The sequence below is a fragment of the Neovison vison genome, chromosome 7 (genome assembly GCF_020171115.1).
Source record: "Neovison vison isolate M4711 chromosome 7, ASM_NN_V1, whole genome shotgun sequence".
Lineage (NCBI taxonomy): Eukaryota > Metazoa > Chordata > Mammalia > Carnivora > Mustelidae > Neogale > Neogale vison.
In genome coordinates, this window is record NC_058097.1 from 39,562,004 (window position 1) to 39,634,092 (window position 72,089).

Sequence of the window (72,089 nt, forward strand, 5' to 3'; positions counted from 1 at the left end):
TTCAAACATTCTCACCTGCTGATCTTTTCATAGGAAACTGATTTTCACTCATGGATTTGGGAGTCGAGTCTAGGATGGGATTATTGGGCTTGGCACAGGTCCAGAACACAGACAGGATCAACCCCACCCAGCATTTGCTGAGTTCTTGCCCTGGGGCAACTTCTGTTCTACATGCTCTACAAGGATAAGATCCATCAGTCTTCAGATCAAACCTCTTAGGCTGGGATGATGACTAACTCCATTTTAGGAATGATGAAACTAAGACACCAAATCAGATACATAACTTACCCAACCCCATAGATAATAAGTGGTCAAACCAGTATCCAAGTCCAAGCTTCTTGTCTTGCTCTCTCCACTGCTGGGAACCCAGATTGGCCCCAGACTCCCTGACTCTCAGCCCCATAGCACCTTCTCTGTTACAGGATCCCCTATGGGATCCTCCTAAACTCCTTCCAGGTAAAGTGCTCATTTGCATGTAGCCAGGTGTGGACAAGTCCTCCCCTTGGACTGGTGCTCTTGGCTGTATATTTCACAGAAATTTTCTCAGAATGTTGTGATATGGCTGGCTGCCTTCCCTGGTTTCCAGTATGAACACAGATTTTCCCCTATATTTACATTCTTTTGGCTATTTCCATGGAAAACCTCATGCCAAATGCACATTTAGAGATTTCTGTTTCTTATATCTCTATCAAAAATGTGAGCTCCAGTCATTTCATCTCCCTGATCAAAAACCTTCTGGGCGTCCCCAACTCGTAGTGAACAATGTCCTTAACTTAGAAACCAGTCCCTCCAAGAACAAGCCTAGCCTGACTTTCTAACCACAATCCCCATCACTTTGCTCATTCTCTTTATCCTTGGAGAAAACTCCATGCTTCCACTCTCCCTGCCCCTGCCCCATGTCTAGGCACCATACTGCCTCCTCCGAGTAGGATGCTCTTTCTCTCATTCCATCCCTTCTCCTTCCTCAGATGGCTCATGCGCATTTTACCACCCCACCTCCCTTGTGACCATCTCTCAGTCGGGGTCCCATCACAGAGCAGTGGGCACACTCCACTGAGGATATTCTAAGGAAGATTTATTTACAAAGAAGCAAATCACAAAGTGGGAACTAGCTGTAGAGAAGCCCCAAGAGACAGTGTAGGAACCAGTGTCTAGACCTAAAGGAATGGGAAGAGGGGATGTTCCTGTGCCTGGAAAGAGTCCTGCACTGTCTTGAGAATGGCTGAGATCTTCAGTCAAGGGAGCATCCACAGAAGGAGGGACCCAGCAGCCTAAGTACTTTGACCTCAGTTTCCCTGCCAGCCCTCCCCTCCAATCTCTGTCCAGGGCTCCCCTTCCTTCATCAGAACCCAACCAGAATCCAGATGACACAAGACCCCTTGATATAATGCACACACACCAACCTCCTGAGGCTAAAGAATAGGGTAGAAGGGGGAGAATGCATGTGAATAGGCAAACGAAGACATAACAGCTGATTCTACCACTTTCATTGTTTAGAGTAATCATGTGTGTCTTAACTTGACCCCAGCTCCCGATCGTAGTACATTTCTCTGCATCTCTGCACCCCAGTATCTACCAATAACCTCTGTGTCCTCTGCACTCGGGGACGTTGTGTGGAGTCAGGGAACAGCACATGGTATAACTCATCGGAAGTCCTGTTCTGGAGGTGGGAAGGGTTAGCCTGGGCCATCTTCACTTCCTTTTTGGTGACCAGTGGTACTGATTGAAGGATTCAGGTGAGGCTCAGACAGATGCATCCCACCACATACACTGATCATCCCAATATTAAGTCCCAGGCTGGTGTTATCTACAATGCCTCCTGAGTGGTGGGACGCCAGCATCCTTACCTAACACTAGGGAATACCAGCACCCAGCGAGGGGCTCCGTTTGTTCTTGCATTGGTTCATTTGTGCATTAATGTGTTCATTCGTTTGTTAAGCATTCATTAAGCACCTACTGTGTATAGAAAGGGTTTTAAACTCATGAACCTGTAGGGCCGGGGCAGGGAAGAAAAACAGCAGCATTGCCCTAGTATAAGGAGGAAGAGGTGGGGCCGTGGCCAAAGGGAGGGTACATTCCTCTTTAAAGCAGGCAGTCGCGGCCATGGTAGCTGACAGTTGCTCTGCAGAAACACAGGTCCAGCTCTACTATCTCCTCCTCTTCCTTTCTTCTTCTTTTCCTAAAAAGACAGATTTCTAGCTTGATCTGAAGTCTTTTTTTAAATGCAGGCATCTCATTCCATTTCAATGTGTTCCCGCACGTGCGCGTATGCGTGTGTTTGTGTGGTGGACAACCAAATGTGTTTTTTGATTGAAACGGACCTGGGGGGCAACAGTTCGCACCCCCCGATGCTCAGGGAACCAGGGAAGATAGCACAAAACGGGAAGGGACCCTGCAACCCACAAGAAACTCCAATAAAAACTGGGGGAAAAGGCGTCTAAAGAGAGGTAGAAATAACATATCGTGGGAAACTATTCCTCATTCTGCTGGTAACAAACCTCCTCGTGGCCAACCACCCATGCAGTCTTGGCCCAACTGTGTCCCGATTTGGAAACCTAATTTTGGAAGCACAACATGTGAGACTCTGCGATTTTGATTAGAACGACATCAATATGGGACAGCCGTATTTTTCCCAAAACGAAAAACAAAACCAACAAACAAAAAAAGCATGCCTCCAAAGGGTGAAAGAAAATCATTATTTACTTATGTTCCCTTCTTCTTAATTTCTGATACTCTTTTAGACTCCTGCCAAGTCCAAATGAAGACAGTTATTCTGATACAGTAACAATAGACCTTGATCCGACATTCACCAAAGCCTACTGTGAAGAATTTCAGAACAGAACTACAAGAGTAACAAGTCATGAAATGGATGGGAGCCTTGACTTTTCAAAAAAAAAAAAAAAAAAAAAACTTTACCAATAATTTGGTCTCAAGGGTTAAAATGAGCTTTTCTCCAAAAATACTCTTGTCATAAACACTTAAAATGACATTTTGTGTGTAACATTCCTTTTTTCCTGGTGATAAGCATAGATTTCACACCCAGAACCGAATGCATCACGGTTGCTGTTCTCAAAGCACCTTGCTGATCACGCCCTTGCCTTCACACAGATGACCTTGGGACAGATTCCTCGTCTCATTTCTCTGGGTCTATAGCTTTGTAGGCCTTCCAAGTACCTCGGGGCAGCATCTCAAATGCCTCCTGCTCTAGATATCCTACGGCCTAGAGTGACTATATAACTTACCATACCAACAGGGCCACTTTGCAGATTAAAAGAGTTGAGATATCACCTTACACCAGTTAGAATGGCCAAAATTAACAGAACAGGAAACAACATGTGTTGGAGAGGATGTGGAGAAAGGGGACCCCTCTTACACTGTTGGTGGGAATGCAAGTTGGTGCAGCCTCTTTGGAGAACAGTGTGGAGATTCCTCAAGAAATTAAAAATAGAGCTTCCCTATGACCCTGCCATTGCACTACTAGGTATTTACCCCAAAGACACAGATGTCGTGAAAAGAAGGGCCATCTGTACCCCAATGTTTATAGCAGCAATGGCCACAGTCGCCAAACTATGGAAAAAACCAAGGTGCCCTTCAACGGATGAATGGATAAGGAAAATGTGGTCCATATACACTATGGAATATTATGCCTCCATCAGAAAGGACGAATACCCAACTTTTGTAGCAACATGGACGGGACTGGAAGAGATTATGCTGAGTGAAATAAGTCAAGAAGAGAGAGTCAATTATCATATGGTTTCACTTATTTGTGGAGCATAACAAATAGCATGGAGGACAAGGGGCGTTAGAGAGGAGAAGGGAATTTGGGTAAATTGGAAGGGGAGGTGAACCATGAGAGATTATGGACTCTGAAAAACAATCTGAGGGGTTTGAAGTGGCGGGGGGGGTGGGAGGTTGGGGTACCAGATGGTGGGTATTATAGAGGGCACGGCTTGCATGGAGCACTGGGTGTGGTGAAAAAATAATGAATAATGTTTTTCTGAAAATAAATAAATTGGAAAAAAAAAAAAAAAGAGGTGTTATTACACCAAGGGAACCAGCATGAACCGTGACCGGCCTAGGCCAGTTACTGTTCTATGGCCATCCTCCCTGAAAACAAAAAGGACTCATCATGAGTGTGGTGTCTTTCTGCCAAGCTGGTAGAGACCTCTTTCCTTGAGGCCACCATGGAGGGAAAAAGGCAGGGAATGTTTGGTCATAAGTGGGCTGACAGTGGCCTCCAGTACCCACTCTAGGGAGAGCAGGGTCATGGGAGAGTCATGGCGACTGTGCTTAGGACCCCAAAACGAAGGGAGGACCCACTTCATCCTCTCTGGTACCTCTTTCTCAGCCAATCTCCCTGCACAGTGACCTGAAATCTGCTTCTGCAGCAATGTTTATAATGTCACTCTGTCTCTCTCTGTCTCCTTGTCTCTCTCTCGGAGACAAGTGTGTGCTTTTGGACATCAATTAAATGAAGTATAGACTGTAACTTCTCCAGAAGTTTCCAAGTCAACAAGTGATCAGGGCAAAGAGACAGCTGGGGAACTCTTAACTAGCTAAGAAAATGACAGCTCACCACACATGGGCCACTCCTGAGGCCCCTGGCTAGGAACACCTGGTTCCGTTTTGCATCTCCTTGGGTTGTCAGTATCTACAGCATTCAGACATGCATAAAATAATAATACTGTTATTCGCATCATAATGGACGTTAAGAATATTAGTTATCATGCATTAAGCACCTGTTCTGGGCCAAGCATTATACTAGGCACTCACTTACAACACTCCCTAATCCTTACAAGCCTATAAAGAAGATATATTTATCTCCATCCTACAGATAAAGACACTGAGGCTCAGAGAGGTTAACTGTCTTGCTCAAGGTCACACAGCTGGGCAGTGCTGGTACTGACTTTCCCCAGAATCTGCCAAAGGGTGATAAATTCCAAGCCATATCTTCGCCTTAAAAAATAAGTTTGTGTCTCAAGTGGTCTTGTAAATCACTACCTCTGCTGGTTAAGGTTTACGTCGGAGACTAGTAACGAGGGTTATGTCATTCTCTCTCCCTGAACGCTGGGGAGCAAGGTGGCAAAAAATGAGTGGACCCTAAAGTCCAGGCGATTTTTATTCTGCCATCACTTCACTGGTCTTAATTTTCCACCAACACATTGCTGGATACTTTATAAATGCAAAAGTAAGAACTAGAACACCAGAAACAGTATTGTTGGTGCATTTAAATTGACAGTTGTGTCTGCCGCATACATGACATTCACCCCATGCAACCGCCCAGCTCAGCCCCTCTGCGGACGCTGTGGACCTGAGGTCTAGACATGCGCTTGGGGCACCGCTGTTGAACCCCAAAGGCACCGGTTCCCAACACCAGCAGCTGGAAGGAGCTGGTACGTGGGAGAAGAGCACCCTTAGTAGGATTTTCCAGCTTCTCTGGTTTCTCTCCCTTCCTCCTCTCAGAGCAAGAGCCCGAGGGGTGAGCACTCACCGATTCTTTCTCCCCAAGAGAAAGAATCCTTTCTCCCACAGCTGAGAAATGGACCTAGTGGCTTGAGAGATCCGGGAAAATAAGCATGAGGCCGGCCTGAGGGATCCCTGGTGGAGTCAACACGGATGTCCTATCCTTCCGTTCTGAGCACAATGGGTGCTTAAAACTTTAATGAATTGAACCCTATGAGTAAGGGATGTTAATCATTTTAATTACCCAGCAGCTTGAAATCAGATATAACAGTCCAATAATGTATCTTTAAACGAACACAACCCTGCCCTATAAAATATCCCTTCCAAACCCATTCTAATAATTTCTATTTATCTTTTCTGACGTTAACTGTTATCCAGCCCGGCCGGCCAACAGACAGCCTTCCCCTCACATTCGGTTTCAATGCAACGCCGTCTAGTTTTTCACCATCATTAGCGTCCCCCTGGTGGGCAGAGAGCAAGGCGGTGGCACCGGTCACACTTCACTGCTTTATCTCATATGACAAAGAGAGATGAGACACTTCAATCCGGGCCAGGCTGGCAGAGACTCCCCCTACTGCCGACAAACACCAAAGGGCCGTTCCATGTGACTCGCTAACAGCATGAAGGGGCAGACAAATAGATTTTCCTCTATATTTATAACCAGCATCATTCTTCCTTCCAGGGCGTTCAGTGCAGGTAGCTGTTTTATATGAAATGAACAATCTTTATAGACGTACCAGAGCCATAACAAGCCTGATTTTCAGCGAAGCTGAGGTATATAACTCTTACCGAATTGTCAGGCTACTTGCTCAACAAATCAAGCCTAACTTATGATGTTTGCAGTGTAATTTTTATTCCTGTTTGACTAGCCAACTACCCGGTGGTAATAGGATGTTAGGAAAGGGCAGTGGCCATGTTTGTGCATGCCGTGATTGATAGGGTAACTCGGCATTTTTCATTTATATCTCCCGATTCCAAATCAGTTAAGTTTAGGAAAAATGAAACAAAGTGGCAAGAAAAATGTTTGCAGATTGCAGACCGGCGCTCCCGCAGATCTGAGTTCAGCCCACATCTGCCGGGATTGTCTGGAAACATTAAGATATCTAAATGAAAATCAATACTATATGTGCTAGGCGTTTACTACCAGGAACAAGCATCAAGAGACCTGAGCTAATCAGACTTCCAGCTTGTGCCTCAGCCATAGACTCAACCCCAGGGGTGTCCTAATTGCCCAGACTAATCATAGAAGAGTTAAATTTATAACCAAGAAAGACATCTTGTTTTTCTTACCAGTCATCATTTAGGAGCGGGAAGGTTCACCTGTGAGGTGGGTGCCAGATGTGCAGTGGGAGCCCCCATGCAAAGCGGGACGGCTTTCTCACCTGTCAGAGGAGAGGGAAGACGGATTTACTGGCAGCCGTAAAACCAGTCAGCCTCATTTAAGCCCTGGGTAGGGAGAGACTTCCACCGGCTCGCACACCAACGGCAGGTTTCCTTCCCGAAAGCCCTGCCACTTAACCCCCGTGTTCTGGAACACGAAAGAAGAGGGTCATGTGTCTGCCAGCCCCCCTGCATGCTTGGATCCCTGCCCCAGGGTTTTATTCTAAGGAAATAGCACAGGAAACAAACAGCATCAGTGATGTTACAAATATCTGTATCCGGTTTTCCCTGAGTTCCACTCTCGGCTTCTGTCCCTTGGAACCTCTCATATCACTTGGCAACATGGATCTCGCTCATAGACTGTACGAACAAGTCGCCACTATTATTCACCTTCCAACAAACTACAAAGCCACACAGTAGCTATTGGATGAGCCCGCACCATACTGCTGAAAAACCATAATGTAACAGGGGACCGGATTCCTAATATTTGCATTCTAGATGCCAACTGTGAGCATATTTTGTACTATTTTCAACAAATTACACCAAAATATGCAAAATGTTTATAAGGCCGCATCTTCTATTTTTGGCTCCGGTGTATTTGCAGCTTAATAGTCCCTTGGAGATTTGTTTGTCTCCTCAGGAGAAATAGGAAAGTGGAAAATGCAAAAAAAGAAAAAAAGAGAGAGAGAGAGAGAGAAGCAGAAAGAAATGAAGATGCTTTGTTCATGCAACAAGTTGAGTTCTGCAAGTTGTTTTTTTTTGTTTTGTTTTATTTTTTTAATTTTTTTTTTCAAAAGAGCAGAGCCAGCTGTCCCAAGGGACCTTCTTCAACAAGAAATTTAATAACATTATTTGGATTCTTTGTGTCCTGGATTTCAGATGTATTTTTAATGCATGTGTCTTAAAACAAAACAACCATTGTCAAATGCTGTATTCTTTGCTCACCAGTTTAAATGGCTTCCTAGACAGCATAGTTCGGAGAGCATCGTAATGGGCTGTGATCAATGTAAACCTGTGGCTTGCATCCTTTGGCTTCCCAAGGATGTCCCTCCCCTTACCAAGGACCATTTGTCAGTTCTCTTCCCAAGAAAGGTGTCTCTGGTCTTTCTGATGTGAGCAATGACAGCCTCTTGCCTTTTGTGCCAAAAACACGGTTTCTGCGCTCACACAACTGGGGACAAGAACCAATCTTTGTCAATTTTGTACCCTATGCCTGGGCAACATTGGGGCTGATATGCTGGAGAAACGTACGGAATGCAGGAGCTAAAAATGAGTCTGGGTTGAGAAGAGCCAACAGTTCCAGCTGCTGGACCAGAAAACCAAGTCAAAAACTTTCAATCCAGCTTCTCCACTGGAAATGCTTTTAGGCAAATAAAAAGGGGGGGGGTGGGGTTCTTTTCCAATATTCTTTCTCATTAACTTAACCTAGGCATTGGGTCGCACGCCCTTGTTCTTTAACTGGACTAAACCTTGCTAACAAGGCTGAAGCCTCAACCAAACTCATTATTTAGCCAAAATGAAGAAAGTCAGAGGGAGAGAGATTTTAAATGAACAAGTCCTTGTTCTTTGCCAGCCTCCACTTAATACAATGGAAAACAGGCACGTAGTGCCTCCCGAATCTTTACACTCGCAGAAGGCCCTCGAAAGGGACTCATAGGTCGGATAAGCCAACGATACATGGATGGATGACCCGGGGAAGCAGCGAAGTTGGACACAGACTCAAGAAGAGGTAACGCATCATCATTCAAATGGAGAGATCAAGAGGGATGTGAGTCTCAGAACTCCACAGCCTGCAGACTGGCAGGCCCCGCCCTTGGAACACTGGGCTGCTCCGTGCACCAGGGCCTGGGACAGAGGCTGCAGACCTAAATCTGCCTTGAGGGCAAAGGCCAGCAGCTCCATACCCCAGGCAGAATGGAGATCAGGCTTACAGGGACACAGCATGCCTCCTGATGATGGGGAGGCAAAGACTTCTCCAGACCCAAGTCCCACCTCCATGGTTCTCACCTGACCCGCTCCCATGGCAGGGGCTTTGTGCACAGGGACCGCTGTAAGACAGCCCAGGTGATGGCGAAAGATCCCAGGGCCTCCACAGAGGGCAGCCTGCTACAGGCAGAAGGGCAAGGCAGGGTCGCCGGGACAGAGAAGTCGGGGTCAGAAAGCATCCGGGAAACAACAGTTAATGGGGTAGATGCTGCTTCTAGTGGGTTTACCATCTGCCAAGCACCGTCCTCGGGGTCAGACATGTGTCAGCTCATTGAATCCTGACCACTGCCCTGTGGGAGGGTTCCACTGTGGTCCCACAGCAGAGTTAAGTCATTTGGGTGCGACACAACAGGGTCCCACCTGTGCGGTCGGCAGGGGAGACACACCATGACCCCCCTCATGCTCTGCAGCTGAAGGGGGCCTCTGGGGGGCTCAAGGCCATCACAAGGAGGTGAGATGACAGGGAGGGGACCCCAGCTGGGAAGCAGACCTCACCGGCATGACTTATAGAATGACAATAATAACAATGTAATAAATCCATGCCAGACAAAACGCTTTACCATTGACGCCAAGCCAGAGCGGTGCCTCAGTAAGTGAGCTTCATGGGGGCACAAATGGAAATGCAATTAATGTGGTTACAAGATAACCATTCGGGGGCATCAGCAATGTGATTCCCTTGGGATCTGCTCCCCAGTCGGACACTGGAGAAAATAATTGTATTCAATTACCAATGGCTCTGGCTTCATCTCTCCAGCCTCTGAAGGCCTGTGGTCTCATTGTCATCTCACAGTTAGAAAACCAGACATACAGCCACTCCCAGAGCCCACTGCCTGGTGGCCTGGCCCTCCTTGCAGACCAAGCCCGAAGCACAAGCCCCTAAGCCCCAAGCACAGCCCCAGCAGACTGGCACTTCCTTGGCAGCATTTCCCACAAGACCTGGGGAGCATTTGTAAAAATGACCCTTTGCTTGTCTTGTGGCTCCGGAGGGAAGGGGCAAGGGAACAGGGGGAAGAGAGGGAATGTTCATCCTGTGGATTGAGTCAGGAGGAGGACATGGCTTGTTTAATCCTAATAAATCAGGGTGTCCCCGGGAGGTAGAAGCAACAGGGGATGGTATGCTAGGCGAGCCACACATTGACCCAAGGCAGAGCTCGCAGAGAAATGATGTCCTCTTCAGCAGACTCCTGGAGAGATGGTCTGCATTTCTTCTGACAAATTAGAAGTGCGCCGAATGCAACCATTCCTCAGAAAATAGGCCTGATTTAGCAGTGTGCGAGCTGCCATTATCTTGCTGCATAAAAAGACCATTTAAGCAGGGCAGCCTCTAGAACACTGGCCCGCTGGAGGCAGCATTTCTGAAAAATTACCCCCTCGACTGCCACCTAAGCCAGTCACTACCCAAGGGGGAAGCCTCATTTACAACCGAGAAAACCAAGCAGGCTTTAATCAAAGGAGAGGCTTCGTTTGTCTTTGGTCTCTGCCTGAGCTCCCTGGCACCCCCGGGGGTCCCCAGCCCCTCACCACACCTCAGAGGGCCAAGCCAAGTCTGGGGCTACCCTGTGGGGACCGCCAGGACCACCACACTCAACGCTCCTTGCCTTGCCTGGGCAGCTGGAGCCCTCGCCATCCCCACTGAATACCCGAGCTATTACAAAGCAGATCCGGCCACACCGGCGGCCCAGAGATGAAACAATCCCTTTGCAACAGAGTGTTCGTGTTTGAAAACTTTGCATGCAAAGATTACAACCTGTCATTACGTTCCCCAGAGACACACTACCTTTTTTAAAAGGTATCTCTAATGAGATCTACAAATCTATGTTGAAGACAGCTTACTTTATTGTGTTTGTAAAGATGGAAATGTTTTAAATAGGTTGTGGCTCCCGGGACTGATAGCCTCACCATGAGGGTAAGGTCATTTTGAAATGTTAATAAAAGTTTTCATAAAATATGACGGCACTCCGAGAGTAATGTTTGGATGTAAAAATAACCATAAAAGTATAATTTCTACCAGGACGCACACCGGAGTTTTTCTGCGTCAAGATACTTGCCCGAATTCTAGCTTCACGGGGGTTGCAGCTTTTCCAACTGCTTTGACAGCCACGCTGGGATTCGGTCCTTATTAGTCAGGGCAGCCAAAGACTTTCCCAGCCTTTGCCGGCTGCTCATATTAGAAACTTGCCCTGTGCAAGGTCTTGCACGGCGCTGACCTCGAGGCTGGTTCTCGAGCACTTGCCCAAGGTTGGCTCAGTCTGCTCCCGGCTGAGCCCTCTTCGTGCTCAAGGAGAGACTGAGAGAGGCAGGGACACAAGAGGGATCAGGAAGGGGTGCCCTGGGCGCTCAGCCACCATGCTTTGGGGTTCCTGGGCTAGAGCAGGGGGGATCGTACCAAATTGGAATTATTCAGGTATTTCCTATTTAATGAGCACCTTGGTTTTTAAAATTAACCAGCCCAAAGGAAATGTCTCTGAAGTATTTACAAGGCAATGAGCTAGCTTACAAATGACACCAGTCCGTCCCCTTGTTGGCTAGACTCCACTGGCTCAAATCAATCCTGATGTTTCTCTTAGGGCACTGGGGGTGCATGGGGTCCTCAGGAGTCAAGGTTGGGAACAAAGCACTTTATGAATACCAGTGAAGTAAGTTAAGGTGCTGGAATCTGGGCTCGGAGGCTTAGGGCCAAGAGAACAGACCCAGTGTCTCACCTACTCAATGTACTAGCTACATCCCCTTCAGCAAGAGATTTTCTTTCTCAGTTCCACCCAGAACTGTAGCTAGAAATCCCTACGGTGCGTCATTGTCGTGGACTGTAGGGGACATACTCCAACCCCTCCCATCTCCTCCCTACCCTCCCACACAACCCATGGAATGTTCATCTGGAACCCAGGTGACCTGCTGCTTGCTGTCCTTCCACACTGACCGTTTATGAGGTCCTAAGGGTCCTAAGGGCTCTGTTGTCCACAAAGCCTGGCTCTGACAGAGCAAAAACTTTGCCATGAGTTTGAAAAACCCATTTTGAAACTTTTTGAAAGTATTGCTTTCCTTGTCCTTGCGTTCTGCCCTGGCAACCTTTTCTGGAAGCAGGGTGTTGGGATGACCCAGGTCCTGAGCTGGAGGGAGGACCGGGTTGGGGGGCACGGCAATGTAAGCAACATTGGACACGAGGGGTGGAAACATACCTTGATTAATGTCTCAGGATGTCACTCCACAAGTCTTCCTAGTTCTAGATATCACTGACTCCATTCACTACTTTGTTCAATTCCTCCTCCCCAGGAAGGGCTTCCTGATCCCGTCATCAGAACAGCCCCCATCAATCTTTCCCCTTCCCCTTCGTCTGCTGTATTTTTTCTTCTTAGCGTCTGTTTCCCTAAGACAGGACAATATGGACTTAATCGTTTATTATTTCTCATCCCACCGTCAACATCACAATGGAAGCCACAGGAGAGAAAGGACTTGGCCTTGTTCACTGCTCATTCTCAGTATCCAGAACAACGCTGGGCACAGGGCATTGGCTCGATAAATGTTTGTGAGTAAATAAATGGACGGGCCATGTGAACAGGACCCTGTCAACTCCCAGGATCTCACGAGACAAAGAGGCTCCTCGAAGCTGATGCTTGTAGCCAAAAGACATCTCCTGCATTCATTCTGTGTCTGGAGGAAAGAAAGCAAATTCACACCCAGAACCTGCTCACACACACACCATGGCTTGTGACGCGGCTCTGGGCAGCCAGTCACAAGTCCTGTGGACGCGGCCCTCTACTGACCTCATTCTACAAAATTCCAGAGGTAAGACTGACTGAAACAAACCAACAAGCCGCCTAAGGAGTCGTTGAAGGGAAGAGGGAAGAGAGCCCACTCCTCCAAGCAGCGATGGGCTCCCTCTGACTGGGGAGTGCATTTTGAGGGTGAGGCACAGCTAAAAGGAATGCTTCAGAAGGAATTCCAAGCCAGTGGGAGGTCAGAGATTAGAATCTAAGATTCCTTCTTAAATGTTACAGTTTGTAGTAGACAGAATAATGACCTCCAAAAATGTCCACATGCGAAACCCACAGCCTCGGAACACGCTACCCTTACATGGCAAAGGCACTTTGCAGATGGGATTAAGGATACAAATCCTGAAGGTGGGGAGATTATCCTGGATTATCCTGGTGGGTCCAAACTAACACTTCAAGTCTTAAGGGAAAAAAGAAAAGAAAAAAAAAGGAAACCTTTCCTGGCTTTGGTCAGAGAAAAAGACATGAAGGGGAAAACAGTGTCAGAGAGAGGCACCTTGGCCACCATGAACCAGAGCATAAGGGCCGCCTCTAGAAGCTAGAAAAACGCAAGGGAATGAACTCGTCCCTCGAGCCTCCAAAAGGAATGCCTTGATTTCAGTCCAACGAGACCTGTGTCAGGCTTTTGACCACCAGAACTGCAAGATAATGCATTCGTATTGGTTAGCCACTGGGTTCGTGGTGATCTGGCAGAGTAGCAATAGGAAACTAATACACGGTCTTATGATGTCTTGCCCAAATAAAAGAAAAATTATTGACCGGAAAGCCCTGAGTTCCGAGATTATTCCCCCTTTTGATCTCCAGCATGAGATAAATGAGTTCCAGGGAGGTGGGTCTTTACCCTAAACTAAGCCCAGTAACTAAAGATAGCAGAAATGACATGCCAAGTTTAGAAGGAATAGTCTGGATGAAGAAAGTTCAGTATTTAGTCCATTTAAACTCTAGAAATCATTCTCTACTGCACATAAATTAAAATTTTCAGAACCAGAAGGTGAACCCTTTTCCCTATTGTTTAGACTGGAGGAATCTGGGTGGCTCTCCTGAATTCCCAGCTCACAGAGTCACACGTGGGTTTAAGACCCAGAAGGTGGGCCCATCATCTCCAACGTGGGGACCTGGCTAGTGAAACAGGCTAAGCTCATTAGTTCCTCTGCAGGAAGCTGTCCCAATATTTCTTGTCTCGGAGTAAGGGTCCAAGTCCTATTCCAGAGCTGGGGGAAGACAATCCTACAAAAATCAACCACTTGCCGTGCCATCTTTGTAGGTGAAACTTATTCTTCTCTCAACTCCCACCCAAGAAGCTTCAACCTGTCCATTTGGGAACAAATAAATATTCAGACATGTTGAACTGAAAAAGGAATAACTGACCTAACTTGTGACTCACTCTAACTAAATACCACGCCCTTGTACTATTTAATACCATTCACACGTCCCACGCAAGCTATTTCACCAAACCTTCCTCCAGCCTTCTCAGACGAGGACCCAAGTCAGAGTCAGCCCCTACTGCTCAATGTCTTCACCCTTTCTCTGCAGTCACCCTCTCTGCTTCCTAGGGAAATGACCTGAGTTTGCATACATGGGGTCCAGGTGAAAGATGGAATCTTGGCCCAGATCTAGGTCCGGGTAGGTCCACTTGGTGGCAATCTCCAAGTCCCCAAGATGCATAATTGAAATGGACATCTTTGGAAGATGTTAAATCTCTAAATTGGCTCCTTGGGCCTTGGAGTAAGAACTATCATAGGACAGAGGTGGAAGTCTCTGAAACTGCTCCTGTGCCCAGTCAAGAGAGTAAAAATGCTTGTGATAAAAGGTTGTGGCTCCCGTCATATATCTCATTTAATTCACCAGTCTGATCCCCGCAGAAATCAAACAGATCCTGAAAGATGATGACGGGCAAGCTTCCTAAAATGCATGCACTCCAAAGGCTGGAAGATAAACCCTAAGAAAATTCAGAGACCCATCAAATCAGTGATGCTTCTGGGGATGCAGTGGTCAAAGACACACAGGGACATCCCAATCAAAATTATTGCACCTCACATTTCTAACAAATAAAAAGAAAACGCCCTATCAGTTTATCAACCCCTCCACCCCCAGGTTCTAGAGATAGCTATTCCACTTTTCAGAATAGTGTTCCAATCCATTTGCTGAGTGATGAGTCTGTCTTCTGACTTTGAGAAGGGCCCCAGATCAGGAAAGGGTTCTGCAGCAGGTCCAGGATGCAGCCAATCCTTCTCACAGTCTTATTAGAAGTGTTTGTGGTGGAAAAAACTATGCAGAGTTTATGCAGCAAGAAATTATACACCATATGAACAACAACTGAAGTGTACTCCTGGGCCCTGGTAGAGACAAAGTGCTTCCCCGTGGAATATTAAGTTACCATGCAGGCAGAACTGACCATGGTGAACTGGGTTTCGTCAGACCTACCAAATCATAAAATCAAATAAATCCAGCAGCAACCCACTGTCCTATGGGAGAATTTCATGAAAGGTTGGTCTAAGTAGGGCCAGCTGGCACAAGCTGGTATCCCAGACCCTGTGTCATCTGCTACTGTAGCAGGTGCCCCACTCCCACCCCCCCACCCCCGGCTAACACCACCAATATCATAAGTACCCTTATGACCAGCTAATGGAGAAGGAACTGAGCTCAGTTCTCAGACCAGTATGTGAATATAAGCTTCAAAGAGACCATGGTTCCACACAGCAGTGGCCTTCAAAGACAGTAGGGAGGGAAGATCCTCCCAATAGCCTGAGCTTTGGGGTAGTGAACCTGGTAATTCACTCTGTAGATAGAAGGGGGGGGGAGTGGCTTGATGTATTAATATATATAGAGAGAGAGAAACATGGGCAATGGCAAATTGTTTAGTTGATCAAGAGGCTTAGGAGGACAATAAGTGGAAGACTGCACACAGAGAGATAAGGGAAAGAGGTATATGGAAGGATCTATGGGAGGGCACAAAATATGAAGATATGTGTGTGACTTGATAATGCCCAATAGGAAGCATGGAGGAAGCACCAAACCAATAAGCAGAATGATTGACTGAACCAGGAGGTATCTGCCAGCCTCTGAATGGAGCAAAGACATGGTTGCATGAAGGTTATGCATGGACCCAGTATTACGGGATTAATCTAAGATTAATCTAGCTACTGCCATTGCCAAATGTCCAACTTGCCAGCAACAGAGGCAGGCCAGTGTTGAATCCTTGACATGGCAGCATACCACAAGAGAGTTAACCATCCACTTGGGGGTAACTGGATTACATTTCACTGCTTCTACCCTGGAAAAGGTAGTGATTCAGTTGGACTGGAATTGACACATACTATGGATAAGAGTTTGCCTTTTCTGTCCATCGGGCTTTAGCTAGCGCTTGTGTCCAAGGGTTTACACCAATGCTGGATCACACATAATGTTGCATTGGACCAAGGGGCCCACTTTATAACATGGAACTATTGACCATGAGATCCACTGGTCCTTTCCCTTATCACACCACAAAGGAAACTTCCAGGTTCTTAGAGGAATGGAATGGTCCTTCATTTGAAGTTTCAGTCCAAACGCCAACTTTAAGGTGACATCCTGAAAGAATAGAATATCCTTCTCTAGGACTCTATCCACTCTAAAGCAATGAAAATTAGATGATTCTGTTTCTCCAACAAGTAGTGTACATGGGGTCAAGAGCTGAAGGTGGAAGTTGGTTGACCCCCACTTACCATCCCTCCGAATGATCTGCTTAGAGAATTTGGGCTTGCTGTTCCTATGACTCTGAGCCCAGTGTTGCTAGAGGTCCTGATTCCGAGACCAAGAACCCTTCCACCAGAGGACTCAGCAAGAGTCCCATTACATTTTTCGCTATAATCGTCACCTGTTCATTTAGAGTTCCTATGCTAAAAGTCTAGCAAGAAAGGAATTGAGGAGATAGGACTGTTATAAATGCAGGCAGCCAGCTGTTCCAAAGAACCTCGCTTGTCACAGAGCCCTGTCTTGGAAACAGACAGATGAATGCATCAGCTGTGGCTGGAAAAGGGCATGGTGACCAGAGGGCCATTCCCTTTAGAGATGATCATTACACCAGGTGAGTTGCTCAGACTAATAGAACTGCTAGCTAAGGATAAGAATAATGTGTAGTAGAAGACAGAAATGATGAGTAACAGAAGTGGCCAAAGACCAGCTTCAGTGGTGGGGATTGTGGCTGGTCCCACTAACTGTCCTCTTGTAAGTCTCCCCTGGAAAAGAGAACCACCAGGATCCTGGAAGAGCTGTTTACAAAACATATTATACGAAACAAGTTAATCTGCATTGTGCAAAGCGTGGACTGTGGCTGTCTGCGTGTGATTTACTAACTCCTGAGCATATTCGTGGCTGAGAGCTCTCAGCCGAGTTCCCCTCTGGAAGCAGTCCTCAGATGATGGGACTTATCCAAGCCTTATCCAAGATCGCACCCCCTTCCCAGAGGCAGACTACATCCAATGGCTGGTTGGTGAGTTAGAAGTAAGGGGTACAAGGACATTCCTACAGAGCCACTCCAGCTCCAGAATGCTCCAGAAGATTTGCTGAGGCCTCTCTTGCGGCTCTCTTATGGCTTAACTTCTCCCTCTACCCAACTTTACTCTTGTACTCTTCACAGATGTTGTTCCGAAGAGATTCCACCAGGGAACAGTCTACAAGAAAATCTCAGAATCTCAGAATATGCTTCTGGGGAAACCCAACTTAAGATCAATTCTTGTTTTAAAAGACAGAGAGGGACTGGCCTTTTCCTTGGCTTCCTGAGTTATGGCATGCTTTCTCTTGCCCCAGAACCTTTGCATATGCTGATTCCTTTGCACCAAAGTGTCTTCTGTCACATGCTTCAAACTTGACACCAGGGAAGTCCTTGATCGTCCCTTGTCTAGATCAGATGACCGTTACATGTGCTCGTAGGACCACGCACTCCTCCTTCCTGAGACTTATTAGTTTGAATCCTATATTTGTGTCATCATCTGATTAAAGTTTCTTTTGCTCACGATGATAGCCCAGCACCTAGCACAGTGTCAAACTCACAGCTGACAATAAATATCTATTAAATTAGGACTCTAATTCCACCATAAACAAAATTCAAACCCAACACATAAATAGAGCCTTGTTCACTATAATCTGTCTTTTGAGGGTATTTTCCTTGTCTGGTGACTCAAAAGATAATCACAGTCCCTGGTACACTGTCGGTGCTCAGTAAATAATACCCGAGTTTACTTTTACACCATAAGTAGTACGTATTTCTGTTCTTTTGGGTTTTTTCCTGTTAGACCGTGAGCTCCTTGAGAGAAGGAGTTCCCTCTAGTCGGAACTCAAAGCAAGGAGTTCGGCGAATGCTTATTGAATGACGTCCTCAGGAAGTGTGAATGTAAACATCTGGCTCTTTTTGAGATGATTCTTGTTTTTTCTTTCTTCTAGGCAGTTGGTATCCCAGAGACACATACATTGCTAACAGAGGGTCAGAGGGTGCTAATCAGTTCATATTTACGAATGCAATTCTTTCTTAGGAAAACTGAGGACATCCCAACTCAGAGGGAAACGTGCCCTGGCATTCACTCTGCCAAATTAATGAATTTCCCAGACGGGTCTCAGCTCCCATGGATGCCGCGGGACCGTTGCAACAGGGCCAATGAACCCCAATGCTCTCTGGGCTGAGCGGGACTGAGAGGGGAGACCCCACCCAAAGAGGCGGCAGATGCCGCCACGCAGGACATGGGTCCGGTGCTGCTAGATATTCGGATTTTTCAAAAGAATGCAAAACTGGGTTTTTATGGGACTCTCTCCATTTTATATTTATCCTCAATTTCAAAAAGGAAGAAGACAAAAAAAGACATTGCGCTATCCAGATAAAATAAGCCCACAAAAGAGCCAAGTTCATGGACGGGCTTTGGCAAGCTTTGGGTTGGAAGTCAGACGAGGCAGCCTCTCTGATCTCACTGGAAGAGTAGGTGGGGCTCCGGGATTATGTGTGCCTCGGTTTCCCCATCTGTCAAATGAGTCGATTGGGCCAGAGGTCCCAGCTGTCCTCTCCTGGGTACCCTTCTGCATCCTGCTCCCTTTCTCTCACCTCTAAACAACTCTCACTCATTTGCAATCTGAAGCCAGCAACTAGAAAGGGATGTTGCCGGGATTTCCATTTCTTTGAAGGGCTAATTACAAAAGACAGGGGGAAAAGCAGGCACCATGCTCCCTTTCACATCTCATTACGTTTATTCAGCTTTATTACTAATTTCTTGGTTCATATAATGTTCACCCTGGGATCTGCCCTTTTGCCTGGTTACCCCAAGTCAGGAAACCTGCCTGAACTCAGGAGGCCCTGCTCACCTCCTTTGGTGTTTGCAGATTTTTCAAGCGACCGTCATGAGGCTCAGAGAAGCCTCCTGAGCCAAGGGCTTCTCCAAAGAGCATGCTGTCCACGGATGAAGGTGCAGCCGTCAGCATTCTGAAGGGGAGCCCAGGGAGATGCTCCCACGATCACAGGTTCCCCTTCCCCCAGGACCCACCAGCACGGTCAGGAGGCCTGTCCGTTTGAAGACCCACACAAAAAGCTGGGTTCCGCTGCAGACGCCAAACCCATCGGACTCTTGCCTGAGGTGAGAAGCTGACGTCTTCTTGGAGAAAAGTCCCGCGTCGCCCACAGATCCTAACACCGCCTCCACAGCACACGCGGGCAGCACACCGGCCCCGGCCACCTGCCCTCGGTAGGGAGCAAACCCCAGCCTCGGGTTATGGAAATTCATCTCCAGTTACTTGACACGAATTCAGGAAACAGGTCCCCAAAGAAGCCCAGGGCCAAACGCTACAGGAAATGTGCACACGCTCGCCATGAAATGCCAACCCAAAGGACAAACTCGGTAATCCCACCAATGATGTTCCAAAGCCGTGATGGCTAGCAGCCGACAAAAGCCCGCAGACCTCAATCCATTTTTATTGTATTCAGGCTGCAGTGTTGTATTTCCTGCCTCCTCTTAGCGCCACACATACAGTGTACTTGAAAACAAAAATCTATAATATTGATCCCACAATGTCACCACAATTATTCTTTTGAAACAGCCATTGAAAACAAATTACATCTGCACTGCCTTTTCATCCGCCTGCTGCAAGTGAGCAATGCTCACCGTGGCCTCCAGTACTGTGGCGTTAGCACTGTGTCACCGCCGACAGGACAGCCTGGGGAAAAGCGGTGGGGGAGGGGGCGGCCGGAATGGAAGCCAGATCAAAGGGCCAGGTGGAGGAGAGCATGGGGGGCCGGCTGGCCTGGTCGTGCATCCGCAACCATCCGGGAGGGATCGGGACCCCCGGGAGGCCGCAGGATCTGTGAATCTGAAAAATTCTATGTCTACACGCGAGGCTGGCTGCTGTCGGGGGCCCGGGACTCCTCCGGGCTCAATAGACCCAATGCAGTCGTTGGACTGATGAAACGGACAGAGGTTTAACCAAGGCCTCCTTTTCGGATGCTCAGTTTAAAATCTAATGACAACGAGTATTATTGGAAGCAACGTGATCTTCACCTGGTGGCACATAATTCCATTGACAGATCGAAGCCTCCTTCCCGGAACAGGGGCATTTAAGGCAGGAGAGATGCTCACGGTCCCCACTCTCTACATCCCAATTCCCAACAGACACCAAGATGACCCACTCACAGAAGGCTGGTCAGTCTTTCTCACTTTCTGCAAGCTGCATTCCAGGAGACAGCAGAGACCCACAGACGCGCCCTGCCCCCGCCCCCCACCATCGCTTCCTAGAGCTGAGGCCAGCAGCAGACGAGGTGCCCGGGTCCCAAGCAAGATCACAATCCCCTCCAAAACACACCGGCCAGGTGCCTTGGGAACGTCTGCCGTTGGGGGCCCGCCTGTCTGTTTTCGATTGTCATTCTTGGAAAAATTCTCCCTGTGCAGTAATTAAATTCTGTGCCACCGAGCGGTGGGCAAAGGGAAATTCTTTTGTTAAGGTTTGACCACACAAGTCACAGTAGTGGCTCTTGCAGGCGGGAAGTGATAACTTTGGAGCATTAAAAAAACCAATAGCCTTGTTGACATGGACATGGGAACCTAACCCCTGAAGCCTCCTGGTATGACGCATTGATTTTCCTGTCCGTGTACAGTTCTAAAGCCATCCATTCTGCCTGGTCAGGACTCAAAGGGCCAGAGAGAGGAAAAAAATCTGTTCTCTCCGCTGTACCTCCAGGCAAAGTTGAGAAATAAATTCTACGTTTGGAGAGATGATTTGTTCAAGCCATGTTTAAGAGAATATGATTGCATTAAAAAGGGGAAAAAATATTTTGTTTCCCTGTCCCACATAACCTGTAGCCACTGACCCTCATGCAAAATCTGAACACTGCAGCCATGGCCTAGAAGGGTGCAGAGAACGAGGGACGGTTGTAGAGGACCTCAGAAATTGAGGATCTTATTTATTGGTCTCCGAGTAATATCACCGAGCTGCCCGAAAATGGCTCAAATGATCCTATCTGTCCACCTGTCGTTCCTCAGAGCCTCCTGCCACTGTTCCTTTGCAAAAGATGCCATTCTTCCTTGTTGGAGGGCGCCCTGTGACATGACTCTCCTCCCACCGACTTCCTGACCCTCTTTTTTTCCACAGATGGAACAGGCCAGGCTGACTCACTCTTCAGGGTCTGCCCGAGAGCCGTCCTCAGGCACACACCTAACCCGGCCCCTGACCCACTGTGCGGGTGTGCAGCAAAGGGTTCCCCCGCCAGCCTCCCATCCCCTCCTCCCACTCTCCTGTGCATCCAGGGGTCCTCATTCAAAACCACCTCCGTGTCCCCAGAACCCCTCCCCATTCTTGGCAGTGACAGGGAGGGACTTCTGGGTGACGGAGAGAGAGGCCAGCCTTTGGGGGAATTTGCTGAGACACCGCAGGGGACTCCGTATGCAGCCGATCTCACATGTTCAGTACTTTCTGAGTGTTTAGCTATTTTAGTTCCAAATAAAGAAAGCTTCAGCGCCGGTCAGGAGGCAGAGCTCACAGAAGTGGAAGACTCGTGTTTGAGCTGCAAATTTGCAGTGCCGTTCTGCAAAGTATTACATACATCATTTCCTGGTGCAGAGGAATATTGAGCTAGTTCAGTGAAGCCAAAAAGGAAAGACCAAAATCATGTAATTTCCCTGACCTAGACAGAACTACGGACTGCACACAGAAATAGAAAATGCGAAAGTGAATGTTCTTACAAGGTTTGTCTCTATAAACATAGACTCCACATATCCCAAGTGTATACAATGTGAACTCAATATCAGCATGCATGCAGACCACGGAAAGTCGTAAACCCAGTCACACAAAACATCCCCTACCAGATGATTCCGTCTTGCTAGACCTATAGAAGTATTCTTAAATTAGGTTGGGGTGAATATGTGCGTATATTTATTATTAAAATACTTACTGTTCTGCCTTTTGAAGTAGATGGACAAATGATTTAGGAGTGGGAATAGACTAGAAATAAAATTAATGCAAATAATGTGTTGATTTTTTTTTTAGCTTGATTAGCCAAGCCAATGGAAAATTCTAGAAAACGTATACAATTATTTTAACTGTCACAGGCTGGCAATTGTAATTGACATGATTTGTACGAGATGCAGTGTAATAACTGAATATATTAAAAAAAAATCTCATGCCTTGATTACCAGGAGAACATTACTAGTGCCACAATATTATTAACAACACAATTATCGTGGCATCCCTAGGATACGCTCTTAGCACTTCAATGCATTAGTGAACCTTTGCTAACGAAGAAAAAATTAAAGTACAGCAAATTTCAAAGCACCAGTTGTACCCAATATCATTAAAAATTTATAAAACTTCCCCTGAACATGACAAGTGTTTGGTTTAAATGAAGATCAGCCACAAGGAGAAAGCAGAAATCTTGTTACTCTTTGTCTCCTTCCTTACCCTATCTCTCTGCCTCTCTCTTTCTCACAGACCTCCCCCAACCGGCACCACCTCAATCCAGCTGAAATATGTAACCATTACAGAGTGACAGTTTGACACACAATGACCCGTCAGAACATTCATCTCGCAATGTTTTATTTTAGTGAGGAGCCAAACTGCAGAAAAAATAAGCAAGTTGTTTCAAGGCTTGGAAGGAGATCAAACATTTCTGGCATCCCCACTTACCAGACCTTTGATTTACAATGGACTTGTCAGAGCCCGATTAGACAGTGTGTGCTTAAAAAACCTACAGAGGCTCCTCTGTGCCCCAGCCCACCGCCATGTCCCCCACAGAGAGCAGCATCCCTTTGTTCCCGGAACCAGCGAGCCTGGGCACAGGCACAGAACTTTGCACCCTTGCAACAGGGCCCCACGGCACGTAAAGCCAATCCGGCTGCAATTAAGTTCCTTTTGCCAAGGCGAAGAGAGAGAGAGAGAAAGAGAGAGAGAGAGAACAAGGAGGGGACTGCCGAGAGAGGGTGCAGGCTGAGCTCTTCTGCCATTTTCTCTCTACCTCTTCCTTCCAAGTCAAAAGTTATCATCTTTCCCCCAGCAGGAAAAACATCCCCCGCGACTGCTACACCAGTAAGCTCTCTCAACCTTATTCAAATGGAAGCACTCAGCTTAAAAGAAAAAAATGAGTTGGACCAAAAGTGCAGGTGTTTAAAATATGTTCGCGGTATTACGATTTTTGCTAGTAATTACAACTATGAAAATGGCTGGAAATATATTGTTTCAATTTGTATGGAGAACAATTGCAGAGAGAGAGAGAGAAGCAGGATCTGTGCCTGGCATTGGAATGTGTAATTCCTTAACCCTATATGGCGGCCCAGGGCTCGCCGAAGCAAATTATGAATACATGTGTTTGGAGAGCTTGAGTAGTAAATTTGGCTTTTGTGCATCCGTAACAATGCAATCTGACATGTGTGATTTATGGAATATTAAGTTAATACAGTATTATGAAATTAGCTTAATGTACTAAAGCTGTAATTTTAAAGTGAAAAACAATGCAACCAGACGTAAACAATATCAACATTAGCATTTTGTGAAAGCTGAAACCAATTCACTCAAAATGTGTCTGGAGAGTCATAGATTTACCTCGCCTAGACAGACCCAAGTCTCAGGAAAGTTTCAGACCCCGGGACAATATTCCGCGCTTCACAGGCCAAGCTGCTCACTCTTAACCCAGAGAAGGATGTTCCCCGCAGCAGGTGCCCCCCAGGGAGCCCACCCCTTTACAGCCCTCGGGGAAATGGCCAGAAATTATCCCGAGCTCTTCAGACAAAGTCAAAGGCTTCGCCCTGCAGTACCCTAGAAAAAATCCTCTGGAGAGAGGGCAGTGGTGCAGACACAATTCCAGAAACCGGGGGGTCCAGAGCCTAGAGTGAGACAGCAAAGTCCCAGCAAACCCAGGAGTCCTCTGTGGACCAGTGGCTGCAAACCAGGCTGTCTTGAACGCCAGGTTTTGAGCTGGTGGGGGAAAAGAAACCCGTTAGAAAAGACTACCGTGGCTTTCTTTACTTTCAATTAGGATTACTGGAAATGACATGAGCCTAAGTGAACGCATACGTCTGGAGCCCAGACGGGGCCGTCTGGGGCCTTTTGCTTCCTTGGTCCAAGCACAACTACCTCCTGGTGAACGTCAGGCTGGTCACCCCAAACACAGATTTCCTCAAAGGCTTGAGAAACTAGAATGAAAGCATTGGACCTGGATTCGCCAGGATTCAAGGAGCTTGCTTGTCGCAGTTTAATTAGAGTTCCAAGATTTGGGATCAAATACAGGCCGGAACCTCCTTCAGGGGCAGAGAACCACACATGTTGGCTCCTGCCATTCAGATGGGTAGATACCAGGCCTGTTTAGTAAAGGACACCACACCTAATCCGTGGACAAGAGGAGGCTCTCGCGGATGAAAGCTTCTCTGAGCCTTCGTGGAAGGGACCAGATACCGAACCCCAGCATGTTCCACCGTGGGGAGGCCCAGGGGACACATACGCTTGAACACCGACGTGAGGGCAAATGTATACATGTAGGGGCTTTTGCGGCATTTTCTTTTGAACCCTCCCTATATATGGCTTAACGTGGCAATCAGGATTATTCCATTTATCAACATGTCAGTGTCTTCATATACCCGTCGTAACAATAAAAGCATTCTACTTAAAATAAATGAAAAGTATATGTCAAACTTGGAGATGAAACAGTTGCGGGAGTTCACACTGGAGAAAATCAATTCTCAAATCTCGCAGAGAGGTTTTGTGCCTCCTCTGTCTTGCAAAGGCGTCTGGCTGTTTTCTCTTGGTTTGTTGGCTTTTATTTTTAAGATGCCCTGCATTTATTACGGGAGCCAGAGAGGCAAGAGCTGAAAGCCAATACTAATGTTTTAATTCCATCAAGTATGTTTCAATTCCCATTTTGCATTTTGCATTAGGAACCTAGACTCAGTCAATATTTCACAGCACGGCCGCTTGCGGTCAGGTATAGGGGCTTCACCTAACCTGACAAATGCTTCTGCTTCACGGCACGAGGATAAACGGGGCTCTGAGTCAGGAGCCCCCTCACCGCTCTTTCTCCCTGCAAAAGAGCAAATACACTGTCTCAACACAATGTATTTACACAGAGAGACCACACCACGCATCTGGCTCCTAACGGGAGTGCCTCTTGAAGAAGCCACCTTTTCCTCCTCCAGAATTATTAATCTCCAGAAATCGCAGAACCCTCCCCCAGAAAACAAGGTGCTCTATCCCAGCGTCAGAGCCGAGCAAACCAGATGTTTGTACTGAATTCCCATTTCCATATGTGCGCTCGCTGGGCTCTGCGGGGCTGGCCATCGCTCTCCCTGAGCGGACAGCAATGGCGATGTGGCGGCCTGCTTGATTCTGAAAGATAAACATGTTTCAAATGGAAAAACTAAAAATGAGTATACGCCTGCTCCCAGCTCAAATCTTGTTAGGTTTTTTGGTTGTGGTTTTTTGTTTTGTTTTGTTTTGTTTTGTTTTTGTCACCTCTTTAAAGCAGGAAGTGCCCATTTTCTTAACCTCTCATTTTTTTCTGCCTCACATATCAAAATATTTTAACTGGGGAAAAAAAGAAAACAGTGGTAGCAAACCCTGATGCCAAGGGTCCCACTTGAAGGTTTTCTAAATTCAAAGTCGCTCGACTTAGAAAGAAACAAAGTGTCCAGATAAACAACAAAATGTGTGCACACGGTCCAAAAAGTATACACATCAGTGTACATGTGTGTGCACATGCACGTGTTTGTGTGTGTGCAAAACAGATGGGCTTCCTGAACACTTCCTATTCTAATAACACTTTTAAAATAAAATCAGAATATACGCCTTGATTTCGAAGAAGCGGTCTTCAGGAACTTTCTCCAAAGGGGTCCTCGCCTTCTGGTTTCCACCAAAGAGCATCGGACGGTCCTTGCTAATCCCACTGGAAGTCGATGACGCCGTTCCAGAGCTGCCAGTCTTAGAGGAGAAAATGCTTCCTTAAAATCTGTCCCTCCATCAGAGTGACAGGACTCTGTTGGTTTACCTGTTCTGCAACGATGGTGACTCAGAAACTGTAACGGGAGGAAAAACAGCCTCCACAAGTCAACTGTCCCCAGACCCGGGCCGTGGGTTCTTTGTAGCCAGCAGGTGCATGGACCCCATTCTCGCCCCACTTAGCAAATTATGTATAAACAAATTAACTTCCTGGGCCGGTTCCCTCTGAATTACTCCCTGGTCTCCGAGTGGTTTTCCATCAGGACAAACCTTTTCCTTTCCCTTATGCACCAGCAAACATACTGATACAATTTAAAGGTCATGTTCTTTTCAAACTGACAGAACCCTCCAAAGTTTTGACGAGAGGCCCTCCAAGCCTCACACCCCTACAGGCGGAAAGGAATTAAGTAAAGCATCACTTGGTGGGAGCTCAATCATGTGAACTGATTAGAAAATGCATCCGGGGAGGGGGGCCTCAGCAAGGTGACGGGAGCGCATCTCGAAAGGAGATGTCACACGGCCAGGCAGAGAGCCCCTGACGCCGGACTGGGGGAGCCACTGGAGGGTCAATGAAGATATAATTACCTTCTTCCCGCAAAAAAAGCTGCTTCTTTCCCCAATCCCCAATGAACACCGCTTAATCAGCCTCACCTTTTTATGCAGACAGTCAAACTTTACCCCAAACCCCAAGACTGAATTAACAGCGTCATTTCTTAGGCTCCAAAGGACGTTTGCTTTGATAACTACAGAATCGCCGGGAGTATGGATTGTGCATAAATGTGCATTGTGTGGAGACATTGACATGTTTATTTGTGGTTGTGTTTATGTTATCAGGGGATGGGCAGTTTGTGATTCGCTTTCTTCTTTATCATCTGTCCCCGGAACAAAAGACTGGCACCGTGTTGTTGATGGTGTCAGCTGATGCTGTCCCCCCTGGGAATCCAGTCAATGATGTTGAACTTTCCTCTGGTATTATTATTTTTGTTATTGTTATTATTATTTGACATTTTTGCTTTGATTACTTGGTTCTTCCCCTGAAGCCTGCTAAGGATCACTGAGACATAACAGCGTTTGACGGTCAGAGAGGTTCCCAGCCCTCTCTGTCCTCACCTGTGTGCGCGTGGTAACGTCGTCCGTCTATCATGGAGACGGGGGACTCTGAGGGGGCACTGGATCTCTCCTTCCTGCCTGCTCTCATCTGATTATTCAGAGGCTCGCCCTCTTCAAGAGAAACTCTCTGGACCTCCAGGCTCATCTTTAGGGGAAACAACAAAAACCAGCCCACCTCCAAACACTTACCCACCGAAAACTGAAATCATTTAGCCTAGGAACAAAAATAATTTTGCTGTGATGGCACGCACATCGTCAAAGTCAGCCCCGAGCTTGTTAAATTTTTACTGGAATGACTTTCTTTTGAAGCTTCCCTCCTGGTTTCACTGACCGATGCACATAAGTCTGCAGCCTCGGCTGGCCCGGTCACGGAAGGTTGGGGCTGTAATCCCGGAACTCAGTCAGGGTTTCCCTGTCACTGGGCTGCCCTTGACTTCATGCCACTTGAATTTGCAAACTGAAGGGCCCCCTTTCCTCTGCCACAGACACAAGCAGCTCCAGCACTGCCCGGTTCTTCCAGCAGCCCGCACCTCCCTTACCAGCCCTGCCCTCCCAGTACCCTTCCTGCTGATGCCCCTCGGCTGTTCCAGCCTGAGCCAGGGGTCCAGTGTGGGTCCACGTCCACGCCGCAGGACATAGGGAAGACTTCCTAGAGAGGGTGGTGGTTAAATTCAGTTTCTGGATTAAGGCGTGCATAGCAGGGCGGTCACGGGGTGGGGGGGACGCTTGTCCAGAAAACGTAAGAGAGACAGCACTGATGTTCTCATGAAGACTAGACGTCATGTTCTTAAAACTTGACCGTCCGTCCGTACATCTCCTATCAAACCTTCTCGTAGGTCTTATTGGGGGTGTGGGAGAGGGTAGCCAATTAAAAGCAAACCAGGGGGCACCTGGGTGGCTCAGTAGGTTAAAGCCTCTGCCTTCGGCTCAGGTCATGATCCCAGGGTCCTGGGATCGAGTCCCACATTGGGCTTTCTGCTCAGCAGGGAGCCTGCTTCCCCCTCTCTCTCTGCCTGCCTCTCTGCCTACTTGTGATCTCTGCCTGTCAAATAAATAAATAAAATATTTTTTTAAAAAATAAAAATAAAAAAATAAAAGCAAACCAGATAATCAATTGGCATCCATTAATCAACTTTTATAACGAAGCATGGCAGCCTTTGGCTGGAGATGCAAAGAGAAGATATCATCCTTCTCCCTATGAGCTCGGTGAGAGCAAGAGGCCTTAACTAGAAACCCTGAAAGCCCATTCCAGCAACCGGAAGGCATTCTGGAAGCACCGCGGGCTCGCAGAAACTGGTAACAAGCACCTGAGGGTCACAGCAAAGGCGCCAAAGACGCGGGCCTTCATGTTGCCACGTGTCTCCTTCCTAAATGCCCACGTCTGATTGCCCCACCAGCAACCGACTCAGCGAAGGATCTCAAACTTGCTGGGAGCCAGGCAGTCATGCCTCAGACCTGGGCCTGTTCTCCCCGGGAGAAGGAGGGCTTTACCTCAAAGAGGATCAAGGGGTTTCACACCAGTGGGCTCTTTGCATACTTGCTAAATCTGTCTTCCTCCATTTCTGGAGGGAACTTCAAAATCTGCATGGCTCCTCACATTTGCCAGGAGGGAGAGGATCCAAGACCTTGATATAGCTGAGGCTCGTTCCCTCATTTAAAACTTTTGTTCCTGGAAGAAGTTTAAGGATGTTTTATAAATGTCTTAAATGCACAGTGCAGAGGCCTAGCCTGTTCCCTCCGTGGCGGAGTCTGTCCTTCTGTTCTCTCTGGGGACATCAGGCCTGCATTTCAGCCTGTGGGGAGAGAGCCTGCTCTCTCTCTCTCTCTCATTCCTGTGCTCACGGGATTGGAGGGTTGGGGGGGGGGGACACAGGTCAGCTCGCCCCAGAGGCACCTCACAGACCATGCACCCACGTTACAGGGGTTTTATGTTTTAAACCTTTTACCACGCTTTACTGACTGTCAACCACCACCTTGGAGAATCTTTTTTCATGGGACTTCTAGCGAGCTGTTTTGCGACAGAAAAACTCAGCGTGCTTTGGGGGAGCTCAAACTAAGCACCAGAGGAAACACATTCTCAGCTGCGTCTGTGAGACGCGAGGAAATGAATGCCAGACCCTTTCTGTCCGGCCGGTTTGTCTGACCATTGGTGGCAGCCCCCTTCCTTGATGCCTCATGGTACAAGGCCTGTTTCAGCCAAGAAGAAAGATCTCACAGGGGGTATCCCTGGCCTCAGGAGCGGCTTCACTGGGATGCGTCTGTGTGTACCCTGAAGGGCCATTGACCCCAGATCTGACACGTGGCCCGGCAGAGTGCTACGAGCTGTTTCTCTCGCCCTAAACGTCGGAGCACACTCCCCCACAATGCATGTCTGGGGGTCGGCAGGGGTGGCCCATCAGAAACCCATCATTCTGGTGCTCCGGGTTAAACCCTGCCTGTTTCTTCAAGGAGAGAGCATCATTGAACTGGATGAAATTCTCCTCTCTTGTGCCAAAGCAATAAAAGCCACTGGCCTGGGCTGTGTATCCTGCCTGTGCCGCTAACAAGACACATTCCTTTTTGTTCGTGGCAAGGAGTGCACGTCTCTGTCTTATGTCACAATTTCTGACAAGCGTTCCGGCACAAAAACAGTATCTTGGCACCAGGAAAATGACCATCACTTTAAAAGATGAAATTCCAAGGACACCAAAAGGGTAAGATTTCATGAGAGATATGTAGTCAGAAAAAGCCAGCCCTTCCCGCATCCCGAAGACCACCCTCCAAATCAAGTCAGAAGGGCTTTGCTCTCAGCAAACTCCCTGGGTTCAAACCCACCACACAGCCCAGGGAACACGACGTTTTCACAGGTCTAAACACCTCACGTTCTGAGGTCACAGTGAACCGACTGGAAAGCCAGACCAGGAACAACCTTCTTCCTTCTTCTGTCTTCCATAATTAGTTTAATTCTGTTTTCCTTCTGCATCCTACAGAAGAATGAATTCTCAGTTGGGGAATCACATCCCGGTTTGGATCACAGAAGACTTGTGCCTCTGGGTGTACCTTTCAGAGAGAGCATTTTTTTTTAAGATTTTATTTATTTATTTGGCAGACAAGAGATCACAAGTAGACAGAGAGGCAGACAGAGAGAGGGGGGAAACAGGCTCCCTGCTGAGCAGAGAGCTTGTTGCAGAACTTGATCCCAGGACCCTGAGATCATGACCTGAGCCGAATGCAGAGGCTTAACCCACTGAGCCACCCAGGAGCCCCCAGAGAGAGCATTTTGATGGGGAAAAAAAAAACCACACAAAAACACATGGCCAACTTCCTTCTTAGAAATATAACACAGGTTGGTTTAATACACACGGCATCTCTGTACATAATATCTTAAGGAGGCTCAGGGGCTCCTGGCTGACTTAGTGGGTGGAACATGCCCCTCTTGATCTCGGGGTCATGAGTTCAAGTCCCCCGCTGAGGGGAGAGAGTACTTAAAAAACAAAATCTTAAAAAAATTTTAAATCTTAAAAAATATATTTCTTAAAGAAGAACCATAAGAAAAAGTCACATCAACTGAAAACTGGAATTTATTTATGTATCAGAGCCCCACCATGTTACAGGGTGCCAATGACCGCCAATCTACAATCCACGATGGTTTATCAGAGTCGCCATCAGAAGACAAGGAGAAGCCAAAATTGAGCCTGTACGGGGAGCCCCAGGCTAACCAAAAGCTTCCAGCGCTAGACCTAGCACCTCCTCACGTGTGGCAACTGGGCACCAGACTGTCCCCCAAAACCCTCACTCACTATCGCGCCCCTCAGTCACCCTGACGGAGCTCAGCCTCTGAGCTGAGAAGGCGGGTGTTAATCTGAAAGTCAAAGTCCTTCTTGCAAAAGAACAGATACTCTGGGAGAAAAGTTCAGGTTTAATATACTGAGTCTTAGTGACATTGTGTGTTAACAGAATAAACTCTCTTTAATATTCCTGCTTTAAACATGACCGACAACTGTTAAAGTTCAGATCAGCACGTGTTTTGTTCCGTCTTGGGAGTACCCACGTTAGATCAAGTTCAAGCATCTTCTTTGGAAAGTCATGACATACAGGTGGCCTTGTTTGAGAGGCACGGGGGTGGGTCACCTAGCCGCTCCCACTCAGCAGGAGCCCCTCCTCATTTCGCCGTGACACCTAACTCTGTGCACGACGCCTACTCTGCCTCAACACCCAATCCACACCTGCATCCCACGCCTCTCGTACCCAGAGCCAGACAGAGACAGGACACACAAGGCTGGCACACGTGCGCTCTTTGACCTGAAGTCCCAGATCCCCAGGGAGATGTGTTCCTGCCTGCCTGCTCACATTTCGGGACCATTGCCAGTGACACACTCCCATCTGGGCTTGGGGAGACAGCTTGAACCCCAGCCTCGGTGCCATGGAGCCCTCCCCAGTCTGTTCCCGCAAGGGGAATACAGCACAGTTTCCCACAACCAGCAGAGCCAACTTCCAGCCCAGCACAGGCTCCAAGCCTTTTATAGAACGAAAATGAGTCACCCTTAAATAAGGAAAATGGGTGAGGGGACTCCAACTGTCCCTTCCCTGAAGAGCTTGGGCCGGTGGCTGCTCTAACAGTCTGGGCATTGAGCTGACTTCCCTCAAGAGGGGATGTGGGGGAAGGAAACCTGCCAGAATGACTACCCCCAGGAATGCTACAATGGGAGAGAGGAGGACATCCTTGGGCAAAGAAGATTCCTGAAGGGCAGTAGACATGAAGACAGGGAAGGGGGCAGAGCAAGGAGACAGGTGTATGTCTGTCTGTGTCTTTCAACCAGAGAGTTCAATCTCAGGTTATTTTATTTGACAAATAAAACTAAACTGCATATTTATGGACTAATGATGTGAGATATTGCTCTTTTATTCATACCCACTGCTGTTTAAAGACCAACTGTAAATATTCCTAAGACTTTTTGCAACTTGGTGTGTCATAGTCAGGAGGCCCTGAGCACAGCCTTGAGGCTCTGTTAACGATGGCACTGCCTCAAGGTCAAGGTAACAGTTTTACCTCCTTTAGCAGAGTTTTTGGCTACTGATAAAGAACGTCTCCTCTGGGGCACCTGGGTGGCTCAGTGGGTTAAAGCCTCTGCCTTCGGCTCAGGTCATGATCCCAGGGTCCTGGGATTGAGCCCCGCATCGGGCTCTTTGCTCAGCAGGGAGCCTGCTTCCTCCTCTCTCTCTCTCTCTGCCTGCCTCTCTGCCTACTTGTAATCTCTGTCTGTCAAATAAAACCTAAAAAAAAAAAAAAAAAAAGAACGTCTCCTCTCAAAAACCACAGAAACAGGGGGTATAGCTCAGGGGTAGAGCATTTGACTGCAAAAACCACAGAATCATGTTTCCAACAGTGGTTTAGTGCTGGGTTCAGTGCTGGGCTTAGGGTTTCAGAGAAGGCTTGAGTGTGCTTGTCCCTGGTGCTGGTGCTCAGCCATCACAAGGAGTCCGTGGCTGGGGCAGAGAAAGGATGTGGCAAGACCATTCCAGGCCAGGCCTGAAACACCCCCTTACTTTCCATCTTGAGAGAAGGCAGTTTGTTAGCTGTTGGTCCAAATGAGCAACCTTCATGGTTTCTTCGCCATGGGATTAAACCATATCTAACCCCAAAAACAGGAGCAGGGGCAAGAGGCCGGTTCACTCCAGGAGAAGTCAGGCCTCTCTGTCTCTCCAAGTACAGTAGCAGAACAAGGTAGAGCGAGGGTCCCCCTGGGTCCCGGCATCCTACCCAGAGGACACAGAGCTGAGGAGTAAGAGCAGGCAAAGCGGGGACCGTGGACCTGAGCAGAAATGGTGCGGGTACCAGAAGGACACATGCTGTCAGACTCCATGGAACTGACTGTGCTGCCTCCCAGTCCCCATCAGGTCTGGGCAGTCAGAGCAGAGCAGGTGCTCAGGTTTCTGGTAGGAAAAATGGCCCCAGGGGAATGCATGTGCCACTTCTTCAGGGCAGGAGCTGAGCTTGTCCCCAGCCAGGACATTAGAGGTGGGGAGGCGGGTACAGAAGGGAAATCCCAGACAGACGCTGTCTTGGGAGGGTCAGCTGGTAAATGGGAGTGACTCTCACAGAAACGCCGCATGGCGTGGGCCCCTGTGGGACATCTCCAAGCTTAGAGAGGACTCAGACCAGCCACCACTCAAACAGAAACTCCACCCTGCAGAAATCCCACCAGAGGCCAAGGGCCTGTTTAGGGTACCAGGATGCTGGGGTCAATACTGACATAGGGCTCCACACAGTGCTCATCTGCAAGAAGTTGCCCCCACCAGCAACTCCTGCTCAAGGACTAAAGAATATTTTATTGCCCGTGGCCACACCCTGGCTGTGGCTGTTTAATGACAGCTCTGGAGCCTGTGCAGGAGAGGGCACATCTCAGAAAAAGGAAGATTCCAGTAGGTGGAGAAGACTTTCCCAGAGAGGGACAGCAGGACCAAAGCCACAGGGATGACAGGAAGCCACACTGTCTGGGCCCTGTGAGAGGCTGAGCTATGAATGCAACTGCACCATTGGCTCTGAGAGCAAGGCCCTGCATGAGCCAGTTCTATCTGCCCATCTGACTCATCTCCAACCACCGCCTCTGTGTTCTCTCTAAGTTTCCATCACACTAGCTCCTCTGACCCCAGGGCCTTTGCATGTGACTTGTCTGGCATCTTTTGTTAAGGCCTTCCCTTGGTGGGCTCCCCTTAGAATTTCAGATCCCAAAGACCTAAATAAAGCTGTCCATCACATTCACCTCTGGAGTTTTCTCTTCAGAGAGTACTTCCTGCTCTCTAAAAGGTTCTTTTTTTTTTTTTTTAATTTATTTATTTGAGAGAGAGAGACAGTGAGAGAGAATGAGCGAGGAGAAGGTCAGAGAGCGAAGCAGGCTCCCCATGGAGCTGGGAGCCCGATGTGGGACTCGATCCCGGGACTCCAGGATCACGCCCTGAGCCGAAGGCAGTCGTCCAACCAACTGCGCCACCCAGGCGTCCCTCTCTAAAAGGTTCTTATTTGTCTGTTTATTTGTTTATCATCTGCTGCCTCAAACCCCATCACCTCCATGAATCCAGGCACCTCGTTTGTTTTGTCCACAGCCTCCAGAGACGAGGACGATGTCAGCTAACAGTAAACCCTCACCAGCTAAAGAGTACTCGGTGAGTGATGAGGGAGAGGCACAGCTCGGCCTCTCTGTGGTCTGGACACCGATCACCGGAATCCGTGGCTGTCCGTCCTTCCTCGGAGCTCGTGAAGCAACCTGAGAAACATAGCTCAGGTAGCTGGGATCCAACCAAGGCCAAGCCAGCCCCTGGGGTCTGAGCAGAAGACACTAGTCATTTTTCCAGTAGGGATGGTCAGTGCAATGCAGGCCCCTGGACTTACTCACACAGAGGGTCCCTGAAAGGCTGGAGGAGGGCAGCTGGTCACGATGAGAAGAAATGGGCACTCACTCCATCACAAGTGCTACAGAGTATACTGCCCAGGCTCCATGGGGTCTTTCAGCCGGGGCTCCAGGCACCAGGCCTTTGTGGAAAACAGGCTATGTCTTGGCTTCCGAGAGCAGGCTGAAAAGCCCCTCATCCAGGGCCCAGGCATGCTGCCCGGCCCCGGCATCAACCCCAGGACATAGCAAGTGCCGGCTGTCAGCCTAGCCGGACTCAGTCTCCAGCCTCATAGAACCGGCATTCTCCCCCAGATCAGTGTGAGCGCCAGGGGACAGATTGCCAGTGCCCCTGAGAGCTTCTGCCAGACTTTGGAACATGGGTCCCATGCAGTGAACAAGGAGTTCAGAATATAGAGAAAGACCTCACAAGAAAGAACTCACAAGCTTCCAGTGACCCGGGAGGCCAGAAGACAGGTTGGCTTGTGCATGAGGGAGGGTCACTGCTGAAGGGGCTCACGAGTCCCAGAAACACCTGTCGGGGGGAATCTGCCAATACCCACGCCTCTTGGATGCTGAGAAAGTGTGAAACACAGATCTTCCAACTCAGGTTCCAACCATTTCCCAGCTTTCTTGTCATGTTGGGCAAATGATATGACCTCCCAATGGGCCAATGTCTTAACCTAAGATACTGAGACTGTCACTCCCTATACGTGGATGGTTGAGAGAAGAAGAGGTCAATGTCACCTACCTCAGGGGCTCGGCAGCTCCCAGCCCCCAGTCTGTGCTCAGTGCCATTCATGTTCCTTCTTCCCAACACCTCGGCTGCATCTCCATCAGTGCCCCGTCCAGCAGAAACCCCGTGAGTCCTGGGGTCTTGACAGAGGAGCCCGGCTGGGCACACCATGTCCCGCCTGAAGGTTCGGGAACCCCCCCGCCACGCCACCCACTCTGCCCCTGTCCTGTCCTCATCCCCTCTTACCACCCCTATGCCGTTATCTTCTTCTCTCTCTCTGCATTACTACCCAGATGGGATTCTTGGCCCATTTCTTCCTCATTCCAGGGAGTGGATTGTCAGAGCCCCAAAAAGCTTGCATCATGAGAAGCTGATATTCGAGGCCACATCAGAACATCAGAGATTTGGGCCACATAAGGACACAGAAAATTCCCACTCACCAGGCTTTGTGCAGCTGCTCCTCTCCCAAAAGGAGTCTGAAAAGGGATGTCATCTATAGAAAGAACATTCCAGAATGACAATTTTCTAAGTCTCCTTTGACCAGAGGAGATAGGGTACGGTAGGGTGAGAGGGCCCTCCCTCTGGTACAGGGTACATGCAGGTACATGCAGGACAGTAGGCAGGTGACACTCGGGCATCCCCCAATCCCCCCTCCCCCCACCAGGGAGGCTCAGGGAAGTTGGGGGTTTCCCTGTGGAAGCAGAAGATGAAGCGTTTGTGTTTTGTTTGAATTGATAATGATGTCAGTTTCGGTTATGGGCTCATTACAACAAACCTGGGACATATTAACGGCTCTTTAATTGAATTTGGAAATAAGAAGGAGAGTTTTGAACGGTCTTGTAAATAGTGGATGCACGGGCAGGCCTTCACACAGAGAGACAGGCCGTGGCGTCCCTCCCAGTGGTGACCCTCTCTGACCCGCCACCAGGACCAGAACGTGCCCTGGGAGGCCTTCGTCATCACTGCTGGGCTCCTGGGAACTAAGGAGGGAGATCAGACCAGGAGGGATTCCCAGGGAGGGGAAGCAGACTTGATGAGATGCAACCTTTTATTTTTTATCCCAAAGCAGCAACATGAGCATTGCTGACTGTCCAGTCTGAACAGAGAGCCCTCCTGTGAACTCCAAGCCCTCACCCATGCCCGATGACAGCTGGCCCCCTGTCTGCCTTCCCCTCCAGGAGATGAGCTCATCGGCCAGGGCCCCTGCCACATCCTCTCCAAGCCCAGGCCCTGACACAGGAAATCTAGAAAACTCTTCCTGTTCTGTCTCATGCTCTCCTTCTGCCCCCCACCTGTGTCTTCCCCCTCACATTCTCCTATCAAGCTCTACACAGCCCCTCCTTTGTGAAATTATCCTTGTGAATGATCTCAGATGTGTGTTTCTTTACTCATGCCTCTGTAACCATGTACAAATACACCGTGTACACCCATATGCCATGGTGGGGCTGGGGGCCGAGGCAACGGCCAATTATTGGCAATTATTGCCAAATTGAGCTAATAAAAATACCAGACATCTCATGCAATTTGAATTTCAGACAACCAAGTCATTTTTTTAACTATTTTTAAATTATGCCTTGTTTGTCTGAAATTCAAACTGAGATTTGCTGGGCACCTTTTACCCAGCCCCTGTGGGCAGAGGGTGTATTTTTTTTTTTCCTTTTGTAAAATGTAATTGTAGTGTTCACTCATGTCTCCCTTAGGATCCTGTGGACCCATCTTTAAGTCAGCGGGGCTAGCCCTCGCACATTCTTTTTAGTGGGTGCGTGCTATTCCATGGCGGGGGTGTTCCTCCATCCCCAGGCGATTACCTCTCCATTTGGTTAACTGTCATGGCGGCAACACTGCTTTAGTAAATTCTGGAACACCGTCGGCCAAAGGGAGAGAAGACAACATGATTGGCCCTGTCCTGCCTCCTTAAAATTAGCTGTCACAGCCAAGTCAGCTCAGAAGTCCTCAGCGGGAGAACACATCACTCAGAACAGCTGGCCCCGTGATCCCTGACGGCTACATCATGGGGCCCCGGGTGGGGAGGAGGGATGACACGAGCAACTTCCAAACACCCCTTCTCGACCAGGAGCATAACAATGGAGACACTGAAATGCTGCGGGCTCAGAGCCTGAAATACCGTCAAATGCAGGATCACACACCGACCGGCTCGCCGAAACCCACACCGGCGTAATTACTCTGCGCACTCCCGCGCGCACACACACACACACACACACACCCCTACCTTTCATCAGTCCTACCTTTAACTTCATCTTTGTTGCTGAAAACACAAAAACAAAAAAAAAAAAATACATAGCAGCCCGGTTGACATTACAGCAACAGCCTACGCCTCATTTTACCCAACCATTTAACTCCCTCTAAGGACCCCGCTCAGACACACGGGCACGTTGATGGGAGCTGTACAAAGGTCAGTGATTTGGAGGCTCTTTCCGACAATTTGCCAGGATTTTGGCATTTGTAAGCATCCATAGGACAGCTCTCTAGCAAGCTGACCTTGACAGCGAATGGGATAAATAAACCTTCAATTTACCCCCTCCAGCTCTCCGCGAGCCGGGCCGGTCCCCACGGAGCCTTCACCTGTCCATATCGTTCAAGGGCCTGCAACTTCCGACTGACAAACATCCACGGCTCCGCGGCCCAGTGACAAACACCATCTAACAGATAAGGCTTCTGAAAAGTCAAAGCCAATACCGCTTCCATTGAAAATTTAATGCCGGCTCCATCTTGGCCCATCATTCTTCCGACTGTTGCACGTGTCCCGAGAGGCCTTGAAAGCTAAGGCTCTGCTCCATAACAGGTAATGACGTGGCATTTAATGATACTGTCCAAAGTGATCCCGGTCTTTGGGAAGTAATGTGCGCTCATGTACCAGATAAGCACCGCCGAAAGTACTGAGCCGCCGTATCTTTCACGGCCCTGTCACCAGATACGATGTGACACATCCCCAGCCATCCTACCTGCCGCTCCCCCGACCCCGGCCATCAGACAGAGTGCGCGTCCCCGGTGCGGCGCTCCAAAGCGTTAAGGGAATTCAAGCAAAAGGTAGGATGGGCACCTACCCCTAATTAAGAATTCACAGCCTCTTTTAATACTTCAGTGCTCTTGGATTTGCTACTAAAATCCGTGAATTATACCTCATTGAAAAATGTCCTTAATCGACTCTGACATGTTTTATTGGAGGCAGAAAAAATGTTTCAGTATGATAGATAAGGTTAAAAATGTTACTACTCTGATCATTTACTCGAGTGCCAGGCAAGAAAGAAAAAAAAAAAAAAACCAACAAAAAACCTCCAAAGCCAAAAACCATTTACATCACTCATCAGATGCAACAGAGGAAGAGGGGGGAAAAAAAGAAAGGAAAGAAAAAAAAAAAAAAACCCTTATCTGACAGCCCATTTTAGCTGATGGGACAAAGTGCACATTTTCAATTTTCTGACAAAGTTATGTTGTTTATGTAGATAAGGGGGAAAACAACTGTAACATTTCTACAGCATGCCATAAGGACTGGAAATGTGACTTCAACTGTAAACTATCTGCAAGGCACGCCGAACACAGCCCAGCATCAGAACCTCACCTCCAGGCTTCAGACCAGATCGCGTACCACCCGCCTTCCTGCTCTCAAGCAGCCTAGGGTTTGCAAACAGCCCCAGACCCCCACCCTGGCCCCCTGGAGTGTCCACATGACTGATCCACGAGGGCAAAAAGTCCTCTCTTCCAGCATGTGCCCCAAGAAGCTACAGTGGGAAACGTGGAAAGCTGCCAGTGGAGAGGCCTTTCACAATCTGGTTTTTCATGGAAACACGGAGTCTCGCTGTTTTCTCTGCACTTTGGCGGGTCCCGGTGACGGCGGAGGTGGGAATCCAAACTCCGGGAGCCCTGCCCACCCCGCCCTGGGGCAGGTCTCGTGCAACATTCTGGGTGATGACCTCCAACTCCTGGTAAGCCTCTACCAGGTGTCCCACCCAATACCGCCTTCCGTTAGACCCCACATGCGGCTGCCTGGGCAGACTCACCGTTCTCCCGCTACAGTGACAAAGGTCCCCGGCAGAGCACAGAGGAGAGGAGTCTGAGTGCTCACCTCCACAGACGGGGACGAGTCTCAGGACGAAGGCTGGAGAGCAGCATGGTCATGGGCCAACGCCCTCATCTGTAAAGACAAGGGGATGACAGCGTCAGCACGGCAGACTCGCCAAGCGCCATCCCGAATGCCCTGGTGACGGGGGCTGGTGATGGCTGGGGTTGAGGGGAGCTTCCCCCCAGCTCTGGCCGCAGAGGGCATGCTCCGCCCTGCAGACGCCGCGCAGAAACTTATCCCTCCTGTTCCACTGGTATTTTCTAGAAGTAAGTCTCTTTTCAAGTAGCCAGAGACAGGATTGTTTTCCAAATAGACTCCTGCCCTGAGGGACTGAAGTTCATTATAAAACTGGCGGATACTCACCTGCTAAGTCCACGTCTGGGGAAAAGAATCTCAGTAGAAGTTTTCCCGATCAAGGTCGCCGGGGTCAGGTAAAGCAGGGAATTCTGCGGGAAAATGGCTGCAGATCAAACAATGGGATTCAACAGTCAGCCTCCCTGAGAGTGAGGGGGAACAAGACAAAGCCTAAAAATATTGCTTCTTTGCAAATCCGTTGTCCTGGGTAGCCAGCAAACATCCTCCAGCTAAGAAACCACACGGGCCACAGCCACGCAGCTGGGGAGGACTTGCGGACACCCGCGGTTTGACTTGTGTGGCATACGTGCTTTTAAAATGCTTAATTAGGGAGTGCCACCTGGGGGGCTCGGTCAGCTACGTGTCTGCCTTTGGCTGAGGTCATGATCCCGGGGTCTTGGGATCGAGCCCCAAGTTTGTCCAGCTCCCTGTTCAGTGGGGGAGTCTGCTTCTCCCTTTCCCTCTGCCCCTCCCCTGCCTCATGCTCCCTCTCAATAAATAATTTTTTTTTAAATCTTTAAAGGAGTGCACCTCTCGTGATGATCACTGTTGAATCGCTATAATGTACCTGAAACCAATATAACACTGTTTTGACTGTACTACAATTAAAATTTTTAAATAACAATACAAATAATTAAGAATTAAATTTTTAAAATTAAAGATAAAAGCATTAATTCATTGTTGCAGAGCTTCACCAAAGACCACATACAACCTTAGAAAGGCAACATTCCTGTAAGCTTGAAATCAGTGGGACCTTCCAACAAGTGGTAACTAACAGCATTTATAAACCAGTAACATTTAAAAATGAGGAAACTCCTCATGAAGATATACCATCTTTTGGAAAACTATTTCTGGACCTACTCTTACTTCTATCAAAAGCAGGAAGAACATTCTCCATATCCAGCCAAGTTTCATCAAGACGGTCCTGGGAAAATCAGAAGCCATCACAGGAAACATGACGACCACATTTAATGTGGGATCCTAGACTGGATCCCGGGAAAAGAACAGGACGTTGGTGGGGAAACTGGTGGAATCCTGATGAAGTTAGGGGTTTAGTCATGGCAGCAGATCCATGTTGGTACTGACCACATCCACAGTGGTTCTGACCACTGTGTCCTGAGAATGTCATCTGCTGATGTTAGGGAACACTAGGTGAAGGGCATTTGGGGACGCCGTGTATGGTCTTTGCAGTCTTTCTGTACATCTACAATTATCCCAAAGTAAAAAATGTATTTTAAAAAAACGAGAAGAACCAAACCAAGATGACCATGTCCTTCCTCTACATGTCCTTCACTCGCTGGTTTCCTAGAGCCTGGACCCTTTTGAATCTGACATCCCCATCCTCGAGGTAAGTGTCTCCAACACCCCAAGGGACATGGCATTAGAGTTGGAAGCCACACTGATCATCACCATCCTACCTGCCCCGGGACCTTGACTTGTGGTCTATGTGATGGGTGGGGTGGGGGGGGTGAGTAGGATCAGGAAGCATCCTCTGTTTTGTGAAGCTAGTTCCCATGCCCACCACTGAGCAGAGAAAAGGAAATTCAGCACCACAGTAGCTCAGTGGCGGTTCTGTGGACCCACGACACACAATGACCCATGGCCTCTTGCCAGGCTATTCTCCAAGGATGCTCGCTCCTGGCTGCCCTGTTGCACAGCCCCCAGCTGATCACAGCTGTCCCCACTGTCCCTGCCCAAGCCCAGAGCCCCTGGGGCTCCTAGGCTGCTGATTCCCAGATTCTCACCTAGAGGTTGAGCCTCTGGGCCTCCCTGTCCTCATCCACAAAATGAGGATAATCCTACCAGCACCCACATGGTGTAGTTGTTGTGAGGTTTAAATGAAACCACACGTGTGAACTGCCGTTCACAGACCCTGGTGCCTAGAAAGCCCTCGTGAGCATCAGTGATACCCCCTGAACAGGAGATGCGCCTGGGAAAGGGTGCCAGACCCAGGGGCGGGAAAGGTGGCTAGATGTGCCAGAGCTGAGAACCTCAGAAGTTGTTCGAACAAGGTCAGCCTCAGAGGGACCGCATGGGAAGGGAAAGTAGTCCTGGGTCACGGTGGTCTGGAAGTCTGGCTCCTCGGGCAGGGAGGGTGGGCCCAGCCCATTTCACAGACCACGCCCCACGGGCCAGCTGGTGTTGAGCCCTCAGGGGGAGCTGCTGAGGTGGGGGTCCTGTCCCCATCCCCAGCAAGCAGCCTTGCCCCGGCCACACCTGCCCAGGGGACAGCCTAGCTCAACCCAGTGGGGTTCCTCCATGTTCTCCCGTGCAGGGCTGCGCCTCATTTTGTTTCTGAAACAGGGCAGTAAAATGAGTGTATCTTTCTGGTTATTAATTTTCTGACTTTTTTGTTATTGTTGTTTATTTATCTAAGTGGAAGAGGTTTTATTTCCCAAGCAGCTGCTAGATGGAGTGTGAGGAGGAATTGAAAATCCAGCTCTGTGTGTGGCTGAAAACTTAACCAGTTGAGGCTGAGAGAAACATCTTCTCTTGCAGGAAAGGAGAAAAAGAAAGAACCCATTTGATTAGGGTTTTTTTGTTGGCGCCGTGACTCGGGTGCCTGCCTACTTGAGTCCAACTCTCAGGCTGGGCCCCTGAACCTGGTTCTTACCCTGCGTGGACCCAGCCCAGCTGGTACAGCCATGTCTCAGCTCCCAGAGTGGCTGTGGATCTGGCGGGGGAGGGGGGGCTTTAGATGTATGTCACTTAATGACACCTCACCCCCTACCCATACAGCTGAGAGACCGAGGCTCTGGTGCCCCAGTAAAAGAAACCCCAATGGCCATCTGGAGAAAACTCTTGACATCTCTAACTCCTGCCCCTAAACACCACTGGGATGGTTAATCTTTGCCAACCTGACTGGGCCACAGAGTGCCCAGATAGTCGGTCAGTCGTTATTCTGGGTGTGTCTGGGAGGGTGTCTGGGGATGAGTGTAGCATTTAAATCAATAGACCCAGGGGCGCCTGGGTGGCTCAGTCGTTACACATCTGCCTTTGCCCCAGGTCATGATCCCAGGGTCCTGGGATCAAGCCCCACATCAGGCTCCCTACTCAGTGGGAAGCCTGCTTCTCCCTCTCCCACTCCCCCTGCTTGTGTTCTTTCTCTCGCTGAGTCTCCCTCTGTCAAATAAATACATAAAATCTTTTAAAAATAATAAGTAAATAAATAAATAAACCGAGTAAAGCAGACAGCACGCCCCAGCATGGGTGGGTCTCATCCAATCTGGTGAGGGCCTGACTGGAACAAAAAGGCTGCCCCTTCCCCCACGTGAAAGAGAAGTCTCTTGCCTGACAGTCTCTGTATGAGAACATCGCCTCTTCCTGGGTCCACAGGATCCTGTTGGGTCAATTTCTCTAGAGAATCCAGATGAATAAAACTGCTCCCCTAAAACTCACAGCCAGGGCCTTGGTGCCCGGCTGCTGTAAATCATGCTTGAGGGAGCTAGGCAGGCAGGGTCAGGTCCCTCTCAGCAGAGTCTCTCAAACTGCAGCACTGGTCCCACGGGGTTGCAGATGTGCGTGGATCTGGCAGAGAAGCACAGGACGAAACCACAGACTGAGAGGGGCATGTCTTCCTCGGGTTCACTCTGTATGATGTAGTCAGCCTCAGACATTCTCTTTCACATTAAATCAGATGTAGATATTAATAAATAGGGGGTGCCTGGGTGGCTCAGTGGGTTAAAGCCTCTGCCTTCAGCTCAGGTCATGATCTCAGGGTCCTGGGATCGAGCCCCGCATCAGGCTCTCTGCTCAGCAAGGAACCTGCTTCCTCCTCTCTCTCTGCCTGCCTCTCTGTCTACTTGTGATCTGTCTGTCAAATAAATAAACAAAATCTTTTTAAATAAATAAATAGAATGCTAACTTCACATGACTTTAAAAAAAAATAAATAAGTCACGAGATGCTAAAGTTCTCAACGGCAGTAGGTGCCAGGGACTCTGCCTTCAAGATTCTCTTTTCCCTGACATGGGCTGTACCCAGTGGGAGGAACTCAGGGTGACAGGGCCATGGGGTTTGGTCAGTCTCTCTGACCACCTTCCTGTCCCAAAGTCAAATTCACATGCAAGAACCCCAAACCTGGGACACGGCCTTGACCCTGGGCCACAAAGACTCCCTTCTCTGCCAGCGCACAGCCCTGGGCTCCATCCCTGCAACTTTGCTCTGGAGAAGAAGGTAGGTCAATGGGAGAGATCCTGGAAGCTCCTCTTAGACCCCAAGAGAAGACCCTCTGGGTTTGCTTTGTTCCCCACTTCAGCCTTGACCCGTGGATGCCCCCCCTGTCTGGGTGACACATAGAGCTTCCCCACCCCTCACCTGGCACAGCCCCTGAAATGAAAACAAAAACTCAAGCTTGTGTGTCTGGGCAAGGAGAAAGCCAGCGGCCATATGTGATCCAGCCTGAACTCAGGTTCGAAGTGTTTCAAGCCCTCCCCGAGGGCTTTGTTAAGTCAGGGTCACCTGCTCTGCAGAAGCCGGGGCTGCACGGCGCAGATTTAGTGGGAACAGGGGGCTGCATGACGCAGACTTAATCGGAACATGGCATTCCTCCCAGACACCCACCCGTCCCATCTCACAGGCTCTCAGGAAGCAGGCAGACCCCCCAGTCAGGAGCGAACATGCAAGAGAGGCTGATCTGCAGGAACAGGTCTCTGCTGGCTGGAGGACAGGGCTTGGCCACCAGGATAAAAATCTCCATTTATCTCACTCTGCATGTTATTTTGCTTAAAACGTGCACACAGGTGCGTGCACACAGCACACACACACACATCTCTGAAACTTCACAGGGTTGTCCTGAGATTCCTTTGAGAATCATGTCCTCTGGATCTCCCCAGTTGCCGTGTAAGTCCACATGACCACTGTCTATGGTGCCGACAGTCCCCGTGTGAGCACGCTTCTCAGTTCCGTCACCACTTCTTGCTTTCTGTGGCTGCTACCTTTCCTCCTCCTGTTGTATGTAATGGGAGGGGGCGGTTCTGTGGCACCCAGGAAACTGGGCAAGACTGATCTAATGCTTCAAAGGAATCAGGTGCCCTCCTGAGTTCCTCGATGTTTCATTGGGGTTGACATTGGTTTCCCTGCCATTTATTTCTCGCAGTTATGAGACCAGAGAAATTAATGGGTACTTTATAATCTTTGAGCCTAACAATGATTGGAGTTAAGTGCATTCTCTGTGACAAGGCACACATTGGGTGTGACAGAGTTCCTGGGGCTCTCTGGACCCTGTGCTATCCATTGGCAACACAGCATCATTATCCCCACTTCAATGCTCTCCTTTGCAACATGCGGGCTAGAAACTACATTTTCTGGAACCTCCTGGATGCTGCCAATGAGAAAAACTTGCCCAGTATGAAAGCAGAAGTCTTATCACTGCTCGTGTGACAGCAGTGGGCAGGTGCATGGGCCCTGCAGATAAGAACTTCTCCAGCAGTGTGCAGAGTAGCCGGCGGTACAACAGAGGCAGCTAGAGGCACTGTCCATGGTACCCAGCAAAGTCTCGACTCTCCAACAGCCAGAGCTGTTCCCTGATGGTCTTTCTGCCAGCCTTTCCAGGTTTGAGAAGCACCACACCTCCCGTATTAAATCTCTTCCTCCTTAAGATAGCCAAAGTTATTCTGTTTCCCTTGTAATGTATCCGGTCACCAAAAAATACCAAGCAGCACTTATGTATTGAACTCAACGTGAAATGTTGACTTCCGTGGGACTATCAGAGAATATTGGCATTAAACAAGGTATGGCTATCCATTGAGGACTCTTGGCCCAGGGAGTGACTGACAGGATTAGCAACAGGTGCACTCCTCAGTGTTTCCAATCACATCAACCACAAGGATTTTGGAAACGTTTTGTCACTTGTCACATGTCACCATATTATATCACAAGGCCCCAGAGGGCAGGAAGAGAGATTTTGTTTTTGTTCAATCACGTTCTTGTGTAATAAACTCCACACAACTACCCAAACCATTGGTTGTCCTCTAATACGTTAGAGTATTAAATATCGCTGGCAAACATGTTTAGCTCTCTGAGAATCTGAGATCATTTCATACGAAGGTGACCACCAGAAGGGATTCATGCTGGCGTTTCCAAGGCTTCCCCAGGAGCCGGGGACTCACTGCAAGTCAGGGGCATCAGAGCTGGTACTCAGTACCCCGGGGAATATTCAGTTCCATCACTCTTTGTCCTGTTGCTAAATAAGCAAACTTCATTCAGTCTTCTTTAAAATGATGGCCATAGTCTGCATTTTTTTTTTTTAAGAGAGAGCAACAGTGGGTGAGGGTTGGGCAGTACCGAGGGAGAGAAAGTCCCAAACAGGCTTCACACTCAGTGTAGAGCCCAACATGGGGCTGGATCTCACGACCCTGAGATCATGACCTGACCAGAAATCAAGAGTCGGATGCTCTACCAACGGAGCCACCCAGGTGCCCCATCCACAGTCCACTTTTGAAAATGTGTCCATGAAAGGATTCTCTCTTTGAGGTCATCGAGGACAAGCCACGTTGTTTAGATGCAGAGAAGTGAAGACAAAAGGCAAAACCCTTCCTTCCACCAACAGGGCCCTGGGCATCCCGTGTGGAGTTGCTGGAGGACCGCAGTGGGTAAGACTAGCTCACCATTCCCGTTCTTAGCAGGTGACGCAGCCGAAAAGCACATACATACAGGAGAAAGCCCGATCATTCCAGCCAGGGATGGCTATCATGCAGGACACAAAACAGTTGATGTGACAAAGGGTGACCCGTGGTGAATGTGCAAGTGGGTAACTATGTCTTCAGACACGGGTCTAAAAGGCCTCCCAGGGGAGATCCGGTACAAGGAGCCACCTCAGAGAAAAGCCAGAGGGTAACACCCAGGCAGAGGAGACAGCCAGGCAGGGTGGGCTCTGGAATGTTGGGGGACAGAGAGAAAGGCCAGAGCAGAGTGAGGGAAGGGGCTAGTGGGAGAAAATGAGGTTAGAACCAAAGGCCCGGTGGGAGTATGTCAGGCTTGACCGATATGTGGAAGGAGTGGACTTTATTCCAAGGCACTGGAAAGCCATCTGAAGATTTTAAACACCTCTTGGCAGAGTCAGGCTTGGTCACCTCTCCCCATACACAAGATTCTCACCAGCAGACCGACTCTACAGATCAAGCCCAGCGTCACCATGTCATGCATCCACCCCCCAGGTCTCCCAACCTTGGGTTTCCTTCACCACATCTTGAGATGAAGTCTCCAAGCCCGAAACCAGCCTGGTGTACCTCTCACCATACCCTCAGATCAACCCAGGCTTTGTAAATCACTGCACACAGAATATGACCACTGCAGGCACATTCACTTCCACCCCAACAAAAGAGTGTAACCATCCTCACCCAGGACCCATGCAAAATCAACCTCAGGCTATCTTGGTCTCTGTTAGGAATCCCACTCCAGTGAGCCTCCCACTGAGCTCACAGGCAGCTAGAGCCCCATGGATCATTAAGGTATAGACACAAACCCCCATGGCTTATGAAAGCACACACACTTTCCTGTCTATCCAACATCTATTCATTCATTTATTCATCCAACAAACATGTATTGAATATCTACGATGGGTCAGGCCATCTACCTGGTCTGAGGACATGGCAATGAGCAAGGTGGTCATAGGCACCCCCACCTGTGTAAGTTCTCTATTGCTTCATACACAGTAGCACAAACTTAGCAATTAAAGTACCAGTTTATTAGCTTAAAGTTTCTCCAGGTCAGGGGTCTGGGCACAACTCAGTTGAATCTTCTATGGAGGGTCTCACTGGACTGCAGTTAATATGTTGGCCAGGATTATGACCTCAGCTGAGGCCCAGGGTCTTCTTCCAAGCTCACTGAGTATAGACAGAACTGAGTTCCCCATGGTTGTAAGAATGAGGGCTCCTAGAGGCCCCCTCAGTCCCCTGCCTCAACACAGCAGCTTGCTTCTTCAAGACCAGCAGGGGAACATCTCTGCTGCTTCAAGGCCCTGACTTCTAGACCCTCTTTTAAAGGGTCCACCTGATTAAGTCAGGCCCACCCAGGATCATCTCCAAACCAACTCCTATGGGATCTTCACTGTACCTGCAAAGTCCTTTTGCCTTTGCCATGTGCCACATCATATTCACTTGTTTCCCCTACGTCCATGGGGAGGGGTTATACGGGGCACCACACACCAGAGAGCAGGAAACTCAGGGCCACCTGGCACACCGCCCTCACAGAATTCCCATCCCAGCCAGGAAGGCAAACTTCAATACGTGACTGGAAAGGTGGCAATTGAACCAGGGCACCATGGGCCAGCATCTTGGCTCCATCCCTGGCGGTAAGGGGACCTGGCTGGGTGCCATGCCCACCACTGCCTGCCACCCAGAGTGCAGCATTGCCTCCTCCTCTCCGCTCACACATGCTCTCACACATTCTGTGACAACTGTCAGTGGCTTATTCATCATTTCAGATTGCAACTTACTGTTTTCTCAGACACCCACTTTAATACCCTGACATTTCTGTTCAGCCCATAACATTCTGTCAATTGTTTACATCTTCCTCTCACACCGATTGGCTTTTCAGCTGCATTCCTGGCCCTTCCCAGTCTTGGTGCATGAGGCTTACTGAGCAGTTTGGAGTCACTCCCTCACTGTCCACGCCGCTGGACCACCAGTGAGGTGTGCCACAAACCCCACGTCAATCATCTCCCAAGACACTCACAGCTTATGCTCCAGGCTCAGGGTGGAAGCTGCCTGCAAAAAACACAGCCCGCCTAAGCAGAAATTCCTTCTGTGTCCTTTTCCAGTTTATAACTAAAGGCCTGTTTTCAGAACCTGCAGGTGGAAAGAACTGTCCCCAGGCTTTTCACCTACCTTTCCATCTGCCCCACGTCTGGCTCATCAGCAGGACCTGCTATCCGTCCCCTGGCCACCACCCCACCTGCCCTCCAGTTTAGATGGCCACCACCACCAGCAGCCCTCCCCAACCATGCAAACACACGCTAACTCGTGTTCTGCCTTCCTCCACTAGGCTTCTCCAGACCTATCTCCACACCACAGCAGGAGAGGTTTTCTGAAAACATAAGGCATCACCGTCCTGCAGTCGACTCTTAAGGGGCTTCCCACTGCACAAGAATGCAACCCAAACTTCCTTCTCTGGTCTTCAAATCACGGCAAGACCTGTTACATCCTTACCTAATCTTGCCCCTTTGCAGGCCCTCCTACATGTCACACACAGGCCACACAGGCTTTCTTTTAGTTCTTCAGGTTCTTTTCCATGGCCGGGGACTCGTGGATGTGCTATTCTCTTTGCATGGACTATTTCCTCCCACCCACGTGGGAAAATGGTAAATTTTGAATGCATGGTGTTGCAACCAATGGACAAGTGTTTAGAAACAAAAAGCAATGTTTAGCTCCTACATGGCTGTTGCCTACCTGTAGGCTTTGATTTACCATCAAACAAGTCTCCCAACCACACGAGCTAACACAGGATCTCTCTGCTATTCCGCACCTCCCCACCTTGATTGTTGGTTTGTTTCATAGTCAGTGTTGTCATTTTCAGTGATTTTATTAATTCGTCTGTTTACTCTTTTCCCTGCCGCCATGCTGGAATGCAGATCCCAGCAAGGAGGAGACCATGTGGCTACGGCTGGCCATCACACCCCCAGTCACTGCTTTGCCGAACACCTTGGCAGGTTCATCCTGGGGTAGAAGCTCAAAAAAACATCTGTGTGATGAAAGGCTGGATGCATGAGTGAGGGAATGCATGCTAACTTTGTGGTGTGAAAAATGCAAATCCATCGTGTGATTCAAAATGTAGGAGGCAGGAGGGAGGGTCTTGTCACACTTTATGTTCAACTCTGTTCTAAAGGTATAATAATTAAAATGGTAGCATTTTCAATGAAAAGGAAAAACAGAAACAAATGAATGGAACAGAATGAAGAGTCAAGTAAGTAAACATATCACTCAAATATTTAAACAGGTTTTTTTTAATCAGCAGGAAAAAAAGAGATTATTTTTTAAATGGGGTGGGACAGCTAACTAGCTGACAACAAAGAGAAAGAAAATAAGCCAGAGCCCTACCTCATTACAAAGAAATAAACTTGAAATGACTAAAAATTTCAATAGAAAATTAAGCCAGAGGGCACGTGGGTGTCTCAGACATTCCTTAAGTGCCTGCTTTCAGCTGAGGTCATGATCCCAGGGTCCTGCTATTGAGTCCCACATCAAGTCCCACATCATGCTCCTTGCTCAGCAGGGAGTCTGCTTTTCCCTCTCCTTCTGCCCTTCCCCCTGTGCATGCTTGCTCTCTCTCACTATTTGTCAAATAAATAAATAAAATCTTTGAAAAAAATTAAGCCATGATACTATAGAATAAAATTTCTGTTCATTACAATGTAATCTTGGGATAAATAAATCCTAAGTAAGACACTAGGGAAAACACTGATATATTTGACTGTGTAAAAATGAAAAAATCAAACTTACAAATAATAATTGTGGTAATGGGTCTTCCAGCCATAATGGAAAAAGAGATCTGTCATCTTTGGCCCCATAAAACAAAAATAAAACTGGACAAAGTCAGCAAATACAAACATTTAAGGATTCTGGGAATTGACCAAAGGTAAATGACTAATTGGAAGTGGTTATGCATGAAAAACTGCTAGATGTTTGAGTCAGTGGCTTTCTTCCTAGGGCTTTCTCTGTCCACTTTCCCACATGGGTCGGCACCATAATTTTGTCAAGGGAAAGCTAACTGTAAAAAACATCATCTCTACTGCCAAAGGGAGCTGACCTGTTTTGGAGGGGAAGGCAAATCTGTAACTGATGATAGTGTCAGTAAATGTGCAAACTCAGAAGAAAATTAATGAGGGACAACCCACGGATTTGTTAATATAAGGTTGCAGCCCCACTTGAGGGGAGTGGTGAAATAGCTAGAAATTTAATAGGGAGATATTAAAAGAGGTAAATAAGCTACTCACACATCATGGCTATCCAGAGAACCTTTGGCAGGTAGGTGCAGGTGGGACTCAAGAGATCACAGAAGAAACTAAAACTAAACCTTAAGGCAAAATTGAAAACTGCCTAAATAGGGACTGTACTCCCCAACCTAAGTATAAATCAATTAGCAGCATGTGGTGCATGGAAGAACCCAAGATATATGAACATATGAGCACAACATCTTCCCAATCATCTGACTACAGATCTACACAGATACAGTGGAAACTCGTAAGCCTAGTTAAAAAAAAAAAAAAAAAGACAAAAATTCAAAATCTAAGCAAATACATCTAGGTACACATGATTAGAAGACAGATTCTACAGATTAAGCTCAGGCAAATTATTAAAGAAAAAACCCTTCAGGAGAAAAACCCCAATCCAGAGTTGTTACAATATATTTTTTCCATGTCCAGTTTTCAATTTAAAAAGTCATAAGACATATAAATACATAGAAAAGTATGAACTATACTCAGGGAAAAAAGGCATCGTTACAAACTAATGCTGAGTTGGCCCAGATATTGAATTTGGGTTTAGCAGATTGAGACTTCAAAGTAGCTATTATAAAAAACATGTTCAGAGAATTAAAAAAAAAAAACTACGTTCAAAGAATATTTTTAAAGACCCTGTTTCACGCCATATGCAAATATTAGTTCAGAATGGCCCAGCAGCCCAAATAATAGCAAAACCATAAAAAGCTTAGAAGAAAACATAAGGGTAAGTCATCATGATCATGGACCTGGAATGAATTCTTAGATAAGACACCAAAAGCTTGAACAACAAAAGAAAAAAAATAGATAAATACATTTACCTGGCTGTGGGGATATCATGATCAGGAAAGTGGTTTGTTTCAGGGCAAGTCTTACCACTGCACTCTAAATATGTTGACCCCTATGATTTTTCCCAAATGTGGGAAACTTGGCTGCATAATTTGGGGTTGTGGAGGACTATATTTGTGTTCTCCCCTGGAAAAAAATAAACTGGACTTCATAAAAATTAAATATTTTTGTGCATCAAAGGGTATCAAGAAGGTAGATAGACAACCTACAAAATGAGAGAAAATATTTGCAAATCATATATCTAGTAATACTCTAGCATTCAGAATATACAAAGAACTCTTACTCATCAACAAAAGATAAACTCAACAACAAAAAGATAAACACCCAACTTAAAAATGGGCAAATTACTTGAATTTGTCTTTTTGCAAAGAAAATATACAAATAGCCACAAACATATGTTCAACAGCATTAGTTTTGAGGGAAATAGAAGTCAAAGGCACAATGAGGTAACACATCACATTTCACAGAGAAAGGAACAAGAATTGGAGAAGTTATAGAGAATTTGGAATACTCATATGTTGCTGATGGTAATGTAGTCTGGTACAGCCATTGTGGAAAATAGTTTGGTGATTCCCCAAAAGGCTACACAAGGAATTGCCCAATGGTCCCAGCAATTTGACTCTTTGGAATATACTCCAAAGAACTGAAAGCATGTACACAAACAAAAACACATACATGCATGGCATTAATAACAATACTCATGATAATAAAAACGTGGAAACAACCCAAATGTCCATCAATGAATGAATGGTGAAATAAATGGAAATGGAGGAATATTGAAGCAAAATGGCCATATTTTACTTCAATAAAGTCAATATCAGCCTGAAATAAATTGTGATACCTCAATATGTATATTTTAAAACCACAGACCAGTCACTACTGAAAAAAAATTCATAGTTTAAAAAACAGAGGAATAAAAATGATACATATACTAAAATGCTAATTTAACACAAGAAATGCAATAGAAGAGAGACAAAAATATAAATAAGACATAATTGAAAACTAATAACAAATAGCAGGTGTAAATCCAACTACTTCAATAATCATATTAATATGGAAGGGCTAAATTCTAAACAAAAGGCAGAGATTATCTCTGCATTTTTTAAAGCAAGATTCTGGTACATTTCGTCTATAAGAAACATACTTTAGACTCAAAAATAAAAATATATCAAAGTGAAAGAATAGCAAAATCTATAATGTGTAAACATTACTATAGTTAGAGTGGCTATATTAATTCAGGCAAAATCACATTAAGGCAAGAAATTTTTCTAGAGAAAAAGAAATATTTCATAATGATAAAAAAAGGCTTAATACATCAGGAAAGTATAAAAGTTATAAATGTGTATGAATATAGTAACAGAGCCCCAAAACACAAGAAGAAAAACCTGATAGAATTGAAAGAAGAAATAGAGAATTCATTAATTATAGTTGGGGATTTTGATAATTCACTCTAAACAACTTTAGTTATTCTATAATAACTAGACAGAAAACAATAAAGATAATTAACCATTTGAACAATAGTATCAACTATATGGACCTTGACATTGATAGAACACTCCAACAACAGAAGAATACATTCTTTTGGGGGGAGGAGGAGGAAGATGGCAGAGAAGTAGGTGACCTGAATTTTGTCAGGTCCCAGGAATTCAGTAGATAGTTATCAAACCATTCTGGATACCTACAAATTCAGCAGGAGACCGAAAAGAAGACAAGCAGCAATTCTAGGAACAGAAAATTGACCACGTTCTGGAAGGTAGGATGTGTGAAGTGAATTCCAGGTAATATGGGAAGATAGACCATGGGGGAGAGGGGCCAGCTCCCAGCAAGTGGTAGAGCCCAGAGCACAAAATTGGAATTTTAGAGGTCTGCTCCACTACAGGACCTCACTCCAGAGGCTAAGTGGGGGGTGGACCCCTCACAGGGACAGTGTGGCTTCAGGACCCATGGGGTCACAGAAAGACCAGGGGTGTCTGAGTGTGACAGAGTTCCCAGGTATTGGAGCAAGGAGGCCTGCAGCAGAGACGGAGATGAGCAGTGGGCGCTCAGCTCAGACTTACCTTAAACCATGATCTGAGGCACCGTCAGACCACTGCTCTTTGAGCAGGGACACCACAAGTGGCAGATCCAGGGAGACTCACCTTCATCCTCTGGGAGGAGCAGTGCAGAAGCAGGCAGCAGGAATCAGCTGGGTTTAGAGACTCCAAATGGGGCCATGCACCAGAGATAGGAATGCTCAGTCACTGGCTAGGTAAGCTCTGGGTGTGGCTGGAGACCAGGGACATGGGAGGGATTGACTGCTTTTCTCTGAAGGCACACTGAGGAGCAGTGCCCCAAACTCTCAGATCCCAAGGAGTGGGAGACTAGGAGGCCACCATCTTCATTCTCCTCCTCCAGAGCTCTACAGAAAGCATTCAGGGAACAAAAGCTCCCAAGAGTGAACCCGAGCAGATTCACTTTCTGTGAACCAGGCCACTTAGCCTGGCCCCTGGCAAGGGTGGTACAATTCTGCCTCAGACAAAGACACTTAGAATCACTACAACAGACCACTCCTGAGAAGATCAGCAAGAATATCCAGACAAGACCAAGTTCACCAGTCAATAAGAACTTGCAAAACTTCAGAGCTACAGGAAGACAGCACAGAAGTCATGACTTTTTTCCCACGATTCCTTAGTCTTTGGAAAGTTGAATTTTTTTAATTTTTTATGCTATTTCTTTTAATTTTTCCTTTTTCCTATTTTAACATTATTTAACTATTTTATCTTATCAATACCCTTTTAAAAATCTTTTTAAATTTTCATTGTTATAGTCATACTCTATACCTTCATTATATTTAACCTAATTTTTGTATACATACAAATTTTTCTTTCTTTAAAATTTTGGGATCCAGTTTCTTCTAACAGATAAAATATACCCTAAATCTAGCATATGGCTTTATTCTAGAATCCAGCCAGATCAAATGCACTCCTTTTTTTTCCTTTTACAACCAACTTCTTATCAATTTATTTTTTAGAATCTTTTTAAATTTTCATCTTTCTAGTCATATTCCATCCCTTTACCATGTTTACCTTTATTTTTGTGTATATATATATTTTTTCTTTCTTTAAAATTTTGGGAGGTAGTTTCTTCTAACAGACCAAATTACACCCAAAATCAAGAGTAGCTCTGTATGTGTGTGTGTGTGTGTGTGTATACATATATATATATATGTATATGTATATATTTTCCCTCATTTCTTCCGCCCCTAGTTTCAGGTCTCTTCCAATTTGGTTAGTATATATTTTTCTGGGGTTGTTGCTACACATTTAGTATTTTGTTCTCTCATTCATCTCTTCTTATCTGGATAAAATGACAAGGCAGAAAAACTCACCTCAAAGAAAAAGAACACGAGACAGTACCAATGGCTAGGGACCTAATCAATACAGACATTAGTAAGATGTCAGAACTAGAGTTCGGACTGATGATTATCAAGGTGTTAGCTGGACTAGAAAAAAAGCATGGAATATACTAGAGAATCCATTTCTGGGAAATAAAAGAACTAAAATCTAACCAAGTTGATATCCAAAAAAGCTATTAATGAGGTACAATAAAAAATGGAGGTTCTTACTGCTAGGATAAATAAAGCAGAAGAAAGAATTAGTGATATAGAAAACCAAGTAATGGAGAATAAAGAAGGTGAGAAAAAACAACTACTGGACCATGAGCAGAGAATTCAAGAGATAAGTAATACCATAAGACAAAACACTATTAGAATAATTGGGATCCTAGAAGAGGAAAAAGGAATGGGGGACAGAAGGTATATTGGAGCAAATTATAGCAGAGAATTTCCCTAATTTGGGGAAGGAAATCAGCATCAAAATTAAGGAGGCACAGAGAACGTCCCTCCAAATCAATTAATAGGTCAATACCCTGTTATCTAATAGTAAAACTCACAAGTCTCAGTAACAAAAAGAAAATCCTGAAAGCAGCTATGAACAAAAGATCTGTAACCTACAATAGTAAAAATATTAGATTCACAGCAGAACTATCCACAGAGACCTGGCAGGCCAGAAAAACTGGCAAGATATATTCAGAGCACTAAATGAGAAAAATATGCATCCAAGAATACTATATCCAGCTAAGCTTCCATTGAAAATAGAAAGAGAGATAAAAAGCTTCCAGGACAAACAGAAACTAAAAGAATTTGCAAACACCAAACCAGTCCTACAAGAAATATTAAAAGGGGTCCTCTAAGCAAAGAGAGAGCCAAAAGGTAATAGAACAGAAAGGAATAAAGGCAATAAACAGACAATACAATGGCACTAAATTCATATCTTTCAATAGTTACCCTGAATGTAGATGGGCTAAACACCCCAATAAAAAAACATAGGACATCTGAAAGGATTTAAAAAAATCCATTGATATGCTGTCTACAAGAAATATTTTAGACCCAAAGTCACCTCCAGATTTAAAGTGAGGGGGCAGAAAACAATTTACCAGGGTAATGGACATCAAAAGAAAGCTGGGGTGGAAATCCTTATACCACATAAATTTGATTTTCAGCCAAAGACTATAATAAGAGATAAGGAAGGACATTATATCATATTTAATGGCCCATCCAACAAGAAGCTCTAACAATTTTAAACACCTATGTCCCTAACATAGGACCAGCCAATTATATAAACCAATTAATAACAAAATCAAAGAAACACATTGATTTTAATACAATAATAGTATGGGACTTTAATGCCCCCTCACTGAAATGGACAGATCATCTAAGCAAAAGATCAACAAGGAAATAAAGGCTTTAAATGAAACACTGGAAAAGACGGATATCACAGATATATTCAGAACATTCCATCCCAAGGCAACAGAACACACATTCTTCTCTAGTGTACATGGAACATTCTCCAGGATAGATCACATCCTGGGTCACAAATCAGGTCTCAACCAGTACCAAGATTGGGATCATTCCTTGCATATTTTCAGACCACAAAGCTTTGAAACTAGAACTCAACCACAAGAGGAAAGTTGTGGAAGGAACTCAAATACATGGAGTCTAAAGAACATTCTACTAAAGAATGAAGGGGTCAACCAGGAAATTAAAGAAGAATTTTTAAAAATTCATGGAAACAAATGAAAATGAAAACACCACTCTTCAAGATCCACGGGACACAGCAAAAGTGATCCTGAGAGGAAAGTACATAGCAATACAAGCCTGTCTCAAGAATCAAGAAAGGTCTCAAATACAGAACCTAACACTATACCTAAAGGAGCTAGAGAAAGAACAGCAAATAAAGCCTAAACCCAGCTGGAGAAGAGAAGTAATAAAGATCAGAGCAGACATAAATGAAATAGAAACCAAAAGAACAGATCAATGAAACTAGGAGCTGGTTCTTTGAAAGAATTAATAAGATTGATAAACCCCTAGAAGAGAAAGGACCCAAATTAATAAAATCATGAATGAAAGAGTAGAGATCAACAACCAACACCAAAGAAATAAAACCAATTATAAGAACATATTACAAGCAACTATACACCAGCAAATTTGATAATCTGGAAGAAACGGATGCATTCCTGGAGACATATAAACTACTGAAACTGAACCAGGAGAAATAGAACTAAAAAGACCCATAACCAGTAAGGAGATTGAAGCAGTCATCAAAAATCTCCCAACAAACAAGAGCCCAGGGCCAGACAGCTTCCCAGGGGAATTCTTTTTTTTTTTTTTTAATTTCTTTTCAGTGTACCAGAATTCATTGTTTATGCACCACACCCAGTGCTCCATACAAAACATGCCCTCCATAATACCCACTACCAGGCTCCTATCAAACATTTAAAGAATTAATACCTATTCTCCTGAAACTGTTCCAAAAGATAAAAATGGAAGGAAAACTTCCAAACTCATTTTATAAGGCCAGCATTACCTTGATCCCAAAACCAGGCAAAGACCCCATCAAAAAAGAGAATTACAGACCAATATCCCTGATTAACATGGATGAAAAAATTCTCACCAAAATACTAGCCAATAGGATCCAACAGTACATTAAAAGAATTATTCACCACAACCAAGTGAGATTTATTCCTGGGCTTCAAGGTTGATTCAACATCCACAAATCAATCGATGTGATACAATACATTAATTAAAAAAGAACAAGAATCATATGATACTCTTGATAGATACTGAAGAAGATGTGGTATATATATATATACCAGACATTAGTAAGATGTCAGAACTAGAGTTCGGACTGATGATTATCAAGGTGTTAGCTGACTAGAAAAAAGCATGGAATATACTAGAGAATCCATTTCTGGGAAATAAAAGAACTAAAATCTAACCAAGTTGATATCCATATACATATCCAAGTGATATGTATATACACATACATATATACATACATGATGGATTACTGTGACTCCATCAGAAAGGATGAATATCCAACTTTTATATCAACATGGATGGAACTGGAAGAGATTATGCTGAGTGAAATAAGTCAAGCAGAGAGAGTCAATTATCCTATGGTTTCACTTATTTGTGGAACATAAGGAATAACATGGAGGACATGGGAAGATGGAAAGGAGAAAGGAGTTAGAGGAAATTAGAGAGGGAGATGAACCATGAGAGACTGTGGACTCTGAGGAACTAACTGAGGGTTTTGGAGAGGAGGGGGGTGGGATATGGGGTGAGCCTGGTGGTGGGTATTGTGGAGAGCATGTACTGCATGGAGCACTGGGTGTGGTGCATAAACAATGAATTCTGGAACACAGAAAAGAAATTAAAAAATAAACAATTTCTTAAAAAGCATTTGACAAAGTACAGCATTCTTTCTTAGGCAAAATTCTTCACAGTGTAGTAATAGAGGGTACATACCTCAATACCATCAAAGCCATCTATGAAAAACCCACAATGAATACAATTCTTAATAGGGGGAAAACTGAGAGGTTTTCCCCTAAGGTCAGGAACATGGCAGGGATGTCCGCTATCACCACTGCTATTCAACATAGTACCAGAAGTCCTAGCCTCATCACTCAGACAACACAAAGAAATAAAAGGCATCTGAATCAGCAAAGAAGAAGTCAGACTCTCACTCTTTGCAGATGATGTGATACTTTATGTGGAAAACCCAAAATACTCCACTCCAAAACTGCTAGAATTCATACAGGAATTCAGTAAAGTGACAGGATATAAAATCAATGCACATAAATCAGTTGCATTTCTACATACCAACAGCAAGACAGAAGAAAGAGAAATGAAGGAGTTGATCCCATTTACAATTGCACCCAAAACTATAAGATACCCAGGAATAAACTTAACCAAAGAGGCAAAGAGCCTGTACTCAGAAAACTTTAAAGTACTCATGAAAGAAATGAAGGAAGACACAAAGAATTGGAAAATGTTCCATGTTCACTGATTAGAAGAGAAAATATTGTGAAAATGTCTATGATACCTACAGCAATCCTACACATTTAATGCAATCTCTATCAAAATACTATCAATTTTTTTCCAAGAAATTGAACAAATAATCCTAAAATTTATATGGAACCAGAAAAGACCCTGAATAGTCAGAGGAATGTTGAAAAACAAAACCAAAGTTGGTGGCATCACAATTCCAGACTTCAAGCTCTATTACAAACCTGTCATCATCAAAACAGAATGGTTCTGGCACAAAAACGGACACATAGATCAATGGAACAGAATACAGAGCCCAGAAATGGACCCTCAGCTCTGGTCAACTAATCTTCAACAAAGCAGGAAAGAATGTCCAATAGAAAAAAGACAGTCTCTTCAACAAATGGTGTTGGGAAAATTGGACAGCCACATGCAGAAGACTGAAACTGTACCATTTCCTTACATCACACACAAAAATAGACTCCAAATGAATGAAAGACCTCAATGTGAGACAGGAAACCATCAAAATCCTTGAAGAGAACACAGGCAACAACCTCTTCCACCTCAGCTGCAGCAACTTCTTCCTAGAAACATCACCAAAGGCAAGGGAAGTGAGGACAAAAATGAATTCTTGGGACTTCATCAAGATCAAAAGCTTTTGCACAGCAAAGGAAACAGTCAACAAAACCAAAAGGCAACCAACAGAATAGGAGAAGATATTTGCAAATGACATATCAGATAAAGGGCTGGTATCCAAAATCTATAAAGAACTTATCAAACTCAACACCCAAAGAACAAACAATCCAATCCAGAAATGGGCAGAAGACATGAACAGACATTTCTGCAAAGAAGACATCTAGATGGCCAACAGATACATGAAAAAGTGCTCCACATCACTTGGCATCAGGGAAATACAAATCAAAACCACAATGAGATACTACCTCACACTGGTCAGAATGGCTGAAATTAACAAGTCAGGAAATGACAGATGTTGGCGAGGATGAGGAGAAAGGGGAACCCTCCTACACTGTTGGTGGGAATGCAAGCTGATGCAGCCACTCTGGAAAACAGTATAGAGGTTCCTCAACAAGTTGAAAATAGAGTTACCCTATGACCCAGCAATTGCCCTACTGGGTATTTACCCTAAGGATATAAATGTAGTGATCCTAACGGGCATGTGCACCCAAATGTTTATAGCAGCAATGTCTACAACAGCCAAACTGTGGAAAGAACCTAGATGTCCATCAACAGATGAATGGATAAAGATGTGGTATATATATATATATATATATATATATATATATATATATATATATATAATGCAGCCATCAAAAATAGAAATCTTGCCATTTGCAATGACATCAATAGAACTAGAGGTATTATGTCTAGTGAAATAAGTCAGTCAATCAGAGAATGACAATTATCATATGATCTTTCCAATGAACTTTTAAACAGTCAATCTCAGTTCAAAATTAAAGAAAGCTAGTATATTATACAATAAAAATGTCCAACAATAGGGGAATTTCCATGTAATAAGCAACTATTAACATTAAAATGATGTTATAATTATCAGGATGCTCTTTGTGACCAGAATCATAGTCATGACACAGTAAATGAATATATAGTATAGGCTTTAGATTTACCTGAGCATGGTGAGAGAAGCCATTGATATATTAAGTGAAATGTCCATATTTTTTAAAATTTTATTTATTTATTTGACACACACAGAGAGAGAGGCAGACAGAAGGAGAGGGAGAAGCAGCCACCCTGCTGAGCAGAGAGTATGGGGCTGATCCCAGGACCCTGGAACCATGACCTGAGCTCAAGGCAGATGCTTAACTGACTGAGCCACCCAAGTGGCCCAAAGTCCACATTTTAAAACTGCATATAAACTGTGATCCATTTTGAAACAGAAATCTATACATGGATATGTATTTATATCTCTGCATTGGAAACATCAGAATGACGTATTTCAAAGGTTGAGTTCCCATCTCTGAGTGCTGAGATTACAGATTATTTTCATTTTATAATTTTCTTTATGTATATGTTCTATATTTTTCACAATAAGCATGTATTAGTTATAAACATGGAGAAAAAAATGTTGATTTTTAATGAGAGGCTTAGAATCACAGAACCTCAGCAGAGAAGCTGTGAGGGCACAGAAGGATGGGGAATATGGATGTTGTTTCCTGCCCCACCTCACCCAACACCCATTTACCCTACAGGGTTCCTGTCAGCAGGGACCATCCTTGTTAATAAGTAAAATTAATTAGCATCTCACCTGTCTGGCTGGAAAATATGGTTAATCAAAGAGATGATTCCTTGTCCCAATCACGGTGCTCAGGCAAGAAGCAGAAATGGAGACCTCCACTGGAGCCCCCAGGGCCAGCACAGAAAGCCAGTAGGGAGTGCAGTGAGGATTTCCATAAACGAAAATGTGCACACCCCTGTGGGTGGGGTCAGTCAACATGGCAGCTAAAAATCTGGAACAAAGATGGTGTGGAGGCAGTTTAGTTAAAATAAGTAAAATCTCAGGTATTTCATTACTCTTATTTTTTGGCCACTGATCAGATTTTTATTATTATTAAAATATCAATTAACATACAGTGTTATATTAGTTTCAGGTATATAGTATAGTGAAGCAAGAGTTCCATACATGACTCAGAGCTCCTCACAACACGTGCACTCTGAACCCCATTCAACTATTTTATATGCCCTCCCCGCTGCCTCCCCTCTGAAAACCACCAGTTTGTTCTCTGTATTTAGAAGTGTGATTTTTTTTTTTGTCTCTTTTGTCTTGTTTGGCCATTTGTTTTGTTTCGTAAATTCCACCTATGAGTGAAGCGTATGGTATTTGTCTTTCTCCGACTGACTTATTTTACTTAGGATTACATCTTCTCAGTGCATCAATATATATTTTTTTAAGTTTAATTCTATTAACACCAGAAAGTGAACAGAGACTGCTGTCAGAGCCACCTCCAAGGTGAAAGGACACAGCTAAGCCCCTGCCACATTAGGACACTTCCCAGGCACGGGTGACCATGGCTATGCACCTTCACACGCCCCTCTTGGGCAGGGGTAATGAAGACCTCTGCTCAAGTCCTCCACTCCAAGGCACTCGGTGGAAGAGTGACATTGGGTAGTTATTACAACCATATGGTGAGCCTAGATGGTGAGCCTAAATCATCTAAAAACTGCTCTCAGAAACTTCATCACTCTCTCTGTGACACTGAGATGGTCTTTTTTTTTAAGATTTTATTTATTTATCCAACATAGAGAGATCACAAGTAGGCAGAGAGGCAGGCAGAGAGAGAGAAGAGGAAGCAGGCTCCCCACTGAGCAGAGAGCCCAATGCGGGACTCGATCCCAGGACCCTGAGATCATGACCCAAACTGAAGGCAGCAGCCTAACCCACTGAGCCCACCATGTGCCCGACACGGAGATGGTCTTGTCTCCCACCACTCTTTTGAGAAAATTTCCAAGTTCAGCTTTCCTTCAAAATACAATGACCTCCATCATTCTGGAAACTCATCAGAAAAAGTGGGCACATTCCAAAAATATTTCCAGGTAAGGGAGCTCAGGCACCCCAGCATGGTACTGGATCACCAAAGCATTTGCATTTAAGCGAACACAAGCAGTAGAGTCGTGTGCTGAAGAAACCCAAGGACTATAAATCAGATTGTTTTTGTTTGTTACTGTTTTCTCTTGGCTTTAGTCTTAGAACTCGTATGTTCTTAAGAATAGCAAATTTTCTCTGATGGCTGGGCTCTTTCGGGCTACCTGTTAGGCGGAAAATGTTATGTAGCTCACTTGGCCAGAGCACATGCCCTTAAAGATGAGGCAGATTGGGACTTGGGGGCAGTTCGGCCACCTGCAGAAGGAGAATGCAAGGGCTGTCACCCAGACATTAGTGGACACTGACCAAAGTAACCACATCAGCAAACACTTTCCTTCGCAAGCACCCACACAACAATGAATGGCAGAAATGCCTTGCCTGAGCCTACTTCACCCGGTGTGGACGCAGCCCTAGGTCTGATGGTCATTCTTTCAATTGAACTGCTGTGAAGCGCTCTTGTGGCCTTGACAATATTCTCTTGTGCACCAAAGGAAGTGAATACTAATTAAAGAGCCCTTTGGACAATATCCTTCTGTCTGAGGAATCATATACTCAAATAATCTAATTTATAAAACCTCTTCACTACCTTACTACCCAGGTTCCATTCTCTTTTGCATATATTTTCACCACTCAACTAATGACGGATAGAGGGAATTAAGACATGGTTGATTGCATCTCATAGAGGCACTTGGACACATTTAAGATCGCTCGCATCTTTTTCCTTTCAGCACCTTCTAACGTAATGTGCTCTCGGAACATATATGTAAGACACACACTGATATTAAAAGCTGTTTTCCATACAGCCTAATAAAAAGGATGCCTCATCAAAAACCAGAGTTAACATCTAGCAGGTACTATAATCATTTAAGAGATTATAGGAGCCAGTGTAAGTATGACACCACCACGCAGGTTTCACACTCACCACCTCTGTCCCTGGGGGCAAAGCTAAACAGCCACGGACAGTGGCAGGATGCCCGGGGCCAGGAAGATGTGAAGCCTCTGTGGTTGTCCTCACTTGGTCTGGCTATTTCTGAGAATGTGAACAAATTCACACAGTGATGGAAGACACTCAGTATATCTTGGGTGGCCTCTAGAAGTGAAGGAGAATCATGCTGTTGGGGACATGTTTTAATAGCATTCCTAAGTCAGCCATTCAGCCTCGAGTCCTGAGCCCATTAAGCAGAACCTAGGTGGGAGGACCATGTGGAAATAAGCTGGGACTGCCCTTTTTGGAGGTTAAAGAGCATGGTGGCCATGTGTTTGGGTTCTGCAGCAGACCTCCCGGGGGAACCAAACCCTGGCTCTACTGTGCCCTTGCCATGTGACCTTGGACACGTTACCAACCTCTGGGTGTCCCACTTCCCTCATTGTGATAGGGGAAAGCCCCTGCCACCTAGGAATATTGTGAGGATTCAAGGAGTTAGACTATACAAATCCTCACATCATCAGCTTCACAATTAGAACAAAGAATAAGTTGTACGTCAACTTAAAAAATCACCATTTCCCAAGCTCTATTTCTGGGAACAATCGGGATATTTACAGGTGTTTCACAGAGGGAATGAAAACAATCAGATAAGGGAGGTAAAGAAGGTTGACCTGGTCTCTCCTTCTCCCCAGCTTTAACAAGTTGAAGTTCATGAGTATCTCACAACTGATCAAGATCCCCTGAACACAATTTGGAAACGAAAAGCTAAACAAGAACTGGAGATGTCCAGCACATTCAAGAACCTTCTAGGGTTGGATTTTGGTCAAGAGCTTTAGCATGCAGCTAAAGCAGAAGCAGGAACATGTCTAGGATGACCCTGAAGTCACCTCCAAATCCCGGAAGTGGTCAAGTGCAGGGTTCTGCTTAGATGAAGAAACAGACTCAAAAAGGAAGATAGACCAGAAGCAAAACAGCCTTGAAGACTGCTCAGGAAGTCAGGTGAGGAATGAAAATGGGGCCAACTTGACATTTGCTTTGATCTCATAAGGGGAGCATGGTTTTGAAGGAAATAGTAGCCAGCAATGATTTTTTTTTTTAAATCTTTGATTTCCCTACAATGCTCTTACACTAAGCTCCATTTCCTAAGCAGAATCTTCGTGTTCACTCCCAACACTCAAGAGACCTGCACAAAATCCCAAATGGGGATCCCAGGAATTGGGTCTTTGGTGCAATGACTGAGCCACCTCCTCCACCCTCAAGCCTTAGACATCAGCCAGTCTGGCTAAGTGGAAATCCTACAACCCTTGCCAGACTCTGCGACAGGCAGAAGGAAAATGCTCTGGCCCATAGACCATCCCGTCCTCTTCTCCAGGAAATAGTTTCTTAAGAAAAGTGACCGAATCGACTTGACTGCCACATGAGGCTCAGAATGACTTCGGATCATTCTGAAATCCACCTGAACACTTTCAAAGCATAAAATCATACCAGCCCAAAGGCAGCCACTTAAAAGCAGGCATATTCCTGGCGCACCTGGGTGGCTCTGTTGGTTGAGTGTCTGACTCTTGATTTCAGCTCAGGTCCTGATCTCAGGGTCCTGGGATCGAGCCCCGTGACAGGTTTTGCGCTCAGAGGGAAGTCTGCTTGAGATTCTCTCTCTCACTATCCCTCAGTCCCACTCATGCTCACTCACTCTCCCTCAAATAAATAAATAAATCTTTTTTTAAAGATTTTTTTCATTTTTATTTATTTTTTAAAATTTCTTTTCAGTGTTCCAGTATTGTTTATGCACCACACCCAGTGCTCCATGCAATACGTGCCCTCCATAATACCCACCACCAGGCTCACCCAACCTCCCATTATTTATTTATTTGACAGAGAGAGACAGATCACAAGTAGGCAGAGAGGCAGGCAGAGTGGGGGTGGGGGGGTGTAGCCTCCCTGCTGAGCAAAGAGCCTGATACTGGGCTCGATCCTAGGACCCTGAGATCATAACCTAAGCCGAAGCCAGAGGCTTAACCCACTGAGCGACCCAGGTGCCCCAACTAAATAACTCTTTTAAAAAAAAAAAAAGCAGGCATATTTCTAACTGTCTAAAAATGTTTCTGACAATAATAACTTTGTTTTATTGAGTATTATGGATAATAGGACTATTTGTAGGAGCCCAATGATCAGGTTTAAAGCGTAAGTCTATTTAACAAAACTGCAGGGACTACTAGATGTGATACACCACACTATCTCACTAATTTATATTAAACGGCCTCTATTACTTTAAAAATCATACTGGAAAGCAAAAATAGATCCAGGAAGACATACTTCCTGTCTGAGCAATCCTGGTGTACTTTCTATGAGATCCCCCAAATTCATCTAAGTGAGAACCGAAGACGTGCCTGGAATGAGCTCGTGCGTGAGCCCCTGACACCCCACGAAGCAAAGGCAGTGTGGTTCGACAACCAGTTTTAAATGATGAGAAGGGCCCATCCTGATGAGCAGGAAAGGTGGCACCCCTACTCCTAGTGTTTCCCCAGATGACGCCAATAAGATTCTAAAGAGGCCTTTTCCTTTCAAGGAAACACGTCTTCCTTGAGAAGGAGCCGTGCAGCCGATTAAGACATTTTCCAAGCATCTGCTAACCTACTTACAGGCATCATTGCTCCCTTGGGCCATGGGACCCCTCCACCTTCCTGAACGGAGTAGCTGAATAGGTAAATGGGTTATATCAGGCCAGGAAATCAATGTGTATACTGTGTTCTCAGCTACAGATGAGCATGTCGAAGCCATTTTATTATAGCTCTAGGAGCCGTATTGATCCGGCTGTAACTACTCAGAGGTGGCCGGCAATCCAATGAGGACGCATCCTTCTGTCCATCCAGCCGCCTCTTTCCCCAAGTAGTGCTTGGAGAGTAAGTGTTTGCAGATTGGATTAATTTAATGTTTGCTTAATCAAAACTGACTGCCCTGGAACTTAAATGCTATTAATTACTAAGAGAATCCAGAACTAATCCTCTAACACCGTGAGGCCAGGGAGGAACAACAGCTCTGCCGAGAAGGGCACACTCTTAAGGAAATTCTGTTTGTCGCGCTTTGCTGATGTTCATTTCGTTTCCTTCTCCACTTTCACTACCGCGTCCACCCAGCCTCTTCCCCCAACAGCTTGCTAGAAAACACCTGCTGCTTTTGTTGCCCGTCTTTGTGGTAGAGATGGTCCATGCATGCCAAGAGCTAGTTGGACACAGAGCTCCAGCCTGGGATGCCGAGCCATATTCCTCATGTGCTGGTCAAAAATGCCCACTGCAGGGGCACCTGGGTGGCTCAGTGCGTTAGGGCCTCTGCCTTTGGCTCAGGTCATGATCCCAGGGTCCTGGGATGGAGCCTCGTATCAGGCTCTCTGCTCAATGGGGAGCCTGCTTCCTCCTCTCTCTCTGCCTGCCTCTCTGCCTACTTGTGATCTGTCTGTCAAATAAATAAATAAAAATTAAAAAAAAAAAAAGCCCACTGTACTCGGCTATTGGTGTAATTCGTGATGGAGGTGGGGCTTTCCTGGAGCACCGAGAGCCCCTCCAAGACAGTGGCCGTGCCTTATCCATCTGTGACAGCGCCAGCACCTACCACGGTGCCTTCCACACTGTGGGCATCCATGAGTGTTGGCTGAAATGAGTTTGGGGAGGAGACAATGGTCCCTGCTGGATTGACACCTCTCCTAGGATAGCATTTCAGAGGTACCTCCATCCAATCCTCCACCTTCCCTTTTCCCAAGGACAGGAAAGTGTCGTTGGAACCAAAATCCAATGGCTCTTCTGCTTATGGATTAAACCCTGCCACAAGGAAAATGTGACCAGGTGTGTCTGCCTCCACATCTATTCTACTGCTGGGGGGCTTGTTGCCATGCTTGCAGGGGTCACAGCCTCAAACAGGATGGTGTATATGCCGAGCAGTGAGTCCCCAGGAAAGCAGGAAGCACGCTCTCCTCCAAGAAGGGCCACTGCGACTCAGCTCATGTTGGCTGTTTCCCTGCGGAACACAGGCTCCTCATGAACAAATCTGACTTCCGTGTGACATCATGCAGGTGTGAAATCCTGACCTCCCGCCCAATAAGAGCTCACACAGATAATTCACATAATATCGATGGTGGTGTGCCATTGTCACTCCTGGATTTGACAAGGTACTGAGGTCACATAAGATAACGTCACTGGGGGAAGCTGGAGTCAGAACACATGGGGGCTCTCTGTGCTCTATTTTACCGCTTTTTGTGAAACTTAAATTATTTCAGAATAAAAAGCGAAACACACACAGAGGGCCATCCAAACAGCGCAGCTCAACATGCCATAGGTTTTCTCCTTTAGGTTTGCCGCCATGCCTTGATCAAGTCTGGACTGGCTAGCGGCAGCCGTGCCTCACAGGCTGGTGGGAAAAGGACCTGAAGACCGGGTACCTGAGCCCCACTTACGGCCAACTAATCTGTTGACCCTCTGGTGGACCCTGTCATGGGTTTAGCCCACTAAACTCCCTCCCGTGGAGCCTTCTCCAGATTTCTGAAATCGAGTGGCCACGGCACCACACAACGCCTACTAATCCATATGCATTTTGAGCAAATAAGTCTTATTTGATAAATAGAGCACCAGACTTACAATTCAGCCGTGGTGTGGTAAATTATACCGGCCAGATTAACTGTATAGAGAACACTTGTCTCAAAACAATGATTTCACTTCAAGCTAAGGAGGAACAAGTGCCCTTTCTTTCATTTCTAAATTACATTTTCAATCATAAATATTGAAAATTATGTTTCTGATCACTGCTGTCACCATGTGAGTAGTGGTACACAAGCCCTACAGACACATGGGTTTTTACAAAAGGCAAGCAAGGACCATTAGAACACCCAAACCACTTTGAGTTTTAAAGGGCTCGTTCCCCCAGCCCACAAGATTAGGAAAACATGGCACCCTTCGGAACTTGTCGAGGCAGAGATTGGCAGCCCTGTTTGCACATTGGTTATTAAACATGTGAAATGATTACTCTGGGTGCATTTTACCCACTATTACGTAGGAGCTATTTCACATGTTTCACAGCACAGGTAGGCACAACATAGCCATTACCCCCAGAGATCCCAGGAGGCAAAGAGCCCACCTTCCACATGGTAGACCCCTAAAACATCTGAGCTACAGGCGAAGAAATTTTTTTTTTATGTAAAATGTGGACTAGCAAGCGCATCTTCCTCCCAAAGAGTAAGGGCAGTTTCAAGGTTCTAAGGGATGGAGAGAAAAGAAAGGAAGAAAATCCCACTCTTTCAAAGGAAGAAAGAATGGGATCGTATGACCACTTGGCTAGAAAAGCAGCAGGGAATACAGCTGGCCCTGGGGTTCTGTCTGGGAGGAGGGAAGGATCAAGAGCCTTGGCTAGCAACCCAGGACTAAGAAATGGAGTCAGTTTGAAAGACTGGATAGCCCGAGTTCACTTCCTTGCAGGTATTTGGAGATTAACATGAAAATAGAGTTTCCCTAACAGAGAAGAGACTAAGTACTGCCCTCAACCAAGGATTATAGCCTTAGCGAGGTGCACCCCAGTGCCTGCAGACAGGAGCAACACTGGATTTAACTCTTCTCTGATCCACACATGTGCCAGACACGTGGATGAACCATCAACAGGTTCCATCTTTCTCTCCATCCCACTCATTTGCATCTGAAATGTGCTGACCACCAGGCCAAACCAAGGCACAACTAAGGTAAGACCGGTAACACGTGGAATCATTCCCATCATGAAGATATAGCCTGTAATATATTCCTTGCCTTCCTAAACTGTGAGTCCCACTACCAACCACCACCACCAAATGTGTAAGTCTATCATTTTGAAGGATAACGTTTTATAGACCTAACATGGTCTGGAGCTCTCCGTGGTCTGCCAATGTTTCTCGATGGTCACAGTTTCTAGCACGGGCACCACGGGCAAGCAGGTGCCAGAGTGTTAATGTTCCCAGGACAGCCCTTCTGCCAAAGGCATGGAAGTCAACAGGTTAATACCCCAGTCACTTCCCCAGGCAGTTGGAATGAGTCTGAGCTTTGTGTTATACTCTCTCAGGAGTTCCCATCCGACTGAGCCCCTGCAGAAACCTACACATCAACATAGTCCATATCAGCTTCCTTCTCTTCCCTTTCCAGACTAGATGAGACCAGCAGACTCTAATGACCTCCTCTATGAGCCTGGCTTCTCCAGAGAACCAGAACCAATAGGATATGTATGTATACGCAGAGAGAGAAATTCATCCGCTCATGTTATGGGGGCTGGCAGGCTGGAGACTCAGGGAAGACCCAGTGCTACAGTTTAAGTTCAAATGTCATCTGCTGGCAAAATTCTCTCTTGCTGGGGGAGCTCAGTGTTTTGTTCTACTGAGGCTTTCAGTGGACTGGATGAAACCCACCCATGCTGTGAATGGTAGTCTGCTTTACTCCAAGTCCACCCATTTAAATATTAATTTCACCTGAAAACACCCTCACAGAAACATCCAGAATAATGTTTGAGCAAATATCTGGGCACTGTGCCCCAGCCAAGGGAACACATGAAATTAACCATCACACCTCCCTTCCCACCCCTACCTACCCATGTGTCCTGGGCTCACCTGTCAAATACTACAGCTTGCACTCCCGTTCTTGTTCATGAGATCAGCTTCCGGGAAAATCCACCTTTTCAAGACATCGTATTTTCACCAAACTACGGTTTAGAAAATAAATGCCCATTTACAAATTTCCAGTCCTCTTTCGGAAGCCCAGTGTTCCATGAAGAAGCGTGGTGCAGTGTGGGACATACTGTATCAAGGTGGTAGAGATTGGTGCCTTGAAAGGCCCAAGCGGTCTCGGAGGCCATGTCCACACAGATGTTTCCAAAGTCACCAATCATGATTTCAGAAAGACCGCAGCATTCCTCAAAGCGACATGGAAACTAGGAACATGCAGTCCACAAAGGCCCTCCGCGTGCTCCCAGCTCCCCACTTCCCAGAGAGTCAGCAACCCCAGGAGGGGTTCAAGCCCTTGACCGCCGCACACGCCCCACAGAGCTGAAGGCAGCCACACTCTTCCATTTTAAGACATCACCTTTTTTCCCAGGGCTTAGAACAGATACACCGGAGAAAATGCATTTTTGACATGCCTAAAAATACATGATCATATCCTACGTGGCAAGATGAGACCCAGTGACTCACTGAAGTCCTACTCATAGCCGACGGCAGTATTATTGTCTTTGAATGAAAATTGCCAGAGGACTCATGTTCCGTTGCCTCGAGAACCCTAGGCAGTCATTTGCCGCATCACGAGACTCAAATCATCTGAAGTTGAAGATCATCTCCTCCTCTTTGTATTTCATTAACAGGGATCAGGTTAATAAAAAGTTGAGAAGTTGACTGCCTTCCCCCTGAGATTTATTTAGGCCTCTCTGTGGGGATGAGCCAGGAATGGCAGCCGACACTCTCCAGGTCCCCGAAGCTCTCTCTGTCATCTCCCTCTGTGGTCTCTGAAGTCTGCCAATTTAAGACCCCCTAGATGACATTCCGCCGCTGAAGTTATGCACGCATAAATCACTATAATAAGAGAAGATTGTTATGTTAACCTCCGTCATGTAACCCTTTTCCCTTTGTGAGACATAGGGAAAAGGTTCCTTCGTCGGACACAAAGGAAGCTGTTTCCCTACAGATGCTGGGGAGCCTCTCGGGGGTGTGGCGCCCCTTCCTAGGGGTCAGATAGGCGGTGTCCTGCGCACCAGCGGGCATCACTCCCCATGAAATGCAGCCCTACATAAGAGGCAGCATGCACGGAGATCCACGGGGAACCGGTTCTCTTCAAAGGAACGGGTTCCCACGATGAACCAAGCAAAACTGAGAGGCCCCTCGGCATGTGGTCACCAAAGGTCTGTTCTTGAGGAGACCAGTTCTGGGAAGGGGAGTCGTGTACTTTCTACAGCTGTGGAAGGATCCCCTGTGTGCAGCCGCTGTGAACTGCACTTTGTTGCAGGACGTCTTGGGGTGAGGTCCTGGGACCAGCTGACAGAGGAGGAACCATGGCCCTGAGGTTCCAGGTGGCCACCCTTGTGTGGGCCCTCACTTACAGGGCAAATATCCATGGGTTGGGTTCAAAATCCCCCCCAAGAATTAGCTTTTTTTAAAAAGATTTCTTTTTTTTAATCAACCACAGAATAAGTATTAATGTTGTATTAATTACTTATATCTAGGTATATCCCTATATGTGGATATATCTAAATCTATAGATACATCTATAGACTCAGAAGCTGATTTTAACTGGTAGTGTTGAAACATAAAAGTCTAGGCATGAACTGGGTTCTTCTTGCTGTACCCTGTGACCTCCTTATTCTCTAACCTAAGGCTGGGGTGCCCCAGCTTCTGGCAAGGAGTGTCCTGCCTCTGGGAAGCTGTCCCTCCTGCAGAAGCTGGCTCACTCTGGACATCTGAGTGGCGACACCTGCCTAGGCAAAAAGACGCCTTCTCCCGTCCCTAGAGACCTGACTTTCCAAGCTGCTCCCAAGCCCGTCCACCTTCTTGTGGCAAGACCAAAACTTAGAACACCCCAGGTCCTTCCATCTCAAATCATGTTTCAGTAAAGGATGATGAAATGAAAGTGCTTGTTTCAGAGTGGTTGGTGGGGGAAGGGATGGACCACAATCTCCCTGATCACTGAGTTCAGCATCAGAGTGAAGTTTCCCTCGGCTTCATGCCCACATTCCACCCCA

General features: G+C 46.4%; 1 non-coding gene across 1 annotated transcript; it reads left to right on the forward strand.

The window, feature by feature from the left end:
- The first annotated feature begins 51,422 nt into the window (after positions 1 to 51,422).
- On the forward strand, positions 51,423 to 51,587 carry LOC122914657. Its single transcript, XR_006385809.1, has one exon. It is a non-coding gene; the product is annotated as a U1 spliceosomal RNA (small nuclear RNA).
- Positions 51,588 to 72,089: the final 20,502 nt, after the last annotated feature.